The sequence below is a fragment of the Anabrus simplex genome, chromosome 6, assembly GCF_040414725.1.
Source record: "Anabrus simplex isolate iqAnaSimp1 chromosome 6, ASM4041472v1, whole genome shotgun sequence".
NCBI classification, from domain to species: Eukaryota; Metazoa; Arthropoda; class Insecta; order Orthoptera; family Tettigoniidae; genus Anabrus; species Anabrus simplex.
The window spans coordinates 238,546,159-238,618,247 of NC_090270.1; positions in this window are offsets into that span (position 1 = coordinate 238,546,159).

The window sequence follows — 72,089 nt, forward strand, 5'->3', positions numbered from 1 at the left end:
AGTGATGTCCGGACTTGGTGATCCCGAGCCTTTGTTCTTCTTTTCTCAGTGATGTCCGGACTTGGTGATCCCGACCCTTTGTTCTTCTTTTCTCAGTGATGTCCGGATTTGGTGATCCCGAGCTTTTGTTCTCCTTTTCACAGTGATGTCCGGATTTGGTAATCCCGAGCCTTTGTTCTCCTTTTCCTAGTGATGTCCGGATTGAGTGATCCTCGAATGTTTGTTCTCCTTTTCACAGTGATGTCCGGACTTGGTGATCCCGAGCCTTTGTTCTTCTTTTCTCAGTGATGTCCGGACTTGGTGATCCCGAGCCTTTGTTCTCCTTTTCACAGTGAAGTCCGGACTTGGTGATCCCGAGCCTTTGTTCTTCTTTTCTCAGTGATGTCCGGACTTGGTGATCCCGAGCCTTTGTTCTCCTTTTTCTAGTGATGTCCGGATTGAGTGATCCTCGAATGTTTGTTCTCCTTTCGCTTTTTCAAACGTCTACGGATTAGGTCTCGCTCTCTTGGAATTCTGCTTTCCAGCTTGTCACAGAATTTGTGCAGGATAAATGCAAATTTCTTTCTACTTAAAGGTTTCACCATTTCGTTTTCTTAGTTGTATTTACTGTCCGACTTTATGGCTAAATTGTCAACGTGCTGGCCTTTGGTTGCAGGGGTCCCGGATTCGATTTCCGACAGGGTCATGAATTTTAACCATAATTGGCACGGGGCTGGGTGTGTGTGTCGTCTTCATCATCAATTCAGCCTCATCACGACGCACAGGGCGCCTACGGGAGTAAAATCAAAAGACCTGCATCTGGTGAGCAGAACTTTTCCTCGGACACTCCCGGCACTAAAAGCCATACGCCATTTCGTTTCAGTTTTATTTGCTTCCCTATATAAAATCCAAGAATTTATTACTGCTATGTCAATAAGATTCCTCACATTGAAACGTGCCATGCGTAATCTTGGCATTCTATATGATCATTGGGAATAATTACATGAACGAAATATAAAAAGAGGTCACAAATCTCTCGGTATGGTTATGAGGATGTTTAAGGTTTGTAGGAAGGACGTCAAAAAGAACGTGTATCACTGGTAAGACCTAAGTTATAGTATTTTTCCAGTGTACGGGACCTTCACCGGGATTTCTTCGTTCGAAAACTGGAAAAGATCCAGAGAAACGCAGCGTGATTTGTTCTGGAGGTTTTGCAACAAAAGAATGGTGTTTGAAAATTTTGGCAAATTGGAATTAAGGAGAGGAGCAGCTTGACTAAGGTCAGTAAATAGATGGCGTGGAATGAGAGTAGTTGACGAATAAGCTTCAGTAAAGTTTTTAAAAGTAAGAAAAATAATAATACAGTTTCCAATTTCTTTGAAATAAAAAGTTTTAAGTAAACAAGTGATAATGAGTGACCGATACCTCCAAATGTGTATCAGTGGTTATTGATTGATTGCTTGCTTGCTTGCTTGCTTGATTGATTGATTGATTGGTTGATTGATTGAGTTATAAAGATCCCTGTCAGTTAAGGTTATTTTATATCTTAAAATTCTCTTCCACTATTTAGTCTTCATCTGCCAGTACTGACTATTTCTTAATTTCAAATATTAAAGCTCTTAATCCTTCTCTAAGATTATTGACCAAATCGTACAAATTAAACCGATTCTGTGTGCTGAAAACCGTTTACAGTTTACGATCTTCAAATAAGAAATTGGAGGATCATTTAGTTTTGACTATGGTTTTCCCTTCTCTACCTGACCTTTAGTTTTCTCCTTTTTCCTGAGGTATGATTCTTGCCAGCCGTTCTCATGACTATTGTCTTTATTGTTGTTTCTTCTTATTATCGGCCGGGATGAGTAGCTCAGGTGGTAGTGTGATGCAATAGAATTTGATGATGTTTTTTGAGGAACGAAATGTCATTTTCTTTTTAATGTATGGTACCTTTTTCGACTATAATCTGTTAATAATTTTGTTGAAAACATTTCTTAGCGGACAAGGTAGGTGTCCCCATACTACAAAAAACGTAAAATTAAGCAATTTCCTCAATTGTTCTGAACGTTGAAGGGCTAAAGGGCCCGTAAACATACCAAATAGTGAGTCTTGGGTAGCTCTATCACACTTGCGGCCTAAATATAATTCCGGAAAAACAGCCTAATATCGCTTCTTTCTTTACTCGTTTTCTTTTTGATTCAAATCCTAGACAAATTAACTTATTTGCATAATTATTTCTGTAAAGTGTTCCTTGGTTCAATACCCTGAGGTATTTTTTTAATTTTTTGAAAAATGTCCACTCCGGATATGGTTATAAGGGCTTAAGTAAAACTTTACATTGACTCACATTAGCGCTCGTAGTGGTGCTTAAGTGAAGCAATGCATTGACTCACATTAGCTCTCGTAGTGGTAGAAAAAGGCAATCTGCTAAACAAATTGACCGGATACGATGATTAAGAAAAGGATTGTAATTTTTAGGAATAAATAAATAATATATTCTCATACTTTATTATATTTTATTTACCTCAAATTTGTAGCTCATATCCCTAGGATTGTGACGTGCCGGGTCACCTCAATTTTAATATAAATATAAATACTCGATCATTTCCCTCTCCATAAACAATCTCTCTTCGCCTCCAGCCTTAAAACTTATGGCTTGAAGACGATAGTTGATAATTAATAGTAATACGTAATGAGGCTCTAGATACTCCCAGAGGTGGGGTGACAGAACACTGACCATTAAGTACACTTTAACTAGGAAACTAAGGATCATTATACGAATTTATGAAAGTACCAATTAACATAACGATTTATTAGTATGATGAACGTGACGGCAAGTTTACAAACATTGTACTTAAGAGAAAAAAGAAAAAAATGAACGAAATAACATTTAATAAAATGAACTCTTATGCGAAGACTTGCAGTAATTTAAGCCATTAGCTCACCATTTGTATATTCTGGTCTCTGGAAACGTTCGATGTAGGAGTTGTTGTTTGATGGCCCTCTCGTTCTTCCATTGTCATCTATCGTAATAAGTACCAGTCCTTTTTCCGATTGGTGCATTGCCCACTAATTGGACAACAACGTTTCTGACCTTAACACTTCCTATAATACTCATTGCATAATGTGATAATGAGTCCTCAACTCGGTATGAAAACCACCTTGGGTTACGTTCATGGAGAGAATACACTTGTATTCTTCCATATTACAGAAATGTAGCGTAATGAAATATATAACAAAATGATCTCTTTTCCAGACAAGTCTCTTTATCTCTCGTCATTGAGATAGTAAATTTTCAATGACAGTATCTTTGAGTAGTGCTCTTCTCAGATGTGAAATGGACTTGTGAACTAAACGGAGAACCTCCTCTTGTTATCTGCGCTCTCTTCTCCCGTATAACAAGAACGATGAGAAAGACCTTCTTCCTGTATCATCATGACCATCATACGCTAAGACGTTCAGACGCTGAGATGTTATGATGTTGAGATGTTCTCGTATCAAGAGGTTAAGCCATTCTGATATTAAGACCCCTCTCCTGCTCTTGTCGTTGAAGTATATCAGCTCAAAATCTTCCTCCCCCTCCCATATCACATGATCCAGTCAGATCGCATGTTCTATCCCTTCTTCTTTCCACCGCTGTATATCCATTATCTTGTATCGTAACGTTCAATAACATAGGTTGAAATTTCGCGGGCTTCGTAAGCGACAAGTAGCCAGCTTCAAAAAGTGGGAGTTGACAAATTCTGTATCTTCACAATATGGTGGGGACTAAGTAATTCTGCAATTTTGAACGGGATAAAATTAGCATGGCGTGTCCGGTAGCCTGACCTCGGGCTTGTGGAAATACCTTACTCAAGACTTAACTCGCTCAGATTTCGTTATTGCCGTGATACAAAGAAACGAAATGATAATGTGAAATAGATGACTAAAAACTCTACATATACGCATGATAATTTAGAATGGTTTACCATAAATGAAATATATACTTCTTTCCAATTAATTCCACAGTTTGATAATTTTTTGTACATGCTGCAATGTTCAAAATATCACAGGAGTTGCATGTCTGAAGGGCCAGAACTGTGGATTTTTCAGGTATTTTCTAAATGTATGTTATACTAAATTAGTTTCTACAGACTGAAGAACCTCACAGTTGTAAATTACCGGTAACTAAATAGAAAATGAAGAAAAATGGCGACTAAATAGCCATCTGCCGAGTTCAATGCACAGGAGGATCGCGCGCAACTCTCCTAGTCTTGTTTGAATCCAAGGCAAGTATGTTAATGAGTGAAAGGGGTGTTTGTGAATTGTATGCTCTTCTGTCCTGTATATCAGATCTCGAAGTGTATTATGGCTCAGTATGTATCTATTGCTGCACATGGTGTGTTAATTTTTTATTAATAGCCCATTAAGTCAAAGCAATATTTGAATACAGATTCGTGGGTCTGAATGTTCCAAGTCACGCAATGATCTTATCAATTTCATCTCAGAGGTAGTTTGGAAATCACGTATAACAGACAAATCCCCTCACCCTAGAAGAACGGAAACAAAATATCCGCGAGCAAATTGACAACATTACACAGCATGAACTACAGCGAGTATGTATGGTTTCTTACAGAAATGCCAAAAATTCGTGGGCTATTTCCACGTCGCCTTTAATAATCATGGCAAGTGATAAATTTCTTAAAGTGTTCACGATATTATTCTATGGTTGTATCACAGCCGCTGAACTCTGCCGGCAAACGGTAATGACTGTTGAGCTCGCTGATGGCAAAAACAAAGCGCATGTGGTTCTTAGTTTAAATGTTCTCACAGTATGAATGTTTGTACAGCGTTAAAATCACGAAATATTTCCAGTGTGTGAGAGCACATCAGCTACATTACTTCCAACGTGGAGCTAGTGACGTATGTCGCTCCACTTCCGACTACAGTGAGTACACGTCACCTTGGCTCAGCTGATATTACATTTTATTTAATGTCTACCATAATAACTGTAATGCGAAAGACCTGACAACGGCAACATGTGTATTTTAATAATGCCCACTGAATGGCAACATATGTATTTTAATAGACGTACGGCGTGTGCGGTACATCATTGGAGTGGGTGCGGAGAGAGGTTTATTTTCAAGTATCGTCATTAATCTTGTCTTAAGTTTTGGTTTATTTCAGTATTTTAATAATGTCTTGCTAGTTTCTCAGGCCACAGCTCTCGGCCATATAAACTGAGTGCAAACCACACTCAATATTCAGTCTTCGATCCACAGCAGTGCCTTGCTGATCAGCTGTTGAACTAGGTAAGATATAATGCAGATCATTAAGTCGCATCGAGTACAGTATGTAGAATTATTTACCGAGCTCAATAGATGCAGTCGCTTAAGTGCGGCCAGTATCCAGTATTCTGGAGATAGTAGGTTTGAACCCCACTGTCGGCAGTCCTGAAAATCGTTCTCCGTGGTTTCCCATTTTCATACCAGGCAAATAATGGGGCTGTACCTTAATAAAGGCCACGGCCGCTTCCTTCCCACTCCTAGCCCTTTCCTGTCCTATCGTCGCCATAAGACCTGTCTGTGTCAGAGCGACGTAAAGCAACTAGCAAAAAAAAAAAATAAAAAAAAATAGAATTACTTGTTTTCTGCGATGAGATGATACTTAAACTTTCTGCGATCTCGTATTACGAGTTAACACTTGAGTAAATGTTTCATGTTAAGGACTTACTTGTTTCTTGCGCTAATACAACAATTCTTGATTGTGTTTAACTATTTCTTAGTGTGTGAAATCAAGTTAGAACTTGAAATCCATATTCTAGAATAAATGATTGTCTCCGTTCTTCGTGATGGAACTTATAGTTTTTAGAGTGTCTGATTTTTCCGAGACAGTGATGGAGAACTCAAATCATTTCCAAGTGTTCAGTTTGTTATTACGTTTAGAAACTCGTAAATATTTACTCTTCAAACGATTTCTAAGAATTTAGTCTTTTGCGTCGACAGTATCTCCTACGACAAGTAGTCTCTGATTTATTCTTACGCCGATATAGAAAAAAAATTTCACACATATAGACTTTCCGTCATTTCAACGTCAACGGACTTTTATTTTCTCCTTTGCAACGAATTAACTTTGACATTCGCCCAGTGGAAGTAATTCTTGTGTTTATTTCGGAACATGTAATTTTGGCATAACTTCTTCATAGTCTCCTTACTTGTAACCCTAACTTCGAAATACAAGTGAAAGTGGTCCATCTCCAAGAACGTCCATCGAGGGAGCCTCATTATGGGATACGTGGTGGCATTAGGGTACGTGAACCCATGGTGATGGCATCAGGATACGTGGTTCCATGGTGATGGCATCAGGAAACGTGGTTCCATGGTGGTGGAATCAGGATGCGTGGTTCTACGGTGATAGCATCTCGATACGTGGTTCTGTGGTGATGTTATCACGGTATGTGGTTCCATGGTACGATGGCTTCATTAACGGATCTAGGAGTATGCATCATCACAGAAGGCTGAAAGTCTGTTGTAAAGTTGACATAACTCCCACTGAAATAAATCAGAACTTAACAACAAGATTAATGACGATACTTGAAAATAAACCTCTCTCTGTACCCACTCCAATGGTGTACCGTACGCGCCCTACGTCTATCTGCTCATGCTCTTGAAGCTAGCCTCAAGTGCTGGCATTTTCTTGTATAGTACGTATGGAGTGTATCTTAATTTCCTCCTGAGATTTTGGATCGTCGGAAGACTATACCCAGACCACGAGAGCCAAACAATATGGCAGAAGAGCAGTGGCAGGAATTAGGAGTGGCGAGGGGGTGTAGTCTCTCCGCCCCCCCCCCACATTTTAATTCCATTTTAACCGCCTGAAGCTAGGAATTATTAACGAAGCTATTTGCACGAGGCCTATTGTTTTATAAGCTAATTCGTTACTTTATTTTCTCTAATTATTAACAAATTTTGTACATTTTCTTGCCTGTAAATTCTTCTTGGTTTCCGGCCGTATAGCATTAATGAATGTTGTATGTTTGTTTCTTAAGACAATGCACTGTTAAGTTTCACTCGTATCTCCAACATGCCACGTGTTCCTAGTTACACTCGTACTTAGTACTTCAAATGAATCAAGTGATTAGGTTCCCCTAATTGTTGTAAACTTTACTACTATTCGTTTAATGTCATTTCTCTTGTTCTTCTAGGAATGATGGTCTAACTTGCAAAGAACAAAGATAAGCGTCAAAACCATTAAACTCATCTCAGGTGTCGTAAACCTGCAGCCTACTGTGTAATTGCAACACTAGAGAGCGATTTAACACCCTGCGCTCTTCCATCTCCTCTTGGCAATTACACAGCAGCGCAGGTAATGGAATAGAAGGTTGGAAAAAATTAAACCACATACCGCAGTGCGTGGTTTTCCGTCAGCTAACCGTACAGCCTGATTCACAAATAAAATGCATTAAATGTATGTCAGTCATCTCCAATTCAAAATTGGAAAAATGAATACGTATTAAGAATTAATCCGGACTAACTGAGGCTTTAGGTTGTCCAAATTAATTAAAGTCCGCATTAAACAAAATAACTTATTAAATGAACCAAGGTACATAGTTAAACACTCTGTTCAGTAAAAAGGACTGTACAGTACAGTATCTTAAATTTAAGAAATACAAAGTTTATTTAGTACACAAAATGTAATGCAATACAGTATTAGGCCCTAAAACATACAGAGTAACTAATGCAGTAGGGAATTAGAATGTGGCAATCAAAGCACACCTTCATTGACCACACTTGACACTTATTGATATTCGCGCAATGGAATAAAAGGTTGGATAAATAAAATAAAAATATAAAATTACACCACATACCGCAGAGCGTGGTTTTCCGTCAGCTAACTGTACAAAGTACTACGAAATTAAAAACCAAGCAAGTGGCCGTGCGGTTACGGCTGCGCAGCGCCGAGCTTTCAGTCGGGAGATAGTGGGTTCGAACCCCATTGTCGGCAGCCGTGAAGATGGTTTTACGTGGTTACGATTTTCCAACCAGACAAACGCTGGGGCCGTACCTTTATTAGGGTCACGGCTGCTTCCTTCACAGTCCTTACCCTTTCATATCCCATCGTCGCCATAAGACCTATCTATGTCGGTGCGACGTAATGCGTATTGTAAAATAAATTAAAATATTTTAAATATATATCAGTTATCTCCAATGCCATATTGGAGAAATTAATACATAATTAATATCAACAACACACGCTTGTTTCATAACATATAAATGTTATCTAGTATAATTCATACCTTGCCTTAACTTTTTTAAGGATTTTGACTGATGATGGTCTCTACCAAGGCTGAAACTAGTTTCAAATATATGTAACATTTCCTTAGATTACTGGCGGGATAGTGTTTACAGTGCACTATATCTTCTGGTATAGGCTAGAGCAATTTTGTTACTTTTATTGATCTGTCTCTGTCTTACCCTTGGCTTTGACAATATGAAATTGACTGAGGTATGAATGATGCTAGTAATGCCATTCCTTATGCAGCCAGTCCTGCTATGAATGGTGTGAAAATGTTGCTCATAGGGTCGGTTGATGCACGCATTTCAGTGGGCTTGGCAGACTGATATGTATAGCAACGCCTGGCTCGGTGAGGAAAGCAACGGGAAACTACCTCACTCCTCATTTCCTAGTCAACTCTTCACTGATGCCTAGGCTATCTATGACAGCTGATGGCAGAGCTTTTGAGGATCCAACCAGCCTTAGGGCTGACGACTGAACATACACAATAAGTGGAAACCTTCTGGCGCTTGTTTTTACATTATAATGCTCTTCAATACGGAGTAATATGAAATTTATTACCTATGACGCTTACTGGTTTGAAGAAACTGTTAATTTCTTTAATAATTAACTCACGCAGAAGCCTGAAATGTTCGTAAAATGCAGATATGTTTCCATCGTTGTTATCTTCAGCATATTTTATGACAATATTTACATGATCTTTAATTTCACGAAGTTTTGGCTTAGGGTTAATAATATCACCTGCTTCATCCTGCTCATATTCATTCGTTTCAGAGCTTTCTGCAGCGATCTCTCTTTCAACGATCTCCTCCTCTGTTGAAATGTGATCATCATCTGCTTCTAGCCACAACTCATTGTCACCAACGTTGCTGAATTTTCACCACCTTGATAGAGTGTAGTGAAAATCCTCTTTTTCCAGTCCAAGATGCCATATATGGTTCAACCTATTCATTTATTAAAAGTTTCTTCCAGGAGTTAATAAAAGTTAATGGTTTTATACCATTGACAGCAGACGCGAAATCGAAAATTATGGATCTGAAGTTGTAATTGCATTTATGTACTCGTATTATTATTAAACGGCTGTTCGGATTAAGCGAAGTGCGGACTACTGGGGACCGGATTAATGAGTTTCTACTCTACCTCGTGTTATTTTCTTTTGAACATATGAAATACATGCTTTTTCCAAGATCACAATGTATACTACAACTAATAAATAAATAAATAAATAAATAAATAAATGAATAAATAAATAAATAAATAAATAAATAAATAAATAAATAAATAAATAAATAAATAAATAAATAAATAAATAAATAAATAAATAAATAAATAAATAAATAAATAAATAAATAAATAAATATTCTTCATTTTAGACGATTATGAATCTCAGCGTTAAGTCTGCAAGCTTCCATGCATGAATTAAGCGCTCTACTTCTATATTTGCAAATAGCTCTATGGATATGTTTGGATCAAAACCACTAATCTTTAAACCATTAAAAGAACTGAGTCCAAGAAATATCACGCAGGTCTTAGATTAATAATATTTAGCAGAGTCTGCTACTGAGACAAAGTCGTCAACATACACCTAATTGCTTAGTACGTTTCCTCCCTACTGAATCCCTGTCTACCATTTTTGATACCTTCCAGGAAATCATACATATAAACACTGAAGAATAAAGGTAAAAGATTACTGTCTTGTCTAAGCTCTGTCATTTCTTTTTGCATCCGCAAGATAGTGGTTCGAATCCCACTGTCGGCAGCTCTGAAGATGGTTTTCCATGGTTTCCCATTTTGATACCAGACAAATGCTGGGGCTGTACCTCAATTAATGCCAGGGCCGCTTTCTTCCCGTTCCTAGGCATTTCCTATCCCACTGTCGCCATAAGACCTATCTGTATTGGTGCGACGTAAACCAAATTGTAAAAAGAAGAGTAATTTCTTTGTATCAAGAATACATTCTACTACCAATTCTTACTTCACTCTGACTCCCAACATACAGACCTTTGATTTCCTGAGATAATCTACTCCTAAATCCTATAATCTCTCAGTTTGGACAATATATTTTCCTTGGTGTTCTGTTATACTTCCCTAGATCTACTAAGCTTAACTTGTCTATTGCTCTCATATCATTTTAATCACTTGAAGCATACTGAGAATTGAATTATGACAGACCCTGTGAGGTCTGAAACCGAACTAGTTTTCACCCGACTTACTCTCCACCATTGTTCGCATCTTCTTTTCTAAAATTCCTATGCACACCTTACCGGTATAGGCCTACTAATGAAAGCAATTCCTCAATAGTTGTTGTAATCCTTCCTCTTCCCACGCTAATAATTATAACCCCGATGTTAAGGCAGTAATAGGTTAGAATGTAAACTAATTTGGCTATTAGGAAGTGTTGTCCATCTCGCTCTTTCGAAATGTAGTGAGAGTAACATAACTTCTAGAGGATATAATAGTCAGGCCCGTACTGTTTTTAACTTAAGGCTACCGCCGCCTCCTTCCATACCTATTCCTTTCAATCTTCCCATCTCCCACAAACCCCTGTTCAGCACAGCAGATCAGGCCCTTTGGACGAGGTACTGGTCCTCCTCCCTAGTTTGATCCCCAATCCAATGTCTCACACCCCAGGACACTGCCCTTGAGGCGGTGGGTGTTGTTTCCGTCGTTAAGTCCGAGGGAAAGGCCAACCCTGGAGGGTAACCTGATTAAGAAATAATAATAATAATAGTAATGTCATCTTCAATACTATGGGTGCCCCTGATTATTCCCGGGTAATGTCTGTGAAAACTGACTATGATTTCGTACCCTCAACGTGTGGTTGTGTTCCTTCCTCCTCTGTCAAACCGGGTAACACACGTTATTACTTCGAACCACCTTGTAACTTATTCCACCCCCTTCACTGCGCATTGAAGCATTTGCACGCGTACACATTCTCTTACATCTGATTGGACTAGACACAGAACATGAATTAACTAGCGAACTGCTGTCCTCTCTCGCCTGTGACAGGTGATCTGTCACGGGAATCGAACTCTGCTCCTTGTCACCAGAACATGACGAAGGTACCATTAGAACAGTGAGAGTGCTGGATTTACACCTAGTGAGATTAACTAAGGTGACAGGGTGAAGGAAGGACTGGGGTGGAGAGAGATAAAGTTGATTAGAAATAGCTTCTCTGGGTATTCTTACGAATAAAGCGCTGTTTGTAAAATAGGGTGACCCAATTAGTACAAACACATATATGCATAGGCACAATTATTTTCAACCAAAAATGACTACGCTTCACTAATTAGTGTCTGTTTACAAGTCTCTGAAAGCAGGACTCCAGCTGGGCGCTGTATATCTGGAACTGGCTCTAATTCTTAATGAGAGCCTTAATATTTCACTTTCGCTCAGCACGCTCAGTCGCCTCACTCAAAAGCTGCACGCAGACAGGTTTGAACACAGGGCTGCTGACCACTACAACATATGGCGACTAATAATAATGATGTTATTGCTTTTTACGTCCCACTAACTACTTTAAGACGGTTTTCGGGGACGCCGAGGAGCCAGATTTTGTCCCGCAGGAGTTCTTTTACGTACCAGTAAATCTACCGACACGGGGCTGAGATATTTTAGCACCTTCAAATACCACCGGACTGAGCCAGGATCGAACCTGCCAAGTTGGGGTCAGAAGGTCAGTGCTTTACCGTCTGAGCCACTCAGCCCGGCAACACACGGTGACTGTTGCTTGGCTAGACTCCAAAGAATGTCCGCCACTCACGAAGTCAATACAGCCAATTAACGTGGCCGCTGCACACAATGATCTCTTCAACACTCTTTAACATCAACAAAAACGGTGGTCACACAACCGCGACAACTCAACAGTGCTAACTAGCACTACGACACTCCTCACAACAATGCCAGTTAAAAGTGTTCCAATTCTACTCACACCAGCTGTTCCATGTACTGACCCCACGTCGGTACACATACAGTACTCCAAGGCAGTACACACACAGTACTCCGCTCAATACACGACGACACACTCTTGTGGGGCACTGATGACAGCTAACACGTCAATCGTCCCGTTCCAATTTCTTCATTACTGTTTGCGGCTATCCAGCTTTATGTGATGGAGCACTGAAATTTCCGGGGCTCGGCTAAAGACGTAACGTTTTTGTGTTGTTGTCTCCGAGAAGGCACAAGGAGAAACCAGATGAAAGCACAATAGACGGACAGGCCGCGTCATGTACTCGGGCCCGCTGGAAGGTCCTCTGCCTACCTAATCAATCAATCAATCAATCAATCAATCAATCAATCAATCAATCAATCAATCAATCAATCAATCAATCAATCAATCAATCAATCAATCAATCAATCAATCAATCAATCAATCAATCAATCAATCAATCAATCAATCAATCAATACTGATCTGCATTTAGGGCAATCGCCCAGGAGGCAGATTCCCTATCTGTTGTTTTCCTAGCCTTCTCCTAAATGACCTAAAAGAAATCAGAAATTTATTGAACATCTCCCTAGGTAAGTTATTCCAATCACTAACTCCCCTTCCTATAAATGAATATTTGCTCCAATTTGTCCTCTTGAATTCCAACCTTATCTTCATATTGTGATCATTCCTACTTTTAAAGACACCACTCAAACTTATTCGACTATTAATGTCATTCCACGCCATCTCTCCACTGACAGCTCGAAACATACCACTTAGTCGAGCAGTTCGTCATCTTTCTCCCAATTCTTCCCAGCCCAAACTTTACAACATTTGCTACTCTTTTGTCGGAAATCACCCAGAACAAATCGAGCTGATTTTATTTTTTTATTTTTCCAGTTTTTGAATCAAGTAATCCTGGTGAGGGACCCATACACTGGAACCATACTCTGTTTGGGGTCTACCAGATACTTATATGCCCTCTCCTTTACATCCTTACTGCAACCCCTAAACACCCTCATAACCATGTGCAGAGATCTGTACCCTTTATTTACAATCCCATGTATGTGATAACCCCAATGAAGATCTTTCCTTATATTAACACTTAGATACTTACAATGATCCCCAAAAGGAACTTTCACCCCATCAACGCAGTAATTAAAACTGAGAGGAATTTCCTTATGTGTGAAACTCACAGCCTGACTTTTAACCCCGTTTATCAGAAACCATTGCCTGCTGTCCATCTCACAACAGTTGCTCACAATCTTGGAACTTAGAAAGAGAGAAATGCATTTATTTCTGCTTCCCCCATTTGGAGCTTGCCAAAAAAACGAAGCTTACATGAAAATTTGATTAATAACTACAAGGGTCGCTTATAATATGTCCATAAATGGTACGTGTAAGTATACTATATTATAACCTACTTAATACAGTAGATATCCATGAGGGATTCCTCATAGGACAAAGACGTAGCTAAGAGTAGCCTATAGGTGATTTTTGACTATTGCTAACGATCCTTTCAGAGCTGCTAACCCAATGTCCTTAATAAATTGGTTATGCAAATTAAATATCTTATATAAGTTGTGAAATGTGTGAGTAATGGTGCCTCGTGCTCCTGTCATTAATCCTAGTACATCTATGGAGTCCAGGTGATATTTCTCGGCATAGTATGGGATTGTAGGTTCATATATATCACATTTCTCTTTGTGTACATCATGTGGTTGAGTGGATGATTCTTCCGTTCTAATTGTGGGGTCTATTATGAACCCTTTACTTGAGCCCGGTGGTATAGGAATCATGTCAATCTGCCGGCTTGACCCTGTCTGAGACAATCCATGTACCTCCTCGTAGACTGTATAATGCTTTTCTCTCAGGACTCAGCAATCATAGATCGTATACGATGATGTCATGACTTTTGTAGGGCATCATTAAATGGACAGGGACCCAAGACGTAACCACGTGTTTTAATCTCACTGTGGCAACGCCGACAGTGGTTCTTGTCAAGGCACCTGCCAGGTAATGCACGAATTTGCTGTTAGTTTTATGGCATTTCTCCAGTCGCTACTTGTTAAACCTTCGGGTTTTCTTACCCACTGATTGGCTGATGTGTACTCCTTATACAGTATAACACCCTTACCCTTTTGTGGTAAGGCACACCAGGCATCGAATTATTTTTCACGGAGTTGTCGTAGGAGCGAGACATTGACTGATTCGTAATCAGTATTCAGGAGTAGGCCAAGTTTTTGCAAGCACTTCTCTGTTTCTGTATGGAGGTCTCTGGTATGGTTAATGTATATATTGTTGGATCGTTGGAGAACTTGGCATGCATTTGTGTGCTGTAGATAAGCCTCCCAACCAAACTTGAAAAGACCGAGTCCTTTATACTTTTTATCGGAGTATAACATGCTGTCTGGTGTATCTATTGGAAGCTGAAGAACTTCTTTCAAAGTGATTTTGATAACTTTGTCAGTATCAGTTAGGAAAATCGCAGGTTTTGATGTAAAGGTGTAGTGTGGAATTTTTAGGTCAAAGATGGGCAAATGTAGGTTGATAGCACATTACATTTCTGGTGTGGTTGCAGTAGTAGTGTTGATGCTACAGTCATGCGTCTAGTTTACTCTTAAGTTTTCCATCGTTAATTTAGCATCAAATACAGTAGCATTGTGATAGTTTGCTCCGAGGTAGCATTTTGTCTCTGCAGGAGTTATAGATTTAATTTCATTGCAGCCGTGTAATGTTAGATATTTGTAGGTAGGACTTCCTTTTACTATGGAAATTGATTTAGATTTGTTGACATTGATTGTTAGGCCAATTTATTCAAATCTCTTGATGGCCTTTTCAGTGATCTCTTTAGCTGAATTCTGGTTTTTTGCTACAATCAACGTATCATCAGCAAAGCCTAGAATTGTTACGTTAGGTTGTAGGGGAGAAACCTGCATTATGCCTTTATTGGTTTGGTCTTCTTGTGACGGGATTCTATTTGCGTAGTTTTATTACATTGTAGTGCCATTATTAGATCAGATAGTTCTGGTGGTAGGGCGTGGGAGGAGAGGGAATTCTTCAAGTATTTATGCCCTACGTTGTTAAAGGCCTTAGTGATATCCAGGAAAACCAGGTTACAGTCGACCTTTTGGTATTTGGTTAATGTCAGAATAGATTCCAAGATAGAAGTGTTGATATGAGTGCCAGCAGAGTTTGTGAAGCCACTTCGATTTTCATTAAAGCTCACGTAGCTACGTAGTCGTGTATCTAATATGCACTCTATTACTTTTCTCCCTAGTGAATAGATGATTATTGGTCTCCAGTTATCTAGATCCTTGGGGAGATGGATAAGCACGGTTCTAGCTCTTTTAGGAATCTCGGGCACCAGTGTTCTTGTCAACACGGTTGTTGCAATCAATGCTATAAGTTTGTAACACGTATCATGTTTAACTACCATCATCAATATATGATCTGGGCCAGGGGATGTGTCAACGGCTACTTTCTTGATTGCGTACGTTACTTCATGTCTAGAAATGACAGTATTCATTGTATCTACTAATTCTACATATTCTGCTTCAGATGTTTGTGAAGTATATGTTGATCTTTCCAAATCACTGGGGAGTGAAACACGAGAGAAAAAGTAGTGGTGTATTTTATTTATATCTACCTTACACACCTCTTTAGTGTCACTGGTTGCCGCACGTACTGCTTTTGGTCTCTGGTTGTAGTATAGGAATTGAGTTTATTGGTACTCATACTTCTCACGGCCTTTAATCTTTCTCTCTTGGTCGCCCTTTCTGGATTGCTTGATTGCGTAAATTTACGTTGATTATTAAGTAACATTTTTCTCCGCCGAATCTCATAAAATTTAACTGCCGAGTGTTTTGGACCGGGAAGCTGATGCAGGGCTTTGGATAATCTATATATATAAAATAAGAGTTTTGTCTGTACATTGCTCAGAATTTGAAAATAATGGTATTTCTGTATCGGTCATGTCCATAGTAACAAGAAAATGCACTTTTTACTTTTCCGTAATTTCTGTCTGTCTGTCTGTCTGTCTGTCTGTATGTATGTACACGCATCACGAGAAAACGATTGAAGAGAATTTAATGAAAATCGGTATGTGAAGTAGGGAGATGAGCCTCTACAATCTAGGCTATAAATCATTTTACTCACGCTGAGTGAAATGGTAGTTTAGGGGAAGGCCTAAAATTGAATTCTCAACTATTTATGTTATTAGTGGTCTAATGAAAATCGGTATGTGAAGTCGGGGGATGAGCCGCTACAATCTAGGCTATAAATCATTTTACTCACGCTGAGTAAAATGGTAGTTTAGGGGAAGGCCTAAAATTTAATTCTCAACTATTTATGTTATTAGTGGTCGTATTTTAAAGAAAATGGGTATGCAAAGTTGGGGAATAAATTGCTACAATCTAGGCTGTCAATAATTGTATTCACGCTGAGAAAAATGGTAGTTTAGGGGAAGGCATAAAATTTAATTCTCAAATATTGTTGTTATTAGTAGTCCTATCTTGATGAAAATTGGTATGCAAAGTCAGGAAATAAGTTGCTATAGTCTAGGCTGTAAATTATTTTATTCACGCTGAGTGAAATGGTAGTTTAGGGAAAGGCCTAAAATGTAGTTCTCAAATATTTCTTACTAGAAGTGTAGTCGATGAATTCTAGATAACTAAGGTTATATAGTATTAAATTTCCTATTATTCATGTCTTATACATTGTTACCGTACTGGCTATGATCACCAAGATATTCATGAATTTGAATTTTTGTTACTAAGTCCATATCAGCGCCGAGTAACGAGAAAATGGGTAAACAGTATTTAATGAAAATCGGTATGTAAAGTCGGAGAATAAGAAACTACAGTTTACGGTATAAAATATTTTACAAATCACAGAGTCGAAAGAAAACTAAATGTGTAGGCCTACAATATAGAAAGCTCATAACACTGATCAACAATAACATTACATTGACCATTGTTTGTCGTGATGTGCTTTGTGTCTTCTGTTGCCCCTCATCTCCGGTAGATAGGATTATTGCTGCGTACAGAGTATTTTTTATTTGATTTCCGTCGCACCGACATAGATAGGTTTTATGGCGACGATGGGATAGGAAAGGGCTAGGAGTGACTTAGGCCTTAATTAAGGTACAGGCCCAACATTTGACTGGTGTGAAAGTGGGAAACCACGGAATACCATCTTCAGCGCTGCCGGCAATGGGGTTCGAATCCACTATCTCTCGGATGCAAGCTCACAGCTGCGCACCGCTAACCACACGGTCAACTCGCCCAGTCGGACAGAGTGTAACAGCCTGCCTGAATATTGATGGGAAGTCGCTGGTGAGTTAGATAACTTTCTTCTTTAGCATGCCAATCCCCTGGTTTATAAATTTTCTGATACTACTGGTACGTAACACACTGGATCATCATAGCATTCGGGCTATTCAATCCCTACTCTGAGGCACTGATTGGAATGAACAGAGTGCATATTTAGCGGAATAATGACAGATGAGTGTTCATGGCAATCTGCGGTCTGGTCATTCCAGCTCTGGAACTTTGGATTATTAGATTGGCACCGCAATCTAACCGCAGCACTGTTCGTTAAAAGTGATAAAACGTGCGGCTTTCCATTTGATCGAGTATTTTATATGATAGCATTGCTTTTAATCGCTACATTCATACTTACGTCTTTGTAATGACCTATGTTGATTTCAGTTAGGAAAACCACAAAGTCAGTCTTTCTGAGAATCCCGTAGCGAAGCACGGGTACATCAGCTAGTAATTCCATAAATTCGTTCACATGATTACAGAAGTCATCGTCATTACCGATATTCTGGAATTCCGACTTAAATTTTTCCATAGTCTCTTTGTATGTCTGTGTGTTTTGATTTTGTATAAACGTACTGTGATTAGTTATGTCTGGCGTGTTAATATTTTCTGTGATATTACCTAGACACAAGATATCACTATCATTTGAGAGTGGTTCTCGACCACTTCTTGCTGATTTCCATTCGGGCTGCTTAGCTAACATTGCAGTTCTATGTTCTTGTGGATGAGATCGGCTTATAGAGTTTACCACAATGTGGACAGAATGTGGCGTTAATAGCTTCATCGGTGATAATCTGAGTCGTCGTTTTAAGTGATTCGTCCAATGGTTCCATTTCAGCATGTTACAGTACCCTTATTCTCAATAATGGAGTTAATAAATGCACAGCATTTAATATAGTCTTATATAGTATATTCACTTATGGTGTTATGACCACTAATCACCAACTGGGTAATTTGCAAAAATCAGCGTAGGAAACGAAATCTAACAGATATAGAACGGTATTAAAGCGTTGAGCATATGGTGGGTAATACGGACATGGGACCTCGCTGGATTTGGTTAAAGGAAATGGACCACTTGAGTGGTCAGATTTTCATTAATCATTATTAGAGTCCGGATTATTAGGTACTTACTTAAGCCAGTAACAGTGTACAACGGTTATGTTATGAGATTGGCATATATATTAGGGGTACAGCCTATAGACCTCCTTGAAGTTATGCTACTCTTCCGACATTGTGGAACAACGGACTGCATCACACTTCCTACAAACTAAATTACTTTGCATTCTAACCTATTACCACCTAAAAATCCGAGGTATAATCATTATGTCTTGATGGAGTGATTGAAGATATTAAATAGGTATTTAATTGAACACGCCCGTACTTATACAGAATAAGATCATCCGAAAAAAGCCTTACCTCTCATTCCCATCCGTTCCAGGAAGTGCCGAAAGGGGCTACGAAAGGGCTGGGACCTAACAGTGTTTACAAGGACTGGAAAGAGAGTAGTTGCAACACTGTCGTAACTTTGTGTAGGAGCAATTAATTGAGGGCAGTGCTGTTGGCTGAACGTATAGAGGGGAGGTGAAGCTACACAATGGACCTAGTTGTGCTAGTACAAGTCTTGCATACAAACGATTGCGAAGTTGCCAGTTAGTTGTGGAAAAGCGGACCGCCGTAAAGTGATGTTTTCCAACGTAGAATAACGAGCAGGGATAAAGATGGAGATGCCATGTGGAAGGTTTCCGGATCATCATCTTCATCCTGCACTGAGTAGGTGATGACTCCATTTTCAAACGCATCATCCCATTTTCCTGGTGATTCCGTAACCATGATATCAACAGTCACGTAAATCAATAAACTTGAAAATAATATTGATTGTCGGGGATTTTAATCGGTTCTGATTAATTCTACTGGCTCGGGGATTGGGTATTTGTGTTTGTCTCAACACTCTCCTCTTCATATTCAGACAACACACCACACTACCAACCATCACAGAAACATTCAATAGTGATTATATCCCTCCATATAGGATTGGCGTGAGTAAGGGCATCCGGCCGTAAAACAGGGCCAAAACCACCGTGTGACGCAGTTAGCACCTGCGACCCCACGCTTATGGGAAATGCAGCAGAATAAGAATAGAATTTAGATCATTTTGTAAATTCTGACTGTCATCAGTGGTTTTAATTGAAGAAAACACTTTCAGATCATACTGTAGTTGTTACAAGGATTAGATGGTTGCAAACTAGCTTTCTAATGCTATAGAATTGCAATTGAATTCAAACCTTTTGGCATTATTAGAACGGTTCTCCGGAAACGGAGCGAAGTTTATCTGCAGTTCGTCCCTGTTACGTGGCTTAAATCCAACATTAATCTCATTTATATTTTAACTATTCTTTATTTATTTATTGATTTGTGAATAAGACAATTTAGGACTACACGAAGTACTTAGTAGTGTTCGTTTGCCTTCCTTTGCGTCCATATTTATTTCGTTGTTTTGCTGTGAGTTTCACTTCTCTCTCTCTCTGGTTCGAAGTTGTTCTGTTCTGTATTCCTTGTTTCTTGGCACCTACTTGTGCTAGTTCCTTGTGCACCTGTATAAGCCACCCGGCCTGTTTTCCACTTTTCTTGAAGAATGCCACGCTCTTTTGATTCATCCTTTCAATGTCTACATAAAATGTCAGTCACGTTTTCATCCTCCTTATCACATCATCAAGTTTTCGAAGGTTATACTTACTGGTTCGATCTAAACCGGAAAGTGTCTTTTTGTGACTTTTTTAGACCAAGGTTTTTCGAAGGAATATTCTTTCTCTTTTTTTTTCTCAAGGACTGTTCTGCCACCCTTGTCAGTGCTTTCGCTCCATAGTACCGTTTTGACCACTATGCAGTAATGTTCTAGATTGGCTTGAATGGACATGGACTTGTACTTGTAGGTATCTTGGCATAATTTGAAGGCCATCTCCATCCTCCTCATCCTTTCTGTTACCCGACTCCATGGCTAAATGGGTAGCATGATGGACTTTGGTTCAAGGGATACCGAATTCGATTCTCGGTCGGGTCGGGGATTTTAACTTTCATTGGTTAATTCCTATGGCTCGTGGGCTGGTGTTTGTGACGTATTCAGCATTAGATTTCATTTTAGATAGGGCCCCATTCTCACAGACGCGCAGGTCGCCCATGCGGCGTCAAATCAAAATCCCAATACCAGGCCTCTCCGAAGGCCACACGCCATTATTATTACCATCTCTGTTAATACCTCTTTTTCATTCCCATTGGGAGTGAGAATTTATGAACGCGATGGATGTCCCCAACCTGAGTTACAATTCTGACCACGGTACTGAAAATCCACAGCCTGTTTCCAGTCATTTGACCGGGTCAGGAATAGAATGAATGAAGCCCCCATCTAGCGGCGAGGATAGAAAATGTACCAACTGCCGAAGCCTGTCGTACCTCTAGGGCAGGGATGGCGAACCTTTTCCAACTAGTGTGCCATTTTATGTCTGGTTTATTTTTCTCAACTGTATACTGTGTGCCACGTGTTATTTTATGTTATTTTCCACCACCGACTTCCATCCCTAATTGCAAATTATGTTTCATAATATATTATTACACATATACCGTAAAATAATACGTTTCATTGCATGTTCCGTGGTCGTATTTTGCCAATACCGCAAAAATACATTTTTTAATATGCCATTTTTAAGAATACCTAACATTATTTTTGTTTAAATGTAACACACTTCGTCATTGAGTATTATTGGATATAGAAATCAAAAATACTAATATTACCGAAGGACTTTAAGTGAAATGTCGTTCTAAACTTCAGCGTGAAACTTGTTGCTGAATCTTAGTGATGATGATGATGTTATTTGTTTTACGTTCCACTAACTACTTTTAAGGTCTTCGGAGACGCCGAGGTGCCGGAATTTAGTTCCGCAGGAGTTCTTTAACGTGCCAGTAAATCTACCGACACGGGGCTGTCGTTTTTGAGCACCTTCAAATACCACCGGACTGAGCCAGGATCGAACCTGCCAAGTTGGGGTTAGAAGGCCAGCGCCTTAACCGTCTGAGCCACTCAGCCCGGCCTGAATCTTAGTAGCGATGTCATTTATCTTAGGGTCTTAACTTGTTGTCTTGGATAACACACGAGAAGCACTTAGGTCTGAACTAAGACGGTTTCTAACAGTTGATTTCACGCGTTCATTGCATAAAATAGCTGTTCGCAGGCGTATGATGAACCAAACAAAGTAACTAACTCTTTAGGAAGTTTCTTCATGGCCGAAAACATCTGTGGGAGGCTGTTCCGCTTTTCAGGTATTAAGTTCTCTGGCTTTCGCAAAGAATATTCATCATCAACAGCACACTCGATTTTTCAACAATTCTTCACAGAGTTGTAGGAATTTGTTCACCGATGTACTGCTTTCTTGAAATTCAGTCAACTCCATTTCTAAACTATCAGTATCTAACCACTCAAAAAATGGCCTTAGTAGCACTCATTTGTGCAATGTGAGGTTTTGAAATAAAGTGCGATTGTTTCTCCAAATCTCGAAGTGGAGATAATCTCTTTGCAACTATTTGTCTTACAAAGTTCGAAGCAATAAACAGTTACATACTACGAATAATTACGCGATGCTGGCAACCACACACAAGCCAAACTTCGCTAATTGTCTGATGTGGGTGAGCGAATGGTTCGACGGACGCATCTGGCATTTATCTCACTTGACTTCCGGACCTATCAGTGTTGAAGTGTTGCCATAATGCACGCCCGATTGGAACTAGAATTTAGATTTTCGGTATATATTTCTTAAACCTGCTACACTGTAACTATACCATGAATGAGATATGTATAGCCTATAGTACAAGACGTAGATAAAAACGTTAATATGTTCATGTGATGTACCGCCGAAATCGTGTTCGCGTGGCATAGGTTCGCCATCCCTGCTCTAGGGAGATGATTAATGAATGGCAGGAAATGAGATGTTAATGGAGATTGTTGCTGGAATGAAAAATGACAGAAAAAACGGAGTACCCGGAGAAAAACCTGTCCCGCCTCCGCTTTGTCCACCACAAATATCTCACATGGAGTGGCCGGGATTCGAACCACGGTATCCAGCGGTGAAAGGCCGGCGCGCTGCCGCCTGAGCCACGAAGGCTCGACCGCGGTATTATTATTATTATTATTATTATTATTATTATTATTATTATTATTATTAATATTATTATTATTATTATTATTATTATTATTATACCGAGCTCTATAGCTGCAGTCGCTTATGTGCGCCCAGTATCCAGTATTCGGGAGATAGTAGGTTCGAACCGCACTGTCGGCAGCCCTGAAGATGGTTTTCCGTGGTTTCCCATTTTCACACCAGGCAAATGCTGGGGCTGTACCTTAATTAAGGCCACAGACGCTTCCTTCCCATTCCTAGGCTTTCCTATCCCATCGTCGCCATAAGACCTATCTGTGTCGGCGCGACGTAAAGCAACTAGCAAAAAAAAATTATTATTATTATTGTTGTTATTATTATTATTATTATTATTATTATTATTATTATTATTATTATTATTATTATTATTATTATTATTATTTGTAAAGTATCTTACACAAAATATTATATTTCAGAGATGAGATTTAAAATACATTTTTCCTTTTTATTCATGTAATTTAAACACATTTGTAAGTCAAAAGAGGAGTGTATCATAGTTTAGAACTTGCAAGTTAACAAAATAGAGCACAGAGGAGTATTTCTTACTGCGAGCCATAAATCAGGACCTCGTTTTATTAAAGGCGAGAAGTTTAATATGGAGTTAAAGTGCAGCAGGTTGAGGAATAAACATCTGTGTGTATTAAGACCTTGCGGGGAAACAGTAGCAGATCTTAATACACACACCCAGCAGCTGTGTGTTTATTGCGATAGGTAGCATGTACAGTATTAAACTCGTGATTGTTCTTTTTCTCGAGAGAGGATTCTGCTGCAAACCCAGGAGAATTTTGGTGGAATAACCTATTGTAGACTGTAGGGCACGCAATGGCAAGCATGGGCGGACTCTAGGGCAGGCGAATTTCACAGAATTGACTTACCATTTCGTACGCAACTGCTGTTGTTTACATCAAGAGAACGTCATCATGCCCCTCTGTCTGATTATTTGGCGTGCAGAAGTAATGGTGACGTACCATAGTACCGAACATGTCTGTCATAAGTAGATACCGGACCAATATGGAAATATATATTTAGTTTTTTACATTTTCCTGTACGTCGTACCGACACAAATAGGTCTTATGGCGACGATGGGATAGTTAAGGGCTAGGAGTGGGTAGAAACCGGCCATGGCTTTAATTGAAGTACAGCCCCAGCATTTGCCTGATGTGAAGATGGAAAACCACAGAAAAGCATCTTCTGGGCTGCCGACATTGGGGTTCGAACCCACTACCTCCCGAATGGAAGCTCACAGCTGCGCGGTCCTAACCGCTCGGCCAACTCGCTCGGTGAAAATATAAAACAAGTTCAAAGTCACGATCATGTCTACCAGTGAGCTAGTGACACCATGGCTGTCATGTAACAGGTGTCGACACACTCCGGTTGATCAGCTAGAAAGTGTGCTGAATGAAATTGTCACAGATGATGAAAGTGGCGATGAAGCGATGATTTCAGATTTACATGGAAAGCGTAGAGAGATGGTGATATTTTGTCAATAATAGTTACTTTTACAGGTAATTTCGGAATAAAAACTGATTTGACTTGCAATACTGACCATTTCTCTTGTAAATCTGTTTTTTCCAAAAGAGAATGAGTCAGTTTTGTGAGTGAAATCAATTTTTATTTCGGAATTAAATGCTTTTTTTTTGCTATTTGCTTTACGTCGCACCGACACTGCACCCATAACCGAATGTGCGTAATTAATGCATGAATTAAATGTTTAATAATTCACATATTGGAATATAGCAGTAGGCTGGGGAAAGCTGGCAGTCTCACAAAGCAACATTCTGGCGCCGTTCAGACTGCAAGAAGATCCACAGAACACGTCTTAAGGCACGGACAGCATATAGCTGGCCTAAGTGGTACATCCAATAATGTTTTATGATGCCGACGAGAAGTGGAAACTTTCTACCCGGTTCCCACGGGAATTCACGCGTTGGAACTTGACCTACTTAGATGTGTGAGAGAGAAACAATAATACCCGTCATCCCTTGGCAGAAAATGGAAGCATCCATGCTGCGAAGAGCGCGAACGTCTCAGCCAATCACAAAATTGCAAATTTAAATGTTTTGTCATAGCGGGAATCTAGAGCCAGTATCTCGCGATTTGGTGCCCGGAGTAGTTGTGGAAAATGGTGTCCAGACTTCCTAACAATATTTGAGGATTTATCAGTGCAAATGTGTGATTAATCAATGGTTAATTAAGAATTTTTTTAACTTTACATGGAAGGGTGGTATCGCCCAGGAAGTGAACCGTCATGGCGGGAAGACGCCATCCCCTGGCAGAAAATAGAGCCAGTGACGCGCGCCGTCGTATGAATTACCCTGTGATCGTTTCTCATAGCGCAATGTAAAACGTAAAACGGACCAAAATTAGGAATGTTTTGAACATATTTCCTAAAACTTTAACCTACGGACGTAGGATAAATCGGTCCCAAGTGCAAGATTATTACGCCACATCCCTTCCACAGAACTATTTTCGAAGTGGGGGGAGGACTGCTTACAAAACCAACGAGCAGTGTGGTGAATAGGTTAGTTCAGTCTAGTATGAATGTTTTTCCTGTGTGAATTCTGAGTCTTGTAGGAACGCAACGCGATCAGAGACACTTGTTGGCATCCGAGTGAGCAATGTATTTACTTGTGAGAGTAATATTTCAGGAGAAATGAACACTTTGACAAACTTTTATTTATTTGAATTTATGCAGAGATAATCAGGCAATTGAATTATCAAATGACAATGATAGCTACATTTTCAACATTTGCCTTAAATGAACTTACACAAACAAACCGAGAGGGACAATGGATCATGTCGTAACACGTAACTGCATAAAATTTCTCTAATCCACGTGTAGTTTGGATATTTTGTAAAAAGGTCATATTTTGGAGGACTTTTATTATAAAAATTCTCCACACATCATTGGGAACATTACATTTAACTTGTTTTCATCACTTTCAAAGAACTATTATGGCAAGTGAGATATTATGGGAGCAGAATTAGTTAAAGCAGTTACAGGGAGGAGAATGACTTTGTGCTACGACCTTGAGTCCAATGTTATGTTCAGAATAGGTGAACAACCAATAAGCCTTTACACAAACAAACTGAGAGGGGTGTGAGAGACACAGCAGGAGGCCAGGCAGGTAGCGGAGAGCAGACTTTCGACTTCACGTCAGGTGTTTAATGCAGTGTTATTGTATAATCTTCATTGGAGTGCTAGAAAATGCGAGTGTTTATGTAAATGTGGACGTGTGCAACGCCATCATAAAAATGTATCAAGTATGTACGTGTGATATTTCGGATTACCACATCAGCTTCAAGATGAAATACTAATTCATCATGACAGAGCCCGGAGGGTGATCCAACCTGCCTCCAGCACCAAGGTAAATGAGCAAAAACATGTATAAATAAATATGTAGGACTATGAACCAATCGATGATCTAAATGTAGTTTAGACTGTTAGATAGGATTGTAAATAATTCACGTAATAATAATAATAATAATAATAATAATAATAATAATAATAATAATAATAATAATAATAATAATAATAATAATAATAATAATAATAATAATAATAATAAGTGTGAGTAGGTGATTTGCGTACTTTCTTTAAGTAAATGATGTTTTGCATATTATTTCTGGATTACTTTGAAGTAAGTCATTTTGACACATGAGAATCCTATTTTACTAGAGTTTTATATAAGTGTAGTGCATATTTGTGAATAATAATATAATAATGTTATTATAACGTTGGTAATGAGCGATATTTTATTGACGTTATGATCTGGTAGATGCCGCCTTGTTGATTTTTAATGTTTACTTTTGCTACTAGCGCTTTCGGTTTATTATTTCATGTTATGTCATCATTATTCAAATGACCGTTTCCGGTAGCTCTCATAACTTATAGTTCGCGACGATTTGGTTGACACGCGAGAGTTTATTTCTGTATGTAAATGCGGTTACACATTCCGATAGCCGTGTTTTCGAGAGGCAATCTCGTTATTTCAGTAAAATAGTTAGTGACAGGAAGCCATTGATAAGTTAGCTCTGATATTTTATAATATGTGAAGTGGAGGATGATCAAAAGGATCGAGCTAAGTGAATAGTAATATCCCTGATGATCTGCGTTGAAAATGGAAATATGATATTTGGACCATGTCATGAACAGTGTCGTAAGAAATGGAGATGTGAACGACAGATATTTTGCCCGCCTGATACGAGCGAGGCCGTATTATGAGTTACTACGTCGAGAATATTGATGAATAAATAGAATTGATAGATGAATAATTTAACCGAGAGTGTTAAATATATGACGACATGTTAGATGGTTGTAGGCGGAAAGCCTGTATTGTTTCAAATAGTTTCCAGGGAAAATAGATGCTCGAAATAATATTCAAGTTAGAGCATGAGGTAATGTGTGAACAGAGCGACGAATCAATGTGTGTTTTGACAGTCATGTAGAATCATGGATGACATGTAATACCAGTAATTATTGTCCGTAAAGGTTGAATAGTGTCATGGTCAGACATTTTTCGTCTGAGGTTAGAAGATTGCCATCAAATTCACATATTTTGTTACTTGAAGCAGGGTAGATTTTTCCTTTATACTCCGATATTTGCGCTTTTATCTTTTTTTAACTTTCAGCAGGCAGCGATTTTTTTTGGGATCTAGATTTTTGTCATTATATCCTTTCTTTGTGTATATTTTATCACCGTATTATTTTAGAATCTGATCATACGTGAATTGGTTGTATTGATTTACGTAAATAAAATAGTTGTAGTCAGGTTATTTTTGATTTCAGTAATTTTGGAGCAGTGTTTCTCCATTGACATATTCTATTATGTAAATAAGATTTCATGTGTTAGGGTAAAGGATCATCGATTAGTTCATAGTCAAAACCATAGTAGTGGGATGCTCATACCAGGAGAGAGTCAGTAATTACCAAGCCTTAGAAATCCACTACATTTCAGTTAGGAAAATGAAGCGATCTTTAATAAGCAGTTGTATCATAAGTGCCGCAAATGAATTACACTGACTGACAGAGCAAATGCAGCACCAAGAAGGAGTGGTTCGAAAGGGATGAAAGTTGGGGAAAAAACAGAGACGGCACGGACGAATAATTGATGTTTATTTCAAACCGATATGCAGGTTACACAATGCGCACGGCATCGACTCAGTAGGATGTAGGACCACCGCGAGCGGCGATGCACGCAGAAACACGTCGAGGTACAGAGTCAATAAGAGAGCGGATGGTGTCCTGAGGGATGGTTCTCCATTCTCTGTCAACCATTTGCCACAGTTGGTCGTCCGTACGAGGCTGGGGCAGAGTTTGCAAACGGCGTCCAATGAGATCCCCCACGTGTTCGATTGGTGAGAGATCCGGAGAGTACGCTGGCCACGGAAGCATCTGTACACCTCGTAGAGCCTGTTGGGAGATGCGAGCAGTGTGTGGGCGGGCATTATCCTGCTGAAACAGAGCATTGGGCAGCCCCTGAAGGTACGGGAGTGCCACCGGCCGCAGCACATGCTGCACGTAGCGGTGGGCATTTAACGTGCCTTGAATACGCACTAGAGGTGACGTGGAATCATACGCAATAGCGCCCCAAACCATGATGCCGCGTTGTCTAGCGGTAGGGCGCTCCACAGTTACTGCCGGATTTGACCTTTCTCCACGCCGACGCCACACTCGTCTGTGGTGACTATCACTGACAGAACAGAAGCGTGACTCATCGGAGAACACGACGTTCCGCCATTCCCTCATCCAAGTCGCTCTAGCCCGGCACCATGCCAGGCGTGCACGTCTATGCTGTGGAGTCAATGGTAGTCTTCTGAGCGGACGCCGGGAGTGCAGGCCTCCTTCAACCAATCGACGGGAAATTGTTCTGGTCGATATTGGAACACCCAGGGTGTCTTGCACATGCTGAAGAATGGCGGTTGACGTGGCGTGCGGGGCTGCCACCGCTTGGCGGCGGATGCGCCGATCCTCGCGTGCCGACGTCACTCGGGCTGCGCCTGGACCCCTCGCACGTGCCACATGTCCCTGCGCCAACCATCTTCGCCACAGGCGCTGCACCGTGGACACATCCCTATGGGTATCGGCTGCGATTTGACGAAGCGACCAACCTGCCCTTCTCAGCCCGATCACCATACCCCTCGTAAAGTCGTCTGTCTGCTGGAAATGCCTCCGTTGACGGCGGCCTGGCATTCTTAGCAATACACGTGTCCTGTGGCACACGACAACACGTTCTACAATGACTGTCGGCTGAGAAATCACGGTACGAAGTGGGCCATTCGCCACCGCCGTGTTCCATTTATCGTTCGCTACGTGCGCAGCACAGCGGCGCATTTCACATCATGAGCATACCTCAGTGACGTCAGTCTACCCTGCAATTGGCATAAAGTTCTGACCACTCCTTCTTGGTGTTGCATTTGCTCTGTCAGTCAGTGTATATAAATGAGATGGGATCTGCCTCCATCTAGTGGTGGTACCACAAATATGAATTCGTAATGAAAATGCAGGCAGCGGCAAATTAAGTAAAGTTAATAATGTAAAGGAATCGCTTTCATTTGAGGTGTAAACATGAGGCACTTGGCCTAATTAATTTAAGTATTTTAAGAGGTCCAGGCTATCATAGTCATGCAAGTAAGGTTTAAATAATTAAATGAGTGATTGTAGCACTCAGGTTCATGTTTCAATAAATTTTCTTGGTTTCAGCCACGAGTAGTTTAAAAAAATATGGCAATGGTTATGTGGCAGATGAAGTACAATGTTCATGGTTGTTTTGTTTTATTTTCTTTCTTTTATATTTCACACATGGTTAGTGCATTCCATGATTATTTTAGAGTTGGGTGTTTCCCAACTAAATTTGAATATGGGTTAAATATTTGATAAACACCTCTGAGACAGTGTCGATTTGATGACAACCAATTAATTAACTAACTACGCAAGTTTATTTTGAGAAAGACATTTTCAAATGTATTACAAATCAGTTATTAAAATAAGGTGGTATTTCTGACCAGTGTTTTGAATTTGTTCACGTCATCGTCATGGAGACAGTGATTCGACGTAATCTAGAATATTTTAATTTGAACGACCTTCAGTCGAAATTTATTGAGGCAGATAATTGAGTTATTGTAAGGTAGATCTTTTAATTGTATAAAATTTTACTTCATTTCACTTTATTTTATTTTCCACCAGTTTACTTTCTATATTTTACACTTCGCATTTTTGTTCAATAAATCAGTTTATTTATTTAAATTTTAATTCAGTCTTTGGGTACCATGATTTATAGTTTAGTTTACCCCATCTTTCATTTCCTCACCCCCCGATCGACGTGTGGCCCATCAACCCGTGGGATATTTGGGACGCACCACCTCTGAGGAAGAAGAGTCTACATGCAGCGGTAGGTATTTTTTAAATGTCATTATTTACAGGAGCAGCCGGCGCACATATCAAGAAAGAAGACCACTACATTGGGTGCCTTTAGAAGGGCACAACACATATAAGTCTTATGGCGACGTTGGGATAGGAAAGGCCTAGAATTAGAAGGAAGCTGCCGTGGCCTTAATTAAGGTATAGCCCCAGCATTTGCCTGGTGTAAACATGGGAAACCACGGAAAGCCATCTTCAGGGCTGCCGACAGTGGGGCTCGAACCCACTATCTCCCGATTACTGGATACTGGCCACACTTAAGCGACTGCAGCTATCGAGCTCGGTGGAAATAAATGTAACTACTGTTGATGAAATATCACTCTCTGTCTACGCTGGTGACGTATAAGGCTCCGTGAACGTAGTCGCGATATTTTCACTCTCGTCATCGCGGAAGTCGCTTTATGGCTAAATGGTTAGCGTGCTGGCCTTTGGTCATAGGGGTCCCGGGTTCGATTCCCGGCAAGGTCGGGAATTTACTCCATCATTGGTTAATTCCGCTAGCACGGGGGCTGGGTGTATGTGTCGTCTTCATCATCATTTCAGCCTCATCACGACGCGCAGGTCACCTACGGGAGTCAAATCAGATGACCTGCACCTGGCAAGCCGAAGTCTCGGACACATCACGGCACTAAAAGCCATACGCCATTTCATTTCAGCACATTACATTACATAAAGTCAAGCACAACCGCGGAACTGCTGTTTTCGTCCAGTATCCAGTATTGGGGAGATAGTAGGTTCGAACCCCACTGTCGGCAGCCCTGAAGATGGTGTTCCGTGGTTTTCCATTTTCACACCAGGCAAATGCTGGGGCTGTACCTTAATTAAGGCCACGGCCACGGCCGCTGTTTTCGTGACATGGTGATTGTTTCCTGTCATATATTGGGGTATCATCTTCGAATTCGCTGTCTGTTTTCTCATCGGACGGTAACGAAACATCATGGACGACTCTGTGGACCGCCTGCACAATTGGGTTCTCTACAACAATTCCTTTTTGGCAAGATAAATTTGACATGGTGTTTCCTCTGATAGGCAGAAGAACGTCAATATTTCGCTGTTATTACTAGAGTGATAGCTTCCATTTCTGGTACACGTTCGTTTTCAGACAAGTTGTGCCTGTCGACAACCGTTTTCTTACCTGTCGGCCAGTTCCTGGAAATGAAAAACAATGGTCAGACGTTGCAAAATTAAATTCATACGATATGTACAAAGTATGTCATAGTATGAGTATAGTCTTTGAAACGTGCATGAGTTGGTTCTCCAAACAGCGTCGACGATATCTATTATTATAATAAGGCACCATTCCCTTATTAGTCTAATAATCTTCATGAATTACAGTCTTCATAAAATGAATAAGGCATTTTCTAAAACAGTCCTGATGAATGAATTTCGTGTGGATATCTCTAGCCGGGTGCAGCCCTTGTAAGGCAGACCCTCCGATGAGGGTGGGCTGCATGTGCCATGTGTAGGTAACTGCGTGTTATTGTGGTGGAGGGTAGTGTTATGTGTGGTGTGTGAGATGCAGGGATGTTGGGAACAGCACAAACAACCAGTCTCCGACACGGCCGGAAATCGAATCCGGGACCCTCTGGACCAAAGGCCAGCACGCTAACCATTTAGTCCTGGAGCCGGACACCAGTCCTGATGATATACTATACATATATGGTTTATAAAACACAGGATACATTAGCATACAATCAATTTAATTTATCAAAACCACTTTTCGGAATTATGACGATAATTAGTGATTTTTAAAAAAAAGTAAATTATCTAAAACCCAGGAGACAGTATCCACATAAAGTTTATCGTTAATTGGTTTAAAAGTGGTGGCCAAGTCGATCTGTACTGCAAAGAAAGAAGTAAAAGAGATAGAAATGTATGGATGTCACAATTTAATTTCGAATAGTAGTAATAATAATGCTATTGCTTTTACATCCCACTAACTACCTTTACGATTTTCTGAGACACCGGAGTGCCGATATTTTGTCCCGCAGGAGTTTTTTCTTGTCAGTAAATCTACCGACACGGGGCTGGGGTTTTTCAGCACCTTCAAATACTACCTGCCAACTTGGGCTCAGAAATCCAGTACCTTAACCGTCTGAACCACTCAGCCCGACTTTTCGAAGAGTTTAACAAATCGTAACATACCTCGTTGTGGAGGGACTGGTTGAGCATTTCGTTCAGCTGTTCTACTGGTATCGAATCGAGTTTTCGTTGTAGCACGTGGTTCCTACGTCATGTGAAGGCTTCGAGTCGAATTTATTTTTCTAAGCTAGGAGTATTGCAATGTTTTGCCTTATATTAAGTTCAAACCCATGTTTACCTTTAAAAATTAGAATATACTTGTTTTTAAAATTTTGATTATTATAATAGATTTTGTTTAGCAAATACTGAGAATTTACCGAGCTCGATAGCTGCAGTCGCTTAAGTGTGGCCAGTATCCAGTAATCGGGAGATAGTGGGTTCGAGCACCACTGTCGGCAGCCCTGAAGATGGTTTTCCGTGGTTTCCCATTTTCACACCAGACAAATGCCGGGGATGTACCTTAATTAAGGCCACGGCCGCTTCCTTCCACTTCCTAGGCCTTTCCTATCCCATCGTCGCCAAAGACCTATCTGTGTCGGTGCGACGTAAAACAAATAGCAAAAAAAAAATGAACAAACAAAAAAACTGAGAATTTGTTGCACTGTACTCGTATAGCCTTGAAGTATTCGTTGAGTTAATGTCCGGCCATTCCATCCTATAGGTCTATAGATTTTCTTACAGTTATTAGATGTGAGCCTGTATACTCCCTTATTAGTGTACACAACTTTTTCATTTAATATATTAGAAATACCTTTTTTGCGAGATTTTATAATTGCTATCGAATACTATTTTGACATTAAATTTCTTAAAATATTGGAGATTGTATATACAGTAGACTCTTGGAAATCCGGCCTAATGTGGCTGAAGGTCAAGCCGGATAACAAAAAGGCCGTATAGGCCGGAGTTCTACAAATACATCTTCCGAACCCAGCAGTACCATTAAAAACACCCTTTTTGTATCCAAACCCAATTTTATTAATACTTCTTAGTAGTACATGCTAGTTATAAGTGTCTGTTATGTATACAGGTACTGTACTTCACTTAGTTTCTCATCCATAGTTAATACAACTTTTTTCGTTCGTCACCCATTTCGCAATCCTTAATTAAAACACATTAGAGCGCACAAAACAACAGTTTATCAACGTACACACTTTGTACATCCGATAAACAACTGACAAAACAAGGAACACACAGTTGCCAACAGAACTGCTCTCTACGTGTGTCCTTTGTTGTTTGTGAGCGCTGAAAGAGGGGCTTCTATGTCTCGTTTGTTCAAGAGGTTTTCCGATAGTTTATTCACTGCTTGCATATTAACAATGCTGTACCTTATAATTGTAACTCCACATGTGCAGAAGAACAAGATATGCATAAACCATCTTGATAGACCACATAGGGTTCTAGCAGGGGCCCACTGGCTAAAGCTTTAAAAAAGTATTGTACTGTATTACAGCACTAAGTAGGCCCGATAGTCACGAGCCGGATAGCCGAGAGTCTACTGTATTTCATTTCCAAAATATATGAAGATTACCGTTATAAACTGGTAGTTGGTTTATTTTATTATTACTTTCACCTTGACTAACTACACTTTTCTCAATCATTTTTGGGTCGTAACAATTTGTTTTCTACTATATGCTTTATTGATCGTGTTTTTTCTTTATGCATTGGAATCGTTAATATTCTGATAACGAAACTATAGTATGCAGCTTGTTTTTGAATTGTTGGATGATCAAAAGCATTTTTGATAGTGGTGGTGGATTGCGTTGATTTCTATCCATATCAAATATTACATTATTTATATTTTTGAAAATTTGAGGTCTAGAAAGTTGAATGTATTACTATTAATATTATTATTATTATTATTATTATTATTATTATTTGATTGTAAATTTAATACTTTATGTATCGAATATATAAGACCCACAGATATGTTTCTGGAATAAAGGGGTCACCATTTCAAAATTGCACGGTATAATCAATATATCGAACCCAATTTCTCACTTCTTTGTGATAGGTGTGTAGGATTAACTTCTGAGTTTGTTAAGATATATGTCTTTTGAGAAACCTGAAAGAGGCGCCCACGTGGTTAAGATGGCAGCAGTGAGGATAGGACCTGTCAAGATGTCATCAGTGAGGTTAGCCACGTTCACTTGTTTAACAAGTGCACGTGGTTAAGACCTGTCAGGATGGCAGCTGTTATCTTGACAGCTGTGCAAATTCCGCACCCACGTGGTTAAGACGGCAGCAGTGAGGTTAGAGTCTGTTAAGATGGCATCAGTGAGGTTAACCACGTTCACGTGTTTAAAATCCGCACCAAACAAGTGCACGTGGTTAGGACCCGTCAAGATAGCAACTGTCATCTTGACATCTGTTTAAATTCCGCGCCCCACGTAGTTAAGATGGCAGCAGTGAGGTTAGCCACGTTCACTTGTTTAAAATCCGCGCCAAACAAGTGCATGTGGTTAGGACCTGTCAATATAGCAGCTGTCATCTCGACAGCTGTTTAAATTTCGCGCTCCCCGTAGTAAAGATGGCAGCAATGAGATTAGGGTCTGTCAAGATGGCAGCAGTGAGGTTAGTCACGTTCACTTTTTCAACAAGTGCATGTGGTTAGGATCTGTCAAGATGGCAGCTGTCATCATGATACCTGTTCAAATTCCGCGCCCACGTGGTTAAGGTGGCATCAGTGAAGTTAGGGTCTGTCAAGATGGCAGCAGTGAGGTTAGCGACGTTTACTTGTTCAACAAGTGCACGTGGTTATGACCTGTCAAGATGACAGGTGTCATCTTGTCAGCTGTTTAAATTCCGCTCCAACTTGGTAAAGATGGCAGCATTGGGGTTAGGACCTGTCAAGACAGCATCAGTAAGGTTAGCCACGTTCAAAACTCCGCGCCCACTTGGTTAAGATAGCAGCAGTGAGGTTAGAGTCTATCAAGATGGCAACAGTGAGGTTAGCCACGTTCACTTGTTCAACAAGCGCACGTGGTTAGGACCTGTCAAGATGGCAGCTGTCATCTTGACAGCTGTTCAAATTCCGCGTCCACGTGGTTAAGATGGCAGCAGTGAGGTTAGCCACGTTCAGTTGTTTAAAATCCGCGTCAAAAAAGTGCACGTGGTTAGGACCTGTGAAGATAGCAGTTGTCATCTTGACAGCTGTTTTAATTTCGCGCCCCACGTAGTTAAGATGACAGCAGTGAGGTTAGGGTCTGTCAATATGGCGGCAGTGAGGTTAGCCACGTTATCTTGTTTAATATCCGCCCCAAACAATTGCAGCTGGTTAGGACGTGTCAAGATGACAGCTGTTTAAATTCCACGCCTACGTGGTTAAAATGACAGCAGTGAGGTTAGGGTCTGTCAAGATGGCAGGCAGTGAGGTTACCGACGTTCTCTTGTCCAAAAAAGTGAGGTTAGGGTATGTCAAGATTGCAGCTGTCATATTGACAGCTGTCAAAACCACGTGGCTTTGTACACAAACAATAGCACGTGGCCGGTCACGTGGTCATGACGTCATGGGCTCAATGACCTTGGGCGGGGTCAATGATCTCGGGTGCTGACTTGGCACAAAAATGCTGCCGAGGTGGTTTAGAACATACATTGCTCTGCTACTATGGGACATACACAAATCAAAATCACAATTAAATAAGATAATGGAAACGCACTTACCAAAATCAGTCCTAAAGGATGTTGTGAGAAAGAAAGGAATACCAAGTGGGCCTGAAGAGGTCAGGCGGATACAATGAACAAGAACATTGAGAGTAACTGATTGAAATAAAAAACAACAATTTCAGGAAAAATAAACAACTTTAATTAATTATAAGTTAATTTAAATTAAAATGTGAAACAACTATTCAATACCAAATTAAAACAATAAAATAATTAAATTGAAATGATCGATCAAACATTTAGAGTTTCATTAAGCTAAAACCAAAAAGAATTAATCTGCTTTCACACACCAGTGCACCCAAGGTAATTATCAATCAAATGGAAATTGAAATAATTGTTTTCATCATTTAGTACGTAACCAATTATTCAATCAAAATAGAATGAAGTTAGAATATTATTTACAATTCAAGGACCTTGACAATACTTTAGGTTAGAAATTGAGCAGAAAACAGTTTCTATATGACTTCCTCCAATGTATTTGATAAGTATGGCAAGAATAAGCTCCACGACGAACAAGCATATATAATTTAAAATCAGATTTTTTTTTTTGCTATTTGCTTTACGTCGCACCGACACAGATAAGTCTTATGGCGTCGATAGGATAGGAAAGGCCTAGGAATTGGAAGGAAGCGGCCGTGGCCTTAATTAAGGTACAGCCCCAGCATTTGCCTGGTGTGAAAATGGGAAACCACGGGAAACCATCTTCAGGGCTGCCGACAGTGGGGCTCGAACTCACTATCTCCCGATTACTGGATACTGGCCGCACTTAAGCGACTGCAGCTATCGGGCTCGGTAAAAATCAGAATAAAGGGAAACTTAAACAAGAAACAAGTAACAAGTAAGTTAGTACTCCCGAAATAAATACATTTTAAAGAAACATCAATCCAGTTAAAACCAGGGTCGCACACAGATTCAGGTAACATACATCAAAACGAAAAACCCACGGCCATGTAGCAGTCCAACATAGACTCAATGGTCGAACGTCAACTGTCAGTTCGCAACAGAGGACACACCAACTTCAAAATGTTTATGAAACGTAGCCATAGAAATAGTCACGCGGTCAAGGAACAGGAACATAGCTGCCATATAAATGAGGCGAGTTAGCCATAAGAAACGATTTTCAGCTCATTGGTTTACATTCGTCTTCAGCGGAATTTAAGTTGTTAAATATGATTTCTAACAGAGAATTAACAAGCTAAGCCTCAATTGAATTAAAATAACATGATAGACATTCCTAGGTGACACAGTCAACGAGTCATATCTGCAATTAAAACCTCATACAATATATATTATTTAATCACTTTAGAAAAATTATTGAAACCAAGGATTACTCATCTATCAATTCTAAGAAGAACCCCGAAAAACTATTCCTAACAAATCCACGAAATTTGAACACATATCTTATTTGTGCCTAACACAATTTCTTAATTACGGAAGCCATATAATTTTCACCAAACGTAATTTTGGGGTACACAGTCCAAAGAAAGCAAGCATAGTCGAAATTACCAGTATGTAAACATCACTTGAATTCAGTCCGGGGACCAAGAAGGACAGAGAATGTTACTTACAGAATCCATTAAAATCAAGAAGAAGAATAATTCATGAATTAATTTGCGTATATCGCCGGATAGCGATTTAATCAACCTGGGTCGTACATCGTCCACATCTCTGCTTCTTTTTATTTAAAATTCCCTTAAATTTGCAGCAGCAGCAGCAAGGTTTGATGCTCCTTCTCCGAAGATCCAGACAAAAACAAGCGACTCTTAATCCATTGTCGCCGACCAAACGAACTCGACAAGTGACGGCACAAGGAGTACCGCGCCCAAGGCTAGATAGCGCCCGAGTCCGGGCAGCGGAGAAACTCCACTGTCCTGTAGCGCTCGAAGTCAATCGCGTGTACTACCAAGAGTCCAGCAGACGGAATTACAAGAAAATGAAATGGGGCTTTAAAGCCAACCAAATAATATCACACATCTTAGTGCGTTTTGACACAAATTTCATTCAATGTTTGACAGTCAAACATATCATATCCAAAACACGTTATATTATCAAACGCATTTTTCAAATGACATTAGTTCACAAAGCGTGAATGACCACAAGGATACTGAATTTTTACAATTTAGGCGATGATAACCAAGAATATTAAAATTATTGTACAGAAAGGAAACACTAGACGATTTATCATTTAGGATTACTCGTATAAGTTATGATTTAAGATTGTCACCGAATGTCCAGTATATTTTTTTCCAAAGTCGTGTGCTGGATTCCAAGCTCTTTCAATATTTCTCTAGTTTGCTTAGGTATAGTGCCTCCGCTTCCAAAAACAGACCCATCACGTACCAGTTTTCTGGGCGAATTTTACGTCTCTCACTCCGATATATGATGTGTGGCTCATAAATGCTCTTCTTCTCCTGGTCAACTTCCTTGTCCTGGGATAAGTCTCTTTCGAAGTGGTGGATGGCAATAATATCTGCTCTTCTACTGGATCCCGTGGAAGTGATACTGTGTACTTCTTCATAAACTCTCCACTTCAAATCTCTCAGTGAAGAGGCTAACGTTCTTCTCACTCTGTGATGACGGGTGTTCCCGAGCAATTCTCCTTAACGGCAGTATCCTAACACATGACCAAGAGTTTCATTCTCGCCGTAGTCTGGATTACGGCAGCGGATTGTGGCATGACATCTACCAGGAACTGCTCGACCCGTCGAGATGTTGCAGGACATTTTGGGAGCATTTGCCCATTCAGAGTTTGACAATCCTTTCCTGTTACTTATCCAGAAGTTTGCTTTAGGTGATCGGCATAAAATTCAACGCTTTTTCCTCTTAAAGGGTGTAGTGTCCAAGTACGGAAGCTTTGTTCTCGTAGTAGTTTACGAATTCACCGATCAGTGAATGGATTATTAGTATCACCAATATGTAACTTCTCCGATACTAACTTCTTTTCTGCCAGCAAGTCTCTGATGGCGTAAGACGACTGTAGATATTGAAGTTTTGTATAGGAGCTTCCCATTTGGACTGCATAACACCTAAGCCTCGGGAATGCTTTGGAGCTTAGATCATTCCATCTGGACAGTCTTGAGGGAGACCAGTGATTACTTTGACTGCGCCTTTTAACAGCTTGTCAACATCTTCCAGAAAGCTCATTTTGATATTAGTTAATGGAGCACATTGAAGAGGGTATATAAAACTGGGCCATATGTACTGATTGATGACGGATATATTTTGATCCGGTTTCAGCAAAGGAGAGGTGCATAACTTCGCAATGTTTGCCGTTAAGTCAGCAATTACAGTTGCCTCGTCAAATACAGTCTCATCATTGAAATTAACTCCGGAGTATTTAATACGTTCTTCATTAGATGCCAATGAATGTATGCTGGACCCATCTACAGTGAGGATTTTATTAGGAGAGAGAACTCTACATCTAATACAAATTAATTTGCTTTTAACTGGAATTATTCTTAGGCCCATTGATGCTAAAGAGTTTTCTGCTTGGAAGACTGCTGAAACTGGATTTGTCCTTTGATATCATGGCCATGTAACTTTGCTTAAGTGTTGATTTCAATATCTTCTGTACTTCTCCAGCTATTGAATAGCTTTACAGTTAGCGCCCCTTGAGGGAAAGTCCCTTTATTTCTGGCGAATTCTCTTATATCATTGTAAACAGTCGTGTTATTCAATTGGCCACTACCGAGCTCGATAGCTGCAGTCGCTTAAGTGCGGCCAGTATCCAGTATTCGGGAGATAGTGGGTTCGAACCCCACTGCCGGCAGCCCTGAAGATGGTTTTCCGTGGTTTCCCATTTTCACACCAGGAAAATTCTGGGGCTATACCTTAATTAAGGCCACAGCCGCTTCCTTCCCCCAGGACCGATGACCTCGATGTTAGGTCTCTTTAAACAACAAGCATCATCATCAGCATCAAGCTTCCTTCCCAGTCCTAGTCCTTTCCTGTCCCATCGTTGCCATAAGACCTATCTGTGTCGGTGCGACGTAAAACCAATAACAATTGGCCTCTTTCAGTGCCTCACTGTTTGTAGTAAACATAACATACCTTTCGATAGTGCAACGATCACTGAATATTGGATGTGAAAATCATCATTGCTATTTGGGGGCCAGATATTTCCATTTCCATTAATGGGATGAAATGTTCGTATCTGTCAGATCAGCTCCATTTGTCATGGACTGGTGGATAGAATTACAATTTGTGACAAGTAAATGAGTATTGACGTTTTTCTGTCGATGTGAAGTAGAGTAAACGTTTGAAAGTTACTAGGTGGTAAGTAAAAAAAACAAAACAAAAAAAACATGTATTGAATGTTGTTGAATGTTAGGAACAAAACGCGCTGATCATTATTCATGTTGCACAGTAGTTTATTAAGCACTAACTCTGAGTTGGTAGTTGTCCCAATACCCTTTCATTCTAGGGTTAATCGACTTCATTAGCCGCGTTTGTTTGTTTTGTTATTGTTTGCTTTGGAGCTTGAAACATTGTGATCAATATTCCCATCTACTTATTAAGTACACGTATTATATCTAATAACTGTCCGGCTCCATGGCTAAATGGTTAGCGTGCTGGCCTTTGGTCACAGGAGTCCCGGGTTCGATTCTCAGAAGGGTCGGGAATTTTAACCATAATTGGTTAATTTCGCTGACACCGGGCTGGGTGTATGTGTCGTGCTCATCACCATTTCATCCTCATAACGATGCGCAGGTCGCCTACGGGTGTCAAATCAAAAGACCTGCATCTGGCAAGCTGAACGCGTCCTCGGACACTCCCGGCACTACAAGCCATACGCCATTTCATTTTCATCTAATAACTGGTCAGTCTGCTAAGTCCAACAGTCAGCGTACTTGTCTTCCGTTTGCAGGGCCCTGAGTTCAATTCTCGATCAGACCGGGTATTTTAACTGCTTACTGTATGTGATTGTTTGTCCCAGCCCACATCTCTACGTGTACGCATAACTCACTACAGTACTAATACGGAATAGTGAATACTTCACGTAAGGAAGTCTATAAGGCCGGATAACTGGGCCATCAATCATCACTGGTCCGCATTTGGGGCTGTTGTCGAGGTGACAAATTCTCTATCAATTGTTTACTAGTCATTTCTTAAAACGTCTCAAAGAGCTTGGTCGGTCTGATGGTGGTGGTGGTGATTATTGTTTTAAGAGGAAGTACAACTAAGCAACCGTCCTCTATATAATACTAATCAGAGGGAAAAATGGAAGGGATCCGATACTTCGAAAAATGAAGATATCAGCCAAAGGAAGACAAGGGCCACGAAGGGCGTGAAAATGAAAGACTCCCTAGCCCTCGCAAACCTATTAGCGTCGGGGTCGGAAAAGAACAAGAGTTGACCAAGGGAGGTCGGATAGGATAGATGAAATTGGGGAACCTGACACAAGTAAGTGGAAGCAATGCCAGGACTCAGCTGAGGGCCCCGTGGTCGCCAACCCACGCTCCAAAGTTCAGAGCCCCTGGGGCCCCTTTTAGTCGCCTCTTACGACAGGCAGGGGATACCGTGGGTGTTATTCTACCGCCCCCACCGACAGGGGGATGGTCGGTCTGAGTAGCTCAGGTTGTAAAGGGCTGGTCTTCAGAGTTCAAATCAGTGGGTTCGATCCTTGTTCAGCCCGGTGGTATTTGAAGATGCTTAAATACGTCAGCCTCGTGTTTGTAGACTTACTAGCACATTAACGAACTCCTGCGGGACAAGATTTCGGCACATCCACATCTCCGAAAAACCATAAATGTAGTTCGTGTTAGGACGTAAAACATTATCATTGTTATTATTATTATCATCATCATCAACAAGGAACTTGGAGATTTATCGGACATTTTCCTAGATAAATTAATCAAATCCCTAATTATCTCCCTATAAATGAATATTTTCCCAATTTGCCCTCTTTTATTCCATATTCTGTATGATCTTTCCTACATTTACAATTTCCACTCAAGCTTATTCGTCTACTAATGTCTGTCTACGCCATCTCTCCACTGACAGCTCGGAACTTACCACTTAGTCGAGCATCTTGTCTCCTTACTCCCAAGTCTTCCCAGACCAAAGTGTGCAACATTTTCGTAACACTGCTCTATTGTAAAAGAATCACCTAGAACAAATCGTGTTACTTTCCTTAGTTTTTTTTTTCATTTCTCGTGACAAGAAATCCTCGTGTGGGTCCCATGCACTGGAACCACACTCTTGAGGTCTTATCAGAGAAATATACGCCTTTCTTTTACATTCTTACTACAGCCCATAAATAAACTCATATTGTACATGAGAAGATCTGTAATCTTTATTTATAAACACGTTAATGAAACTGAGGAAAGGACAAGAAGAATGTTATGTCTGAAGACTCTTGGTGTATCCGTTTCTCAAGCACATCAAAGTTTTCATTAATAGGATGAGGACTTTACAGTAGAGTCATTTGAACACCGTTTAGAAAATCATTTAAAGTATATATGTGGCAGGACACTCACTTAGTGACTCTGAACGACCTTGGCAGAAATCCAAAAGATATAATGATGATTTCGTGTGGCTATTTCTAGCCTGGTGCAGCCCTTGTAAGGCTGACTCTCCGGTGAGGGTGGGGGGGATCCGCAATGTATGGGAAACTTCGTGTTATTGTGGTGGAGGATAGTATTGTTTGTGGATTGTGAGTTACAGGGATGTTGAGGACAGTACAAACATCCAGTCCCTTATACAATGTAATTAACCATTTAAGGTTAAAATCTCCGACCCTGCTAGGAATAGAACCAGAGGACTCTGAACCGACGAGCACTACATTAATCAGTCAGCCAAGGAGCCCGAAAGTCCTGAAGCTATGCCAATCAATTTCAAATGGAAGACAGACAGACAGACAGACAGACAGACAGACAGACAGACAGACAGACAGACAGACAGACAGACAGACAGACAGACAGACAGACAGACAGACAGACAGAGAGAGGGAGAGAGAGAGTGAGCGAGCGAATATAATTCAGACACAGTGAAGACCCTACACATTGTTAAATATATTTGTTTTGGGGCCTTTGGAACCCCAGTGTGCAATGTGAGGGTTGATACAAACACCTATTCTCTGAGTCGGAGGAATCAGTCGGACATGGCTAAATTCCATGGCTCAGACCAGAATAGAACCCGTGATCCCCCATTTACTACGCTGACCATTCAGCTAAGGAAGATCCTGATATGTGTGTTTGTGTTTGATTAGGGATGAGGCTAGGAAGGTAGGAGTCATGGACAGAGAAAGTATTATCCTAGGTATCGCTTGGAGTTGAAATGGGAAACCACGGATATTTTTTCAAAATAAGCAACGTCATACATTGAAATGTCGTATGGCTTTTAGTGCCGGGATATCCCAGGACGGGTACGGCTCACCAGGTGATGGTCTTTCTATTTGGCACCCGTAGGCGACCTGCGCGTCGTGATGAGGATGAAATGATGATGACAACACATACACCCAGCCCCCGTGCCATTGGAATTAACCAATTAAGGTTAAAATCCCGACCCGGCCGGGAATCGAACCCGGGACCCTCTGAACCGAAGGCCAGTACGCTGACCGTTCAGCCAACGAGTCGGACGTACATACATTAATAAATAAATACATACATACAGCACATGAAGTGCCGGGCTGAGTAGCTCAGACGGTATAGCGCTGGTCATCTTACTCCAAGTCGGCAGGACTCAGTCCTGTGGTACTGAAATACTCCAGCCTCGCGTAGGTAGATTTTTCGGCACGTGGAACAACTCCTGTGGCACAAAATTCCGGCACAAAGCGTTTCCGAAAACCGTAAACGTATTTAGTGGGACGTAAAACCAATATTACTATTATTATAACATACAACACACACACATATATATATATACAAACAAATGTATATATATATACAAACAAATGCATATCATTATACACTGACATTTCGGAGTTCGGTCTGCAAACTCCGTAAATTAACAGTACCTCTGCACAAACCTCTAACTAGTTATGTGTCTTCGTTCTTTTGTATCTTTGTAAATTGTTACCACAAAGTCTAAACATTATCGCGTTGATCTCCCTCTGCTTCTCTTACCCTTCACGATCGAGTCCATTATTCTCCTAGGGAACCTATCCTCATTCGTCTCACATGGCCCTTACAACTGAATCAAGTTTACGCGTACAGCTTCATCCATCGAGTTCATCCCTAACAATCAATCAATCAATCAATCAATCAATCAATCAATCAATCAATCAATCAATCAATCAATCAATCAATCAATCAATCAATCAATCAATCAATCAATCAATCAATCAATCAATCAATCAATCAATCAATCAATCAATCAATCAATCAATCAATCAATCAATCAATCAATCAATCAATCAATCAATCAATCAATCAATCAATCAATCTATCTATCTATATCTACCTATCTGAATTTAGGCTGTCATCTAGGTGGCAGATTCACAATTAACTGTTTAACTAGTATTTTCTGAAATTATTTTTTAGATATTGGAATTTTATCGAACATCGTCATTTTGAGTACCCTCCTGCCATTGTTCGCACCGGTTTTTGCCAGTCATCCTAGCTTCCTTTATATCTGTTACTTCTAACGATATCCAGAGCCCACTCGGCTTTCACTCCCGTACAGAAAGGTCAGTCTGAAAACAGACTGGTCTAAAGATAGTTCCATTCGGGGGTTGAATTCTTTCTTACAGAAACCAGTTGATCGCAACTACGATCTTATTGCATTAGCTTTGCTGCACCTTGATTTGATACAATTTCACTTACTGTACCAGCATCTTGGGAGTATAAGACATCTTAAATACTAGAAATGATCTACCTGGACCAGTTTTGTATTCCTGACCTGACATTAAGTCCTTTTAGGCGTCTTACTTATTGATATAACTTTTGTCTTGGAAATACCGAACGAGTTAGCCGTGTGGTGGAAGGCGCACAACTGTGAGCTTGCATTCGCGAGATAGTGGGTTCGAACTCCACTGTCGGCAGCTCTGAAGATGGATTTCCGTGCTTTCCCATTTCACACCAGGCAAATGCTGGCTGTTCCTTAATTAAGGTCACAGACGCTTCATTCCTATTCCTCACCATTTCATATCCCATTGTCGCCATAAAACCTATCTGCGCGACGTAAAGCCAATAGTAAAAAGAAGTATTGGAAATGCTAATTTTAATACCGTACTGTACTAATTTTCAAGGTCCAATATTTATGAGATTTTTTAAAGAGTATTTATCTCTGTGAAATATACAGCCCATTGAAGAAGTTGGCCTGCTAATACAACTACTGCTCCATCAGATGGTCCTCGGTTACTGGAGTGTCACGTAACGTGAGAACTTCCTCAAATGTGTTGCTTACCTTTCTTGACCTGTCGGCTTCCTCTGGTATCAAACACTTGCATTTGACCTCAGGAAGTTATGTGAACCCCATTCTAGCTTTCAGCTAAGAATCAATGGACCATCTGAGAATCGAGCCCGGGATTTCCATTAAAGAAAGAGACACCGGGGCCAATTTTGTAATTATTCTTCTTTTCTTTTTCACCACTTTTCCTGCACTATGGTGGGGTCGTGTGTACGAACTGTATCACACATAATAACTTGGCCCTGTTTGCGGCCGGATGCCCTTTTTGACGCTTTACTATATGGAGGAATATGTTAACCACTGTGTGTTTCTCAGTTATTTGGTCTTGTGGTGTGTTGTATGAATATAAAGAGGTGTATATTGAGACAAGCATAACACACAGTCCGCAAGCCAGAGGCATTGACAATACGCAGATAAAATTTCGGGAATATAATCCGGAATCCTGTGAGGTGGGTATCACGGAAGATAAAATCAATGACAGAGTTAGTTTCAGGAGGATGGTGAAAAGCTATCAGGGTTTTATGGCGGAGACAACACAGCAAACGGAGAGGCCCGTGACCGGAGGAGGGGAAGAAAGTGCTGATCGATGGGCTCAAGAGATACTGGCTGGATGTCAAAGCCGGAAGACGAACAAGACATAGACACTGAAAACGAGATTGGTCGTTAACACGCAGTCCATGGAGGCTCAGTTGGAAAGAACAAAAACAAAAAGAAACAAAAATAATTTACTTATTTGAACTTATATTCCAACAGGGACATTCTCCCTTTATAGGTGTATCATATACAACATAACACACAATAAAGAACAGGATTTGTATTTAACAACACATGTTGAATAAAATGAGATAAACCTTATACAATGTAAATAATACAACGAATTCAGTACGCTTGTTGTTTCCATCAGCATAGTTAGTATACATATTATTACTAAATCAATGCAATTTTATAAAATAATACTTAAAAATTGTTATACTCGTTTCTTATTTACACTAACAACAAAATTATATATTATTTGCTTATAAATCAGAGAATGTTACCTGTGTGAAACTACAGTTCGCACAAGATGCTTGAAGTGAAGTCGATTCTCTGATTACGAGCAGAAAGTTTGTTAAAATACACATTCTAACTACTGGGGATGTTTTGTGGCTCAATGTTTTGGACTGTTCATAATAAAATGTTTGTCATGTCCGTAATTTCGTAATTTTCACATTAAATTTCACTCCACAGGTGTGTGAGATGCGGTGGGAAAAGGAGAAGAGTCTGTAATTTTAAAGCAACCTCACGAGTGGTAGCAGTTTTGTATAATTTAACATCATCGTCATACATTAGATATTTTTAGTACTTACCTTATGGCCTTTGCGAGTCATTAAGAAATATTGTGAAAAGATAGGCCCTATATTGGAGCCCTGAGGTGTACCTGATGTAACAATGAATACAGAAGATTTTGTTTGGAGATACCTTACAAATTGTTTTCTCCCAGAGAGATGATATTAATCTCATAAGTCACGGTACAGGTCATAACTAGAAATTTCTTGCAACAATATATCGTCATCTAGTTTATCAAACGATTATGACATATCAGCGTGAATCTCATCTGTTGACTCTTATTATCTATTCCGTTAATATATCTTCAGTAAAATTTGCAACTTTAGTAACTGTAGTACTGCCCGAGAAAAAAACCAAGGTGAGCAAATATTTAGCAATAAATTATTAGTTCGTTAACCTTCGCTGGAGCACACTATATCGCTTGACTATTTTGAAAAGGCCGGGCTTAGTGACTCAGCGGTAGAACGCTGGCCTCCTGAGCTGCAGATGGCGGGTTCTATCCCGAATCAGTCCGATATTATTTAAAAGTGCTCCACTATGGCTGCCTCGTGTCGGTAGATTTACCAGCACGTAAAATACTCCTTAGGGACAAAATTTCAACACCTCGGTGTCTCCGAAACCCGTAAAAGAAATTAGTGGGATGTAAAGGTATACATTGGTTGTTCGTTAGGTCATCAGTCTATACACTGATTTGATGCAGCTCTCCATGATACCACATCCAGTGATAACCTTTTCATTTCTACGTAAACACTACATCGTACATGTGCTCTAATCTTCTTATCATATTCATACTTTGGTTTATCCTTACGTTCTTATCGCCTACACTTCCCTCAAAAACCAAGTGAACAAGCCCCGGGTATCTTAAGATGTGTCCTATCATTCTATTACTTCTCCTCATCAAATTTAACCAAAACGCTCTTCTCTCACTAATTTGATTCATTAACTCTTCATTTGTGATTCGATCCATACATCTCATCTTGAACATTCTTCTGTAACATCACATTTCAAAATCTTCTATTTTCTTTCTTTCTGCACTTCCCTGCAATGCCACGCTTTTCATAAACATAATTCCTATATTGATGTTCGAAGTGAGCAATTTTATTTTCTTAAGAAAGACCTTCCTTTATTGTGACAGTGTGTATTTTACGGCCTCCTTGCTTCTTCCATCGTGACAAAATTCATCTACTTACTTTAAGTCTTTATTTTCTAATCTAATATTTCCTGCTCCATCTGAATTCGTTCGACTGGACTCCATTACTTTTGTTTTGAATTTACTTATTTTTCATCTTGTATTCCTTCCCCGGGCCTGTGTCTGTCATTCAGCAATTTCTCCAGATTCTCTGCATACTCAGATAAAATAACAATACCATCGGAACCTCAGGGTTTTCATTTCTTCTCCCTGGATTATGATTGCCTTTCCACATTTCACTGTGATTTATTTTACCACCAGTTCTACAGTATATAATCATCGAAGGAGAGGGGGCACAATGCAGCCTTGCCTCACTCCTTTCTGGATCGCTGCTTCTTTTTCAAAGCTCTAGATTATTGTGACTGCAAACTGACTTTTTGTACAAATCCCACACATATGTACGTACTTACAAAATTTGCTTTACGTCGCATCTACAAAGGAAGGTCTTATGGCGACAATAGGTTAGGAAAGGCATAGAAGGAAGCGGCCGTGGCCTTAATTAAAGTACAGCCCCAGCAGTATCCTGGTGTGAAAATGGAGAATCACAGAAAACCATCTTAGGGCTGCCGACAGTGGGGTTCGAACCCATTATCTCCCCGATGCAAGCTCACAGCTGCGCGCCACTAACCACACGGCCAACTCGCCCTGTATACGTACTTATATCCATACGTACTGTAGATACATGCATACATTCGTCTTCACTATACAGTATACTGCTATGCCTTGCAGTATGTAAGCCTCTGTGAATTAAGTAAGTAGGCTACATCCACAATGCCTAATTTGCAACCAGCTCTATTGCCTCATTTAGTGCCATATCTGTTACTACGAAATCATTAAAAACTGATTTGAACCACCGTCGACCTGGTTTCACTCTACTTCTCTTACCTTTCATTATTCTTCTAAGTAACCGATTCTTTTCCATTCGCCTCATAAGACCGCTTTGCAGATGGTGGTTAATACGTACAGCTTTATCCGTCAACTTTTTTCTAATTTAGTCCTTATCTCCTCATTTCAAATACCCTGATACCATTTCCCCCATATTTTTATTGTTGTAGATATTCCATTATTATTATTATTATTATTATTATTATTATTATTATTATTGCCCAGGTCTACTGTTTCTCGTATCAAACATTTCGTTGGTTGGTCTCAGCAGGCTAAGTAAACTCCATTGCGGCAAGCCAGTCCTGATTCTTGGACTGATCGGAAATCGAACCCGGCACCTGCTGGTAAGGGACAGGCACGCTTCCACGACATCACGGAACTGGTCAATAATAATAATAATAATAATAATAATAATAATAATAATAATAATAATAATAATAATAATAATAATTGCCAGTTAAAATAATCTATCTATCTATATATCTACCTATCTATCTATCTATCTATCTATCTATCTATCTATCTATCTATCTATCTATCTATCTATCTATCTATCTATCATGTATTGGGGCATGTGACCCGCTACTGTTTTGCATTGTCACGCCACCTCTTCATCGGACATCCTACACATCTTTTTCCCCTGCATTGACATTGGAGAATCTCTTTTGGCAGTCTTCCAGTTTCCATCCTTTGTATGTATGACGTTTCCATTTCTCCGGAGAACAGTAGATATAGTCTGTTATTGGTTGTATTTTCAGTTCTTTTAGCACCGCTTCGTTCCTTTTATGATCCCACTTGGTGTATCTTGCAGTACGGCGCATGAACGTCATTTCTTGTGCTGTGGTTCTTGAAACGTCTTGACTTCATAATGTCCATGCCTAACATACATACGAAAAGGTGTGTTTTTGTACAAGTCATGACTTCATGATGTGATTGATTATTCCTGATGTTTTTGTGAACGTATTAGTTTCCATAGATATATCTGTTTCTGTTTGGAATGATAAGATGTACCTTAGGTAATTACATTTACTTTTCCTAATATTGTATTACTTAAATATATTTTATTAGGGATGAGATCTCTCCCTTTGAATGATATTATTTTACTCCTTTCTGTTGAGATAAATTCAGAGGAAACATTACTAAGATTAAATACAGACCATTGCAGGTCGCCTTCTGTCAAAGCCAGCAATGCAACATCACCAGCAAAGAGAATGGCATCTAAATGTTTGAGGCGTCTATTGATTGGTACTGAACCGTGACGTCCTCGTCTCCAAGTTTCCATTATTGCATTCGTACAAATAATAAAATATAGAGGGGGAAAGTCCACAGCCTTGTCTTACACCTCTATTTATTGCTTTCCACTAAGTCTGGTTCTTTTCCACCTTTACTAAATGAGATTGGATTTGTAGATATTGTTTATGATCTGTTGAAGAACATTAACTTTATTTAGAATATAAAGCGATTTATTTCTGTTTACTCTATCAAAGGCCTCTTTAAATAATAATAATAATAATAATAATAATAATAATAATAATAATAATAATAATAATAATAATAATAATAATTTACCTTGATTGCTTAGTTTTCGCAGATGACCTTGCGATCCTTTCGAACAACAGACAAGAAGCAATCTACTCCATTGAAAAATTGCATGAAATAGCCGCAAAAACCGGACTTCAAATTTGATTTGAAAAGACGCAGTTTATGGAAGGAACTAAATCAAGAATCGACAATCAACCATTAATCACCAAATGTGGAATAATTTCCCAAGTAGACAAATTCAAGTATCTAGGTGAAATTATTCAGCCGGCAGGGTTAAATCAGGAAGCTAACAAAGAAAGAACCGCTAAACTGCAAAGAGCTTACAAAACCACATGGAACATATACAACAAAAGATGTATATAAAAAAATGCACAATTACGACACTACAATATAGTCATCAAACCAGAGGCATTTTATGCATCTGAAACACTGATCACTGGCGGCAGGTCACAAATGAAAAGCATTGAGAAACAAGAGAGGAAAATTCTCAGAAAAATCGTAGGACCAAAGTTCGAAAATGGAATTTGGATGAAAAAGAAACCACACGAAATTTTTCAATTCACAGAAAAAAATCACAGATACTATCAAAAACAGACGACTAAAATTCTACGGACACCTACACAGAATGGATAACAACAGGCTGACAAAGAAAATTCTAAATCTAACTCTAATCCTGAAAATCTGCAACAATTGGTTAGCAGAAATTCATGAGAATCTACAAGAAATGGGTATTGAGGATGAAACCATTCAAGATTGAATGAAATTTAGAAGCTTAGTAAACAAACATAAATTTGCAGAGAAACCAACAAGAAAAAATACAGGCTAGACAGAAACACGCAGAAAGGAACACAGTGCAAAAAGGAAGAGATATTCGGAAGAAAAGAATAAGAAACATTGTGCAAAATGTGTTGAAACGCACTCCACAGTTGGGCACAACGAATCAAAATAATAATAATAATAATAATAATAATAATAATAATAATAATAATAATAATAATACCGAGATCGATGGCTTCTTTCGCTTAAGGGCGGCCAGTATCCAGTATTGGGGAAGTAGAGGATTCGAACCCCATTGTCGGTAGCCCTGAAGCTGGTTTTCCATGGTTTCCCATTTTCACACCATGCAAATGCTGGGACTGCTTCCTTCCCACTCGTAGTCCCTTCCTGTCCCATCGCCACTATAAGACGTATCTGTGTCGGTGCGACGTAGGCCTAAACCAACTTTTAATAATAATAATAATAATAATAATAATAATAATAATAATAATAATAATAATAATAATAATAATAATACACGCTTTAATACAATGTATTAAGCTCAGTTCGTAATCTCATGTGTAGCACAGCACCTTACGTAACGTCTGCCATTTCAAATATCTTACTTCCATTTATTTCGAGCTGATAGCCTCAGACCGCGCGTTTTCTTGGCTACGCCAGGCGGCGATAGTCGTTAAAGCAGCGAGAATGTTCCCTTTTATTAGTCTTATAGGTTGGAAAGTTTCAAGAAAATTTATGGTTTCACACCAGGAGCCCAAGAGAACATTAAACATCATTTTTGTCTACTTTAAGACATTAAAGGAGTTTATAAGAGGAATGGAAAATAACATCTGACTCAGTATATTTTCCTGGAGATTAACATCATCTAATAATTTGTTCGTGTGATTTATTATTTCATATATACAGTACTTTCAGTTTATAACAACGGAAAGAAGCAAGCCATATTGGCACGACAGTTGGTCCTGGACGATTTAACAGCATGCACATTATTGTTCATCGAGAATTGATGTCTCCTTTAATTGCCAATAAATCTTTTAGAATTTATTTCATCATAAATTGTAAGTGAGACTGTTTGTCACTAGGAACATAATGTTTGGAATGACATTATTGGAAACATGAGATTGGTCATTGTGAGACAGAATTTATGTTCCGGGTTCTGCAGGAAATAAAGATCACAATCCTCAGATCGGTTGGATTGTTGAGGTCCACAGATGTTTCGAAATGACGCACAGTTCATGACAAGGGCTCTGGCCCTGGGTGCAGACTAAATTTCCTCTGTTTTCATGCATGACTTTCTGTTTGGGAATGGGACGAACTCCAAGGATTATATTCACTAAATTTGAGTTAATTGACATGGAAGCAGTCAGACAAGAAATATGTATGAAGAGGTTGGGAAAGGGGTGGAATGACATCGTGAGCTGCCTTCGCGGTACAGCACATGTAACTGTGAGCTGAGATGATGGTTTAAAACTCTACTGTCAGCAGTCATGAAGATGGTTTTTCGTGTTTCCACATTCTTACACCAGGCAAGAGCAAGTTAGTCTCTAAATTAAATCCACAACAGTTATCGTGGTTGCACTTTGAAAACCGCTATGTGATAAAGGCCCTACAGACACCTGATTTGTCGACTGGACAGTCAGCCTAACCAAATCAGACCCGGCGAACTGGCCGTTCGGTTAGGGGTGCGCAGCTGTGAGCTTGCATCCGGGAGATAGTGGGTTCGAACTTCGCTTTCTGCATCCCTGAAGATGGTTTTCCGAGGTTTCTCATTTTCACATCAGGCAAATGCTGGGGCTGTACCTTACTTAAGGTCACGGCCACTTCCTTTGCACTCCTAGGCCTTTCCTATCCCATCGTGGCCGTAAGATCTACGTGTGTCGGTGCGACGTAAAGCAAATTGTCAAAAAAAAAAAAAAAAAAAAAAAAGATAAATCAGGTGTTGTTAAATGACGCCTGATCTCATCAGTTGGCTTTGGCTCCTGAATAGAACACGCACATCATGTCTCCCGTTTCACTGAAACGCTAAAAGGTTGGGATTGCGCTTGTAGCGTTGTTAAGATGGGCAAAGAAATTGCTAGTGGAACGAAAATAATTTAGTTACATGATGTTACCAAAAGACTGGATTCTGATGACTTTCGTCATTATTTGAGAATGGACTACGAAAGTTTCAGTTCATTGTCACACCTAGTGAGTCCACTTATATCGAAACAAGATACCGTCATGAGAGAGGTAGTCACTGCACTTATATTTTCTGTTTTCTTCTTTACTGCTGTCATTCTTACGCACTGTATGTAGGTCTGCTCGTACCGAAGGTTGCTGGTCAACTGACAAGCCGACCTGCCTGACAAGGATGTGATTTGGTAAGGTGGTCAGGCGGTCGGATAGCGTGGCCACCCGACTTTACCCGACTACCCGACAAGAGTTTCGTCGGACGACACAACTACACACAACCTGATTTAGCGCCTGTTCTGACGTAATTCACCTGACTGCCTGACTGAATCAAGTCGTCTATAGAGCCTTATAATGTTTTGAAAGAAGTACTGATCCGCAGCATATATTAAGAGTGAGAATTCTTTGAAATTGCACAATATTGAACCGTATACAGGGTGTGTTAGTGATGATGACACAAACTTTCATGGATGTTGGAGGACGGCAAATGGATCAATTGAAGTAAGGAACCTTATTCCGGAAACGATCGAGTCAAAATTTAATCAAGATTGTACTCATTTAAGTCCGTTTACATGCACAAGTTTCATAAGCTGCTCCATTTACAACGAATGTTCGAAATGGCGTTACCCGCGTCAATGCAGGCATGGCATCGTTGCACCAAGTTCTGTTTTACCCGTTCGAATATACCCGGTATCGTTTCAACGGCGTCACAGGCAGGGAGAATTCTTGCCAAGAGATCCTATTAAGTCTCGATAGGTGTCTCATACACAAAGCTTTAGACGCGGCCTCACGAGAAGAAATCGAGTAGGGTGAGATCAGGTGAACGAGCTGGCAACGAAATAAGATCACCTCCTCCTACTTACTTTGCAGGGAATGTCTGATTCAGGTGTTTACTAACCGTCAGTCCAAAGTGAGATGGGGATCCACCATGCTGGAACCACATCCGTTGACGAAGGGTAAGTGGGATGTGTTCCAGGAATGTTGGTAGTACATCTCTGAGCACCACTGCGTACACTGCTTCATTTAGGCGGGGAGGAGGAAGAAACGGGCCTACTGTGTAATCAATGACTATGCCTGTCCAAACTTTGACTGAAAGTTTGTGCTCTTCACAACTGCAGCGTGGGGGGTTCTCATCGGCCCACACATGACTATTGTGACTGTTTAGCGTTTCGTCTCTGGCGAAATAAGCTTCATCTGGGAAAAGCACATACGCAGGAAAGTGAGGATCGACTGCAAGACCCATTGGCTGAACACGACTCGAGGTACGAAGTCAGCAGGACTCAAAGCCTTCACTTTCTGTGAATGGTAAGGGTGTAGCTGCATTTCACGTAATACTCGCCACACAGTCATATGCGAAACATTCATTTCACGTACTACTGCTCGAGTGCTGATTGCGGGCGCCCCACCCACGCGAGCAAGCACTGCATCTTCTAAGTCGGCAGTCCGTGTAATTCATAGTCCTCCTCGGCACCAATTGCTCTGTTTCACTTAATCGTTGAAACAGTCCTAGAAACATGGTGTAAGTCGGATATCTCCTACGTGGATATTTGGTCCTGTACAACCTTTCGGCTTTTCTGTTGCTTCCGTTTGCTTGCCCATACACGAACACCATATCTGCAAGTTCCGTAACCGGGTAAAACTCCATTTGGATAGGCCTTATCAACGTACCACTTCAACACGTAAACACAGACTGAAGCCTGCTGTACAGACATCGCACACCGATCACGTCAGTACACAGTACGTCATCTGCATTGGAGTCGTTGAGTTATTATCCTAGCCTCTTCTGCTCGTCGGGATTGTACTCTTAGCACATGTAGTGTACAGTACAGTCGGAGGTATCAGACCGATGTTTGCTTTAACTTTTGACTGCTGGCTCTAGTGGTGTAGTGGATACGGCGTTGGTCTACTAATCCCAAATTTATGGGTTCAAACTCGACTGAGGTCGGTTGCTTTTAAAGGTGTTTAAAGGTGACAACCCCATGTCGTTGGCTTCCGGCACTGCGGGACGAAATTCCGACACCTCGGCCTCTGTTAAGAACGGACGGACGTTAAACTACTTAAGTTATTAATAAATTGTAGCTTAAACGTCTCCGGACGACGGCTCTGTATCTCAAATCGATCCATTTGCCGTTCTCCATCATCCCCGAAAGTTTGTAACATCATCACGCATTCACCCTGTATGGCAGAACCTTACCGGAGAAAGTTCTAAGCTGGAACATTTCGCGTAGCAGTTTTCGCAGGCGCAACAATGGTATCTTCCTATTATATCATTACTGAAAACTCAGCTGTGAAAGCACGGCGGTAAGCGGCCGGAAGTTTCGAAATTTCCCACATCCTTCTACTTTTAAACTGACTACTTACTGACTAGAGCTGGGTGAACCCAGGATTTGTTAAAATGAACTGAAAGAAAGTGGAAGAAATGGGTCTTACATGAACAATTGGGAAGAATGGGAGGACGTTGTGAATAATGAAATACAAATCTACAAACGAGACTGTCTATACATAGTGATACTGAGAGTAAATAGATATACTCGGTTCACTAGATTATTCAGCTTGAATAAATTATTTTCTTGAAGCGCTCTATATCGTGTATTATGCCATCTTTAGCATGGCTTATGACATCATCATCATTTTCTAAAGATACTGCCTAAACGCCACTCTTCCCTTCTTTGAGCTGTCCTCTCCATGTTTTCGTGGTTCGGCATCTTTGTGTACTTTGTGTCTTTCGAGGTTTTCCTTTTCCTTTCTTTCCCATTATTTTGCCTTCTAAAATGTTTGTTAGAACTTTGTTGTGTCTTATATCCCTAGAGTTTTGTTTATATTTACTCTATTGCTGTTACAAAGTGTCTGTGTTGATCTACTTATTTTATAACTTCTACGTGTGTGTTCTCTCCTGACCACCCAGCTTTTGCCAAACCCACACTTCTAAGGCTTCTAGATGTTTTTGTCATCCTTGAAAAGAGTACAGCTTTCACAGCCACGCACACTACAAATAAATGTCTTTGCAAACTGTTACCTTTTATTAATATAAAGAGTTCTGTTGATTAACAAACGCTCTCTTAGCCATCACTACGCGATTCTTAGTTTCTGTGCTACGTCAATTGTCATTTGTCGTGTAGGTGTCTAGGTAACAGAATTCATAAACTTTTATTTTATTAGTACCCTATTCATTTCAATATTTGACGTCCCCTTTTCTCCTGATTTACTTGCAATCATATTTTTGGTTTTATTTTTTATTAATATTTAACTGAACTTCTTTTAGAATGGTTGATATCACATTTATTTTATTCGTCCCATGTCTTTTTCATTGTACCCCAAAATTGCAGTGTCATCTGCGGATCTTATACAGTGTACAGCAATTCCATTAAATTTGAGTTCAGATCATTTTTATTTGTAAACTTTTATTTGCAATCTCAGTGAACAAATTAAACAGGTATGGTGACAGAGTATCTTTGCCTTACTCTTTTCCTAATATTTGCTCTATGGTTGTGTCCATTAATGTGCCTCTTTGTATTTCATATAGATGTATAAACATTAGTTCTTCGAATCTAAATGTATATTTTTCATTATGTAACATAAGTTCTTGCATTGAAGATTATCAAATGATTTCCCCAGATTTACGGAGGCAATGCACGTAACTGCTTTAATTTATAATCTTCTTTTCTTTTGCAAATATCTAAGTACTATGATGGCCTCCCTTGTTCCTGCCCCTGGTCGAAATCTAAATTGGTTTTCATCCAGTATTTTCTATTTTCCTTTTTCCTTTTCTTTATTACGCTTGTGATTATCTTTGCCAAATGTAGAGATTATTCTGTAAGTAGAACATTCGGTTGAATCTCATAAGTTTTACATGAAAATTATATTACTTTCCACAAAATCATCTGGAAGTTCTGCAAACAGTGCGTAATAATTTTGAAAAGTTCTTTCATTTTCTTACCACAGTTCCGCCATAGTTCGGTTGGGAGCTCATCTGATCTGAGATCTTCAAGCGCAATAATATAGACCAGTTAATCTGTTTGACAATAGAAACTGAAGTGGAATAAAAAATATTTGCAATGGTCAGCTGAATGGTCGAGGGCTGTCTACCTCATCCTAAGGTGGAGGTTCGATCCCGGCTCAGTCAAATCGTATTCGAAGTTACTCGAACACGTGAGCCTCGTTTAAGTAGATTTACCACTAGGTAAAATAAAACAACAAGAAACTACAACTGGACGAAATTTCCAGCTCCTCGACATCTCTGTAAACCATAAAATAAGTTAGTGAGACGAAAAATCAGTAAGATAATTATTACATTCGCAGTGCGTGGGAGGTTTAAGTGCTTATCATATTTTAGGTTGGCATCACGAGGCTTAGTGTAGCTCTCAAACCAGGATTACAATATCTACGTGGTCGTGCAGCACAACAAGCCCTGTACCTTTGCGTAAGAGACAGACACATTACCTCTGCAGGCCACGGATTAGCAAGTATAATTACAGTAGTGATGTGATGGCCGGGTGGATTCATCACTGGCCTTTCAGTAAGGCGCCCATGGCTCAAATCCAGGTTAATACATGTGAGAATTTTGAAATTAAAGTTCACATTTTTGTGGCTATGATCACGATATCAGAAGTGACGTAAAACTCCAATGCTGATTATTCAGCAACGGGAATGGAACTCGCCTAACAAAATGGTCAGTATAGAGTATATGTATAAAGCAAACTCGTGTCCTCATCCCGAGGTGGTGCAGCTCTTTTCAGGTTCACCCCCATTGGAGGTGAGCTGCATGTACCATTTCAACCATATACCAGTCCTGCCGTTCTTAAATTTCTGGCAGTACCGGGAAGACAACCCGGGCCCCCTAGGACGGCAGATAATAACACTAACCGTTACGCTACGGAGGCGTACTATATATATATATATATTACAATTTACTTTACGTCGCACCGACACAGGTAGGTTTTACGGCGACGATGGGATAGGAAAGGCTTTGGAGTGGGAAAGAAACGGCCGTGGCTTTAATTGATGTACTGCCCCATAATTTGCCAGGGGAGAAATTGGGAAACCACGGAAAACCATCTTCAAGTTTGCCGATAGTGGGTTTCGAACCCACTATTTCCCGGATGCAAGCTCATAACTGTGCGCCCCTAACTGCATGACCAGCTCGCCCGGTAAAAATTTAAAACGATAAATAAGAGACTTGCCTTCAAAAATAATTTGCCTTCTTAATTGCAGCCCTGCGAGATGATTCATTCCATGTTATTGATCTTCCGATTGTAGCAAGGAACAGCTGGGCAAGTGGGCAGCAAATTGGACGTAATGTTATGAGCTCGAGGATTGGTGATATCCTTGGGGAGAAGAGGTAGTGTGTAACGATGCTTTCCGTGGCAATTCACTTTGGTCCCGCTTTAATGGAGCGGATTATGTGGCCGCAACAGCGCCTCACTTTGTTTCCATGACAACCTACTATTCAGAGAAGCCTATCAGATAGTTACACTTTCCAGTGCTTGCGTATTTTTATTTTGTGCTAGCAAATGTGCCCGTGCTTAGCTAAGATTTTCTCCATCATATACGGATTTCTACATAAATTACTTTACGCGCGGTATTTGAGATTTTATTATATTTACTAAAGTGCAGACCTCTACTTCGAAATTCACTACTTCTAAACGGTACTTCATATTAACAAACGGTTTGCACCATTAGACGTCACTTTTATCCTTCTACATGTTTGGTACTAAAATATTTTCTAGTATCTCCCATATTTATGGATTTATTTGAGCTCGAAAATTTGAATAGGGTGAAATTTGGGTATATTTTTAACGCCTTAAATTTATCCCGTTACGTAGACAAACACACAACCACTACGATAACGGCAGTAAAATAAATGAAAACAAACTAGCTGGTACACAAATGAGCTAGTTCAAAAGGCAAAACAGTAAGCGTAATCAGACACCCTCAAACATCACCAAAACAAACCAGAAAGAGACTTACCTGAACTGATGGAAGAGTGTCTCATCAAAACCCGTGGAAAATAATAAAGGTACCTGGTAACAAATTGCCAACTATTTAAAAGAAGAATAACATATCTTTTGGAAAAGGAAATAAATAGGATTTATTTAATAAATAAAATAAATAGAAATACTAACAGGGAGAGCGTCAACGCAGGAAAATTAAAGAAGAAAAGTCAAAATTAAGTACAGTTAACATACCAAGGAAAAGTTTAACATGACAAATCGTGGTCGACCAACGCTTAAAGAAAAGGAAAAATGAACTAGTCATAACTTAAGCTAGGCCTAGGCGAAATAAAATAATAAGATTTGTTTATTAGTATTCTTTTAAATTAGTTTCGTAACCACGGAGTTCTCACCAACAATAAGGGTTACCGGCAGTCCCGATAGATTTATCACAACGACTCATCACACAGGTAGCAATTAAAACAGAGTTTTTAAAATAAAATAATTTCATAAAAGTAAGGAGAAATCATATAATAAAGTAGAATCGTCACACAAGATAGCTAGTCCCCGAGGAAGCAGAGAACATCATCCTCCTTCACTTAATTTTTAATTAAACAATACCAATAAGCATCCGTCGCCATAGCAACGCACGAACGCCATGCACCAAAGCATAACCAAAGGTTACCACGGAAACAGTAGCCCGAACAAGGAAGGAGAAAAGCAAAATTTTACATGAAAAGAACCAAGAATGAATCAAGAAAATTAAAAACAGGACAGAAAAATTACATAAAACTTCCTCCTCTTGGTTAGAACTCAAATGGTTCAAAACTCAATCTAGCTGGGGTGATTTGATAGAGATGAAAATTTAAATATTACAAGATCTTCAAAAATTTTCTACATGATTAATTTGATCATTCAGATCTACCCCAGATCTATATGTGAATTTTTTTAACAAAACGGAATGTTACATTGCCTGTTAGTAATTCAGTTTTTTTGAAAAGCTGAGATCATTACAACGGAAAGCAACTTAGAGGCCCACACGCCACATAATCCACTAAATTTTCCAGGTAGATCCATACTAAAAGAAGTTCCATTTCACGAAGGGACAGAAAGAAACCCAGAATTGAGATGACGCCATAGCGCCATTTTAATACTCGCATAGTTGATGATAAAACCATAAGGACAATTACAGTCTGGTGACGCTCCCACCACGATGGAAAATACATTAAAAACATATTGAGGGCTAGAGAAGGAGCCCTCTCACAATTTTCTTCAGTCGCAGTCCATGATACACGCAGAAATCCTCTCGCACATGAGAACACGGCCCATCTCCTACTACTCACAACACTATAATGGCCGCTCTCACACTTAGCAAGGATGAACGAGGAAAAGCTTTTCCAACAGAGAGCTCTAATTGGTTAGGGGGCGGAAAACCGCAGTACGAACAGTCCGTGTAGAGGTCAGCACATACAAGGACCTTTACTTCCCGTAGGTTCAGTGAAGATAATGAGTGCGATGCTCAGAGTACATGTGTATTAAATTAAACAGAAGTGGGAAAGAAAAGGAATGAAGAATGTTTGGCACAAATTTCAATGGCGATTAGCCCACAACCAAAACGTTTGGAGGAGGGGAAGACGAATAAATATGACACCTCGGTGTCAAAATTATTTTTTGCACACTTATGTATAAGCTAGAATAATGAAATTTTTGGGCCACATACGGCCTTCGATCGTGCCAATGTGCGCACTAAACTTGATGACTCTATGTTTCCTATAAGTGTGTTATACAATGAAATATAGTTGTGAGTGAGATTTTATTAAATTGCTTAGCTCTTAGCGTACCCCAGAAACACGATGGAGAATTCGCCATGTCACGACTAGGTTAGGGAGTTTTCATTGTAATGACTGGCCCCGTTGCCTACTGCCAGTCACAATCGAGTTGGGCATATTTCATAATAATGGCAGACATACACTCTTTCGAAGTCCTCAGAGAGACTGTGTCTATAATTTTCCACAAGTCTTAAAGGATCTACCGATGGACAGAAAACCAACATGACGTCAATATTAACGCATTATAGCGGTTTTCTAATAAGGGGTCTACGCGTCTGCGTAAGTACAAATTCAAAGGAAAAAGTATTAATGATTGATATTAATGTTTAATTATTAGAATTTTATATGGGATAACTGGCCTGCACCTAGCTATAGTATAAAACGTTTCCCTAAAGAACAGCATTTTTCCAAGACAATTCACTAAAATTTGTCATAAAAACTTGAAGAATATTAAGAATCAGGAAGGCCGTGACTGACAGGGAAATAACATTTTATCCGTTATATTATATTAGTGCAGCATCTTGCAGGTAAACTCCATGTCGTGATAGCTGTCATTTGTTTAATCTATTTATGTTCGTTGCCAATCAAAGCCATTTAAAATAAGATTGACTCACCCGCGTCGCGACTCACTTCTCGAATCCTTTTCAGGCCTGTCTTCCTCTTGCTGAATAATACAAAGGTTCTCTTCGTCATCTGTTACTGCCAATTCTCAACAAGTGTCTATAGAGCTGTACCCTTATCTTTCTTATAAATTCAACCACCCTATTATTATTATTATTATTATTATTATTATTGTTGTTGTTGTTACGGAGTTACCCGTGGAGCAAAAGGAGGTTAAAGAATGTGCCGGGGGGAACGGGTCTAACTACAATATTAAAGTTAATTTAATTAATTTAGTTAATTTAAATTTAATTTAAATTTAATTTAGTTAATTTAAAACAAAGGTTATATTTCTTTAGAATTTAAAAAATCAACAAATTACCACGTACCAGGTACAATTAGCAAATTTAGAACCAAGTCAAGGAAAATACAATATAGTGAATTCCACAAGTCCTGGGCTTCAAGCCCCTCACTTTACATTTCCTGAGCTTTCAGCTCAAATTTACAAAGAGCACAAATTCACTCAAGGGCAGAAATCTTCCTAATCCATGGAGCACTTGCTCCCAAAATCCAACATCTAGCCTTCACGAGGCATACAGTAATCTTACTTTGAAAAAGAGCTAACAGGCTCTCAGTTTTTTAAGCCTATTCAAGGCAGCATCAACTTACAATTTCTGTATTATACAGGGTTATTTAATACCCAACCTACTGGGCCTTCATGGAACAAGAATAATGGCTAAATAAATGGCCCGAACACAAAATGAATGGAGGCGAATACTTGCACTCCTAGATATGAACACTTAAAACCTAAAGGGCACTAGGCCGATGAAACAGGGGCTTTTCCCAAACTATGGAGGTGACTCGTATAAGAATAAATTAAGACATTACGGAAAGGAAGAAAACCAGTTACAAAACGTAGTCACCTCAAACCAATGAAGGGGAGCTCGAGAGGGAACATCACTCACTATCCCCGATTTACAGCCAAAGATTTTGTGAAGTTTTTACATTAGCCGGCAGAAAGTTACACTTTAGGAAAACTAGGTTACATAGTTAATGATACGGACCTTTCCCTCAGGTTAAACTGCTGAGGTAGCAAGAAATAAAAATATTATGTGGCCATTACCTTGTCGGTGTACTGCTGCCTGATGAAAGAGGCGCCGCTCGCCTCCTGCTTTGACACACACACTAGGTCAGATGACGATCAATTGGCCAAGAGACGTGAAAATCCGCAGTTTATAAACCCTCGGGGAAAGTTCGAGATCATTCAAGATTAAACTAGCCACACACTCTCACTTTTATTGGTGAATTTAAAAGTTACACTGAAAATCGAAGAAGACTGTGATTGGTAGAAAATTAATGAAAGAAATTAGGGACTGGCTAGATTCAAAACTGGCGGAAATAAAAACGAAATATTGCCAACCCAAAAATAAATGAACCTCAATTAGAAAAAAAAAACTCTTGAATACAAAAGTTCTTTTAATAAAAGGTTCTTTCACTTCGCATCAGGGTGCATGATCATCGTTCTTTGGTAGTTTCATCTATGAGAGAATGTCCAAACTGCTTGATGAATGGAAAACAAAACAAGTAGAAATTCACACAGTTCAGGAAACTTCACAATAACAAAATTATGTCAGATTTTAGTGGTGACGTCTTCAGAGTAAAGTTCTAACTTGTTGTATTATTGGTTTCACATTTGATAGATAGAGGAGTTCTTTTAGGCGCTCATTTTGAACGTGCGGCGTAGAGGTGTACCTCCCGGTACAATTATTATTATTGTTACCGAGTTTTTGTGGTAGTTAAGCATGAAAGAAGGTGCTGGGTGGTGAATAGGTCTCAAGCTACTAAAGAGAAATTAAATTTTAAAATTTAACAAGGTTATATTTTCTTTTCAAAATTAGGTAACAACAAATAGAACAGGTACTTAGTAGCCGAAATACAACTTGAAATGTACAATTACAGGGATTAAATAATTTGGGCTTCGAGCCCTGAAAATACAATTCTTGAGCAACTAGCTCAACTTTACGATATACCAATTTCAACAAAAAGGGGCAGAAGACCCCACTCAAACCCTGGAGCCCTTGCTCCAAATTACACAGCAAAGCCTCCTCGAGGCATACAACTCTCAGTTTTAGAAAAGAGCCACTCGCTCTTAAAGTTAAGCCTCTCCCAGGCCACACCAAACTCAACTTTCAAGTCGTCCTCAAAGGACATATACACAGGGGTAAAATACCCAACCTACTGAGGTCTATTAGGTGAGAAAAGATTAATACATGACCTCTAAAATACAACTTGAGAGGAGGCGAACTTGCACTCCTAACACACTTTGCTTTTAAAACCTAATCTGGCTCTGGGCCACTAACGCAAGGGCTAATCCCATACTACAGAGGTGACTTAGAGAAGAACACTTTATAAACGAAGAAAAGTTTGAGAAAATAAGTTCACCTCAAAACAAATGTGAGTGGGAGCTCGAGAGGGTTAGCACTCTCTATCCCAATATGTAACTTTACAAGAAAAGAAGAAAAGAGTAGTTACATTTTAGGAAAAGGTTACATGATGGAAAACGCTTCGAACCCGCCGCGAGAGTTAAACTGCCGACCTAGCAAAAAAAAAGAAGATATTAATAGGCCATTACCTGGTAGTAGATCGCTGCCGAGGAAAGAGGCGCTTCCCGCCTCCTGCAATGTACTTAATACACTGAAAGATGGAACAGAAGTGGCCCGGAGACCCCAAAATCAGCAGTTTATATCCTCTCGCGGAAGATTCTAGGCGTTAGGGGAAATAAAACACCCTCCCACAAAATCTTTATTGGTTCGGGAAAAGAAACCCCTACATAGAGGAAAAAGAAACACATTATTGGTGGAAAATTAATTAAAGAAATTCGGGATTGGCTAGATCCAAACTAAGGGGAAAAAGAGGGGTATACAGCCAACTTAAACAATAACAGAAAGAAATTTAACAAGAAACAAACTTTTGAAATAAAAATTTCTCCAACAAAATAGTTCTTTGATTTCGCACTAGGTTGCACTATTGTAATTCTTCAGTAGTGTCCTCTAGAAGAGAAAGTTCACACTTCTTACTTCAAGCGAAACAAAAACACATCAAAAGTGACACAGTTCAAAAACTCAAAATTTTCCACGTGGTGACATCTTCTGAGAAGGTAGAGAATTAATAGAATAGATAAAGTTCAACCTTCCTCCAGAAGAGGAGTTTCAACTGGCGCAACTTTTAAATAAACAGAGTAGAGGTGTACCGCCCGGTACAGACCTCCCCCCCCAAAAGTTCCTCCAAGGGGTAACACAGAAGAACATAAGCTTTGTTTCCAAAATGAGGTCCAAGTTTTGATGTTGATATTAAGATTAATTGCGGAAGCATTTATAAGATTTTAGTAATTTGGTTGGTTGCAATTTCAAAATTTTGTTGTTGCCGGTGCAGTAAAGTTTTTATGTTTGTAGAAGTGGAATTTCTGAAGATAAACCTTTAATGCTTAAAAGGTGAAGAAAAGTTTTTGCAATGTCCACCAAATATTGTTGTTAAATTCCCAAATGTAATTATTGCTTATGGTGACCGTCCATGTAGTTGATGTAGATTGAGTCGGATGGCCAGACCGGCCGTTGCAGCTTGCGTCCAACGGAGGCCGCTCGGACCCCTCAAGTACCCTGAGATACCGCTCGCCCGCACTATGAGGGGAGCAGAGGTGTTGAAATACGCCGCGCCCGCGGTGAACAGATACAGGCTGCGGGCATGTAGCAGGTCGTGCGCCGCACATCAGCCTTGGCCGGGAGGTGAGCTCCGGCTCGCCGTGCACATGTCGTCCTCGCTGGAGAGGAGGGGGCCCATCCCCCTCCCCAGTCGCTGCGCGGCGCTGCGCGGCTGCGGGGGCGCTGAAACATTAAAGCTAGGCGGCAGAATTGTGTTGGACAATTATTTTCTTTGAGGGTACAGGCTTGTAGAGAGAGTGAGGGGCCAGCGGCGTGCAGATATTCATGGTATTCATTAAGCCACTGTGTAGAGTGGAGCAGGAGACGGGAGCGTGGTAATGGCCGTGGCAAGAACAGGATGGCAGTTTAACGGGTCGGGGCAGGTTTTACATAGGGCTTACATCTAAAACCAAAATATTACAGAAGGGGCAGAATGCCTTAAAAGTGAAACTCAAAAAAAATATAACCTTCATATCCTTTCAAAATAATATGGAGCAAGTTAACACAGAAATTACACCGGTTTCACCTGGGACAGGTGAACTCTAAATATCCTCTCGGTGGCTGGATTACTTAGCAATAAGGTAACCGGCGTAAGAAAATCGAGAATGATACAAGGCCCATGAAATCTGGGGGCAAGCTTGCCCGCGGGAACAAAATTTTTGACCATAACCTGGTCACCTACCTTCAAAGTGGTGGGTCTCCGTCCACGATCATACCTTTCCCTAACCTTTTCATGAGACACTTTAAGATTAGCTTTAGCCTTCTTCCAAAGATCTTTAATGTTGTCCGGATCTATTGTCTCGGGCAGAATGTCGTTCAGAGACCAGAGGTTAGAGAGCGGCGTGTTGGGAACGAACTTAAACATCAAAGAAGCTGGAGTAAATTTGTGAGATTCATGAACCGCCGAATTCAAAGCAAAAGCTAACCAATGCAGGGACGTGTCCCACCTAGAATGATCTTCATGATGATAGGCAATAAGTGCGGACCTGAGATTGCGGTTAACCCGTTCAGCCAGAGATGGTTGAGGGTAATAAGCAGATGTAGTTACATGAGAGATGGACAAGTCAAAACAGAATTTACGAAACAGATTTGATGTAAAAGCTTTAGCATTATCAGATACAATGTATTGGCACGGACCAAAAGAAGCAAAAATAGAATTTAGGCAAGTAATGGTGGACTGAGCGGTAGCCAGCTTAGTCGGAAATAACCAGGAAAATCTTGTAAAACCATCTACACACACAAAGATGAACTTGTTGGCATTACCCTTTGACTGGGGGAAGGGTCCCACATAATCGATATACAGGCGTTCCATGGGGCGCGACGCTTGATGAGAAGACAAAAGGCCTACTTTAGTGGACATGGTGGGTTTACTGATCAAACAAGATTTACAAGCTTTTACAAGTTCTCGAATTTCACCGTCCATACCTTTCCATATGAACATTTCACGAATCTTTTCACGAGTTTTAAAGATTCCAAGATGCCCCCCCAATGGGGTCTCATGATAGTATTTGAAGATCATAGGTACAAGAACCGCTGGAACAACAACTTTCATCAACTTATCATGCCTCGAAGGGCAACATAGAACACCATTCCTCAGAACATAAGGGACAACATGTTCCCCAGAAGAAAGGGTTTCCATTATAGGAGCCAGCGTCGGATCTTCACGTTGGTATTTCTCAATATCCCTAAAAAGCATGGGAGCACCTGTTAAGATGGCATTAACACCAGATAGTATGGACTCGGAAGGTGATGAACTATCGACCGGTTCGTGGGTCTCGACGTCGTTATGAAACATACGGCTGAGTCCATCAGCAACAACATTTTCGGTACCTCTGATATGTCGTACATCAAATTGGAAGGCAGAAATACGGATGGCCCAACGGGCTATACGACCAGTACGACGCGGCCTACCTAAGACCCAGCTTAAGGCTTGATTATCTGTCTCCAGGTCGAATTTGACATGTTCCAGATAGAGACGGAACTTTTCTAAGGCGAATAAGACTGCCAACCCTTCGAGCTCATAGATGGAATACTTGGCTTCTTGAACCGATAGAGTCCTAGATGCATAGGCGATGGGACGCCTCCCTAGTTCAGTCTCTTGAAGAAGGACTGCAGCTACAGCTGACGACGACGCGTCCGTTTGGACGATGAATTTCTTCGAGAAATCAGGCATAGCAAGTACAGGGGCATTACAGAGAGCTAATTTAAGATCTTCGAAAGCGGCTTGTTGAGAAGGTCCCCACTCGAATTTGATGCCTTTCCTACGAAGAAGGTTTAAGGGCGCCGCTCTATTAGCGAAGTTAGGAATAAACTTCCTGAAGAAATTCACCATACCAATGAATCTAGCGATACCTTTGATGTCCTTAGGAGGTTTAAAATCACGGATGGCCTGTGTTCTAGAATGATCGACTGCTACACCATCAGGTGACACAATATGCCCTAGGAATGACATAGAGGGCTTAGCAAAGGCAACCTTGGACAACTTAACAGTTAACCCAGCCTTACGAAGGCGATTGAGAACTTCTCGCAAATGATCTAGATGTTCTTCAAAGGTTTCGGAAAATACGACGACATCATCCAAGTAGTGATATAAGTACTCAAATTTGATGTCGGAAAAGACCCTATCTAGTAGCCTAGTGAGCACAGCTGCCCCCGTGGGGAGCCCGAAAGGCACGCGGTTGTATTCATATAAATTCCAGTCCGTGGCAAACGCTGTAAGATGTTTAGACTCTTCGGCAAGGGGAATTTGATTATAGGCCTGATTCAAGTCCAAGATGGTGAAGAACTTGGCCTTACGAAACCATGAAAAGCAAGAATGAAGGTCGGGAAGGGGCACAGATTGCAACACCACCTTCCGATTGAGAGCCCTGTAATCAATGACCGGCCTGAAGCCTCCTTGGGGTTTCGGGACTAGAAAAATAGGCGAAGAATACGCTGACTTAGAGGGCCTAATAATACCATCCTTCAACATCTGATCGATGATTTCTTTCAGAGCCTTCATTTTAGGTGGAGATAGCCTATACGGTGGAAAACGGACAGGAATTGAATCCGTGACCTCAATTTTGTATTCAATAAGGTCAGTAACACCAAGAGTATCAGAGAACACCTCGGGAAACGACTGACACAGTTTCCGAATACTATCAGCCTGCTCCTCAGGTAGATGTCTAAGGTCTAACAACATCTCATCCTGGGTAGGCGAAATAGATGAACATGATACAGAATTACACTTTAACAAGGGAATTCTATAATTGGACGCAAATTTGAATATGCACGACCTACACTGGAGATCGAGCACAAGACCAGTGTGAGAAATGAAGTCCGCTCCCAATATGATGGGGCAAGACAAATGCTTGGCCACAAACAATTTGATCTTCCATGTAAACTTAAAAACCCGAATTTTGACATGTATGGAACCTAGAATTTCTAATGGAGATGAATTAGCCGAAACATATTGAACAGGAGAAGAGACATAGTCAGGGAGTTTACAAACAGATTTCAATTTAGAATACCAATCAGCCGAAATAATGGAACAAACACTGCCTGAATCTAAGAGAGCTGTTATAGGCTCGTTATTTAACTCAATCTTAAGAAAAGGAACAGGTGCGGGGGTATCCGCCGCAATCCTAAGACACTCTTTAGGGCATTCAAAAGATGAATTTGAAGGCTGGTCGTTCTCCGCATTTACAACCTGTTTACTAGGGGCTAAGTCTCGGGAAGATGGATTAGTCGGCTCAGCCGACGCCACTAGTCACTTTTTATTATTGGAATAGCTGGAATTTGCACCAGAAGTTGAGCAGGAGGGGGTGCTATTTGAGTTTGGGCAATTCTTGGCGATATGTGAGAAGGCCCCACACTTAAAACAGCCTTGTGATGACCCTACTCCATTCCTTGTCCCACTTGACTTGATCAGAGGACACTTATTCCGCAGATGGTCAGGCGACCCACAAGCATAACATTTACGGGGATTGACTGGTCGGCGAGGTGGAGGCCGAGTGTTACTAAAGGAAGGCGGGGGTTCTTTCGCCACACGCAAGGAATCGGCATACCTAACTCCTTCCGCAGAGACGGCTAATGCTTCCAGTTCAGAGAAGGTTTGCGGGCACGCCGCGAAACACAAATATGACCTGTAGGGTGGTGAAATCCCTTCAACAATAGCTTGCACGATCTGATCCTCAGGGAAGTGGAGAGCAAACACCCTAGTATAAAACTTAATATCTTGGATGAAGTCTGCCAGGTTTTCATCCAAGCGCTGTACCCGATAATAGTATTTCTGAATAAGGGAGGACCTGGCCCTAGCCGGGATGAAGTTAGCTAGCAAATGGGCGTGGAAATCCTCAATAGAAGATTGCTCGGCAATGGCTCTAACTATTTTGTCAGATAGAACACCAATAGCATAAGGATAGATAATTTGCAAAATTTGACATGGGGAAAGAGAAAACACAAGGGCATGATCCTGAAATTCCACTAGAAATCTTAAAAATGAAATTACGTCACTGGTGGTGTTGACGGAAAACTTAGAGATACCTCTAAGCAACATTGCCAATGGATGAGGCAAGCTGCTGAATCCAGGTGTCATAGTCGTTAAAGGTTTCAAGGGCAAGGAAGTTAATTCAGAGCGGATGTTACTCAATGACGCACGGCGTTCAGATTCGTTGTTCGATGGGGCAGAGATAGTTTGAGCAGCAACGGTTATCCTATTGACTTCTCCCTGAGGAGGCTCTTCCTCGTTACCTACATTCACCGTGGCGGGTTGATCAGTTTTGGGAGGAGCTTCGCCGGTTAGCAATTGAGTGACCTTATTAGACAATTCAGAAATAGTTTCAAGGAGCGTATTAGCTTGCTTCCTCTGAACGTCATTCACCTTTAGAGACAATAGATCATTAACTCTATTTGCAAAGTGATACAGCCTGCCTTGCACACGCTTAATTTGATTAGGAGATGGATCGTTTTCATCAAAAAAGCTGACTACCGATGCTAGCCCAGTAATATTCTCGACAATCGTGGAAAGAGAGTCGTCAATTTCTTTCTCTCCCAAATTGGGGATGGAAATGGGCAAATCAAGGGACTCTCTAAGCTTGTTAGTGTCTATTGCAACCGTGCCTCCAGATTGAACGTTTCTGATAGTTAACTCATATATCAACTCCTCTTTGCGCAAGTAGTTAAGGAGGAGAACATCGCGAGGGCCGGGCATGATGACAAAACAATTTTGAAAAACTCAAAAAATTCCAGCAACTGAGAAAATTGTTAGAGTTCGAATCAAAGCAATGTTTAGCCGTCAAAAGGGGCTAAATTGAGACCCATTCAACCACGCTCTGCTACCACTTGTTACCGAGTTTTTGTGGTAGTTAAGCATGAAAGAAGGTGCTGGGTGGTGAATAGGTCTCAAGCTACTAAAGAGAAATTAAATTTTAAAATTTAACAAGGTTATATTTTCTTTTCAAAATTAGGTAACAACAAATGGAACAGGTACTTAGTAGCCGAAATACAACTTGAAATGTACAATTACAGGGATTAAAGAATTTGGGCTTCGAGCCCTGAAAATACAATTCTTGAGCAACTAGCTCAACTTTACGATATACCAATTTCAACAAAAAGGGGCAGAAGACCCCACTCAAACCCTGGAGCCCTTGCTCCAAATTACACAGCAAAGCCTCCTCGAGGCATACAACTCTCAGTTTTAGAAAAGAGCCACTCGCTCTTAAAGTTAAGCCTCTCCCAGGCCACACCAAACTCAACTTTCAAGTCGTCCTCAAAGGACATATACACAGGGGTAAAATACCCAACCTACTGAGGTCTATTAGGTGAGAAAAGATTAATACATGACCTCTAAAATACAACTTGAGAGGAGGCGAACTTGCACTCCTAATACACTTTGCTTTTAAAACCTAATCTGGCTCTGGGCCACTAACGCAAGGGCTAATCCCATACTACAGAGGTGACTTAGAGAAGAACACTTTATAAACGAAGAAAAGTTTGAGAAAATAAGTTCACCTCAAAACAAATGTGAGTGGGAGCTCGAGAGGGTTAGCACTCTCTATCCCAATATGTAACTTTACAAGAAAAGAAGAAAAGAGTAGTTACATTTTAGGAAAAGGTTACATGATGGAAAACGCTTCGAACCCGCCGCGAGAGTTAAACTGCCGACCTAGCAAAAAAAAAAGAAGATATTAATAGGCCATTACCTGGTAGTAGATCGCTGCCGAGGAAAGAGGCGCTTCCCGCCTCCTGCAATGTACTTAATACACTGAAAGATGGAACAGAAGTGGCCCGGAGACCCCAAAATCAGCAGTTTATATCCTCTCGCGGAAGATTCTAGGCGTTAGGGGAAATAAAACACCCTCCCACAAAATCTTTATTGGTTCGGGAAAAGAAACCCCTACATAGAGGAAAAAGAAACACATTATTGGTGGAAAATTAATTAAAGAAATTCGGGATTGGCTAGATCCAAACTAAGGGGAAAAAGAGGGGTATACAGCCAACTTAAACAATAACAGAAAGAAATTTAACAAGAAACAAACTTTTGAAATAAAAATTTCTCCAACAAAATAGTTCTTTGATTTCGCACTAGGTTGCACTATTGTAATTCTTCAGTAGTGTCCTCTAGAAGAGAAAGTTCACACTTCTTACTTCAAGCGAAACAAAAACACATCAAAAGTGACACAGTTCAAAAACTCAAAATTTTCCACGTGGTGACATCTTCTGAGAAGGTAGAGAATTAATAGAATAGATAAAGTTCAACCTTCCTCCAGAAGAGGAGTTTCAACTGGCGCAACTTTTAAATAAACAGAGTAGAGGTGTACCGCCCGGTACAATTATTATTATTATTATTATTATTATTATTATTATTATTATTATTATTATTATTATTATTATTATTATTATTATTATTATTATTATTATTATTATTTACTCTTAGGTACAGTTAGTGTT